The sequence below is a fragment of the Miscanthus floridulus genome, chromosome 9 (genome assembly GCF_019320115.1).
Source record: "Miscanthus floridulus cultivar M001 chromosome 9, ASM1932011v1, whole genome shotgun sequence".
NCBI lineage: Eukaryota > Viridiplantae > Streptophyta > Magnoliopsida > Poales > Poaceae > Miscanthus > Miscanthus floridulus.
In genome coordinates this window covers 83,445,840-83,517,928 of record NC_089588.1, presented here as the reverse complement: position 1 = coordinate 83,517,928, position 72,089 = coordinate 83,445,840, and the positions used below count along the sequence as shown (strand labels likewise).

At 42.9% G+C, this 72,089-nt stretch overlaps 1 protein-coding gene and 2 long non-coding RNA genes across 3 annotated transcripts; all 3 read left to right on the top strand.

The window, feature by feature from the left end:
- Positions 1-30,352: 30,352 nt before the first annotated feature.
- On the top strand, positions 30,353-31,208 carry LOC136482274 (uncharacterized). The gene is made up of 3 exons (XR_010765025.1): positions 30,353-30,463; positions 30,872-30,946; positions 31,147-31,208. It is a non-coding gene; the product is annotated as an uncharacterized lncRNA (long non-coding RNA).
- A 4,810-nt stretch (positions 31,209-36,018) lies between these two features.
- Positions 36,019-36,552, top strand: LOC136482614 (uncharacterized). Its single transcript, XR_010765135.1, has 3 exons — positions 36,019-36,055; positions 36,145-36,342; positions 36,432-36,552. It is a non-coding gene; the product is annotated as an uncharacterized lncRNA (long non-coding RNA).
- Positions 36,553-36,711: 159 nt separating this feature from the next.
- On the top strand, positions 36,712-37,730 carry LOC136480185 (uncharacterized). Its single transcript, XM_066477810.1, has 3 exons — positions 36,712-37,071; positions 37,159-37,356; positions 37,551-37,730. The coding sequence occupies exons 1-3, from the start codon at positions 36,712-36,714 to the stop codon at positions 37,701-37,703; spliced, it is 711 nt and encodes a 236-aa protein (XP_066333907.1). The 3' UTR covers positions 37,704-37,730.
- Positions 37,731-72,089: the final 34,359 nt, after the last annotated feature.

The window sequence follows — 72,089 nt, the reverse complement described above, 5'->3', positions numbered from 1 at the left end:
TCGGGCTAATAGATTGTTTCCTAGTTCATTATAACAGATTGATCCTCGCTATCATCCAGATATGCCCACCTTGGTTTGTCTTGATCTCCACGTTGGTTGATCGCGTCAGCCCGTGCGGGCCTCCTCCTTGATGGCTGTTGGGCTGATAGCTCGGTGGTAGTCATATATACGGGCAGCGTAGGTACCCCTAGCCCATATCTCTAACACATAGCAACCTTTGTTATGGTTTAGCTCGCTTGGGGTTCAATTTGACAGTCTCCTCGCACTTCCATGTGGCAGAACTATGGTTAACATCGCCTGGGGTGTTAGTTGTCAGCATCTACTCATCTAAAATTGGTGCATGGATGTGTAAGGAATCTGAATGGGGAGAGGTATTCTAGTATCCAATTTTTTAGGAACTGTATTTCTTAATGGTTTTATGCACATGCTAGAGTTGTCCTAGATAGTTGCTGTTGATATGGAGGAAAAGACATAGAGAAAAATTCTTATGCCACGAGGTCATGCAATGTCCATCCATGAAGATCATGGCCAGTTGTGTATATGTATTGCTGATATTTTCAATAGGTCTGACCTTTTAATCTGGATCATTGAAGACTATGGTACTAATAAATGGACATTGAAGCATACGGTGAACACGCTGCAGCTATTTTGATGGAATAATATTCGATTCGGTTCCAAGGCTTCCAATACAGACTATAGAGTGATTGCAGTTCACCTAGAATGGAATTTAATTTTCCTTGTTGGAGAGGACCGAACATTGATGGCATATGACATTAGCCGCAAAAAAGTTCATGTCCTCTCTACCCGGGTCATCTGCTATCCTAGAAGTACCTAGAGTATTTATTTGAATGGACCTCACTATCTATCTTATGTTCCCTTGTTCATAGAGTCATTAGCAGAGCAGTAAAGATGCATATGTTGTATTTTGTTGTTAGGACATATCTTTGTTCAGGTAGGGATTTATTTTGAGTCTATACACAGTCCAATTTTGGCTTGGTAACTAAATCAATGGTATCATTAGTTCTGCTGCTTTGTGTAGGTTTTGGAGTCTTAGTGCTTTTGAAGAATTTTGTTGCAAGGGCTAAGGGAGGAAGAAGAGGGGTTCCATGGTGCATTGGCTACCAAGCTGAAGGAAGCTTTGCCTTGCAAGAAGGAGTGCCAATCTGAAGGAGCGAAGCACATCTACCTCATTTTTATTATGTAAGTCTATATGGAGAAGGACCTTTGTTATGCTATCTATGTACCACTAGTGTTAATTCATCAGTTGACATAGTAATGTTAGTGTCAATTGTTATTATAACAAGTACTCTTCATTGTGGATATGATGAATGATGTGTAATGATTATATCTATATGGTGAGTGTTTAGTAAGTTATTAAGGCCTAGCTTAATTAGTAAATACATTGTGAAAACCGGATGCAATTCTATCACCGTTAGATGTATGGGACGTTGGTTATTTTTTCATCACTGTCGGAGCACTCGCCGTTGGTGAAGCAGACGGCCATCAGCGCCACTAATCGTCTGATGCGATAGGGGTCAATACTGTATCACCACTGAATCATTTAGTAACCCAACACTGACTAAAGGATCATCACAAGTAGATCGTACTGCAACACGACGGTGGCCATGCCCTATGACCCGACGGTTCATACGTTGCAATGACGGTGAGGTTCACCTTGACACAGGAGGGTCATGCTCCAATGCGACGAAAACAATGACATGCTCATGGACAGATCATAAGCCAATACGGTGGTGTCAGTGTATACCCACAGAAGCAGGTTGTGCTCCAATGCGACGAAAATAAGGACCTGATCACGAACAAATCATAAGCCAATACGGCGGTGTTAGCGTACATCACAGTGGGTCACAGAACCGACAGTAAGGGCTATGACCATCACTGTCGATAGGTTACTGCCGAAGCTATAATTCGGCTGCAACAGGGGTTATGATGTGGCTATGCTAGGTCTAAATGTGGTAGTGTAACTTTGCAGTTGACATATTTTTTTTCATTTCTAATCATTTATGCAAAGGAAATTATGTTTGAATTTCTCGTGCTTGACATTAAAAATTTCCAAACAACCTTGGATGCAGAAATTTCCAAAACAAATGATGTAGAACTCAAAAAGTTATAAAACTTTGTAGGTGACAACTTTTTCATATGAATTCGTTCTCGGTCTCAAATAATCACTTCAAACCAGATGAAGATAAAATGAGGAAGACAGATATCACAAACCGACACAAGTGTCTTTTGGTTGGAGTGGTTAAGCGAGGATGCGAATTTAACCCCTACAGCCACGTAGTGAGCATTTTTTGTGTGAAAAATGGCATGACTTGTGACTAGAGCTGACGTCCTTTGCTCCATCCTATACCTGATTGTCAGGCATTCCTGCTACCATTGAACCTTCCCCTGGTTCGCCTCCTCTTGGCATCCGCCACACTCCAAGGGTCTAGCCGCATGCAGAGTGAGATTGCTAGCCTAGACTCATCCACGCAGCAGGCGCATGGTGATACTTGTCACATTGTGTCATGCCCTAGGCGTGACCCTATGCTAGGAGTGGCTACCATGGCCTCACGGGAGCAACGGAATAGACCCCCGGTAGGGCCTGGCGTCCTGCGACTTTGCCCACGTTTTAGGATCTGAAAAACTGACAAATTCTAAGGGCATATCATTCTTGGCCTCGATCGGGACATGAAGCCTAGCCCGAGCAAGGCCACATGCAGTGGCACTTAGTCGGCCGCCGCCTCCCAAGGCCAGAAACTATTCTAGCTTGCCCGGGCGCATGGGCAAAGATGGCTTGAGCAGGGACTCTCCCTCTCTCTATCTAAGTTGTGGGGGGAACGGCCTAGTGTTCCCCTGCTTCTCGATGTCTGTCTAGCCAATGATTCTGCTATCTATTCAACCTCCCTTCTCTTGGGGGTTGGCCCTCTCCTTATATCCTGAGGAAGGTAGGGTACAAGTTGGTTTGGGGTTTGGTCTATGGTCTCATGTGCTAGGTGCAGGAGGGTGCTGCCGCGGCGTGGATGGACCTTGGCTTCGTCGTGTAGGGAGGAGTCAGAGGAGTTGCAGGCATCGCCTAACGTCACTGCCTGACACTTGACCATCAGGGGATGTCTGCTGTGGTTTAGCCTCCCTCGAGTGAAGCTTCTTGAGGCCTCCTTGGCTGTAAAGAAGCCTGGGATCAAGGGGACGACTAGTGGGACCTGAAGCCCGGGACTAGTTTGACTCTCGTTAGTTAGGAATAGAGAATTTGATGGAAACGTACCTTCCAACACCTTCTTTAAATGGCTATCCAAATATAGCCATTCTCTATTCTGGATTTCTCGCTAGACGAATACAGATAGCGAAAATGGCTCTCTAGAATGTGCACAAGATATAAAAAAGATGTTGGAGAGTGGAAAGATATAGAAAGCGATTTATAAGCATATGGCTCTCTAAATGGTAAATTTAGAGAGTAAGTTTTAGAAAGGCTCTCGGAGATGCTCTAATGCACCATAAATCAGATAGTGTCTAACTTTAGTTACACCTTTATGTTTTTTTTCTGTCCTATATACAAACACTAGTACAGGTTGCATCTTAGACGCATGCATTTTTCTATTAACAAATTAAAGGCTGGCATGCCAAATGGATTAATAGGGTTGGCATCTTAAGTGACCCGCCACAATTAATACTATTTGCAATAGGCGTTAAGCTGTCAACCTCTATTATTGGTTTTCAAAGAACCTAGAAAACCATGGATTTCAACCCATGACTTTTAGCTCATGAAACTCCTCTACCACTGCATTATGCACTCATTTTGAGTATATATATGATGGTATCTTTTTTATCAACATTTTGTAATATTGTATATATATTTTTGGCCACTAAACCATCTCAAATGAAAAAGGGTTTCACCTACAAAGTTTTAAACCTTATCAAACACTACAACTTTGGTATAGAACATGTCTCCATCCCGACTGGTTGAAAATTTTGAAATTTTGGATATAAAAATATTAGACCTTAAAACAAATATTTTAGACTAAACAACTTGAGATCAAAACTTATCAACTACACACATATAGATGATTGATCAACACAACTTTGGCATTAACTAGGTGAACACTCAAGGTTGATTACAAATCCTAGATTTTGAATTTCAAATTATGAACTTAAACCACATATATGGGACCCTAAACAACTTCAAATCAAAAACTTGTCAACTACAAAGTTGTTGATTGTATTTAGATTTAACTTGGTTAGACCATGTCAACTAGTGAGGTTGTTTAAAATTCAAAATTAGTGAAAAACAAAATTTTGGGACTATGGTTTGAAATAAAAATCTTGTCAACTACAAAGTTGTATATTGCGTTTGGGTCTCTAAATTTTTATAAAGTTTAATTTGTCTTTGTACGAAAACGTTATGAATTATTTTTTGATGCAACCATTCTTAGAGACATACATCTTAAGAAGTCTATCTCTGTTAATTGATTAACTGAGGTGAGTGTAATAAGTTGTCTGCCTCTGCAAATCATTGATAGAGGAGGGTGTTTGCGTCAGACCTCATGATCATTTACATAGGCAGCTCCTAAAATTGCCGTCTCTGTCAATTAGGGAGTCTGTCACCTAAAATCATTTTTGTTGCAGTGTAATGATATAGAACTATTTATGCATGTCATTTGTTAGATCATTTTTCTCGCTCTATATATATTTTGTGTTGGGCATTGGCAGTGAATTTGTACGTATTTGACTAACATTGATTTTGCATCTTGTAGTACATTATTGTGTACGATAAATTTGGTCATTTGTCAATTGTTTATTCCATCCTCCAACACTGCATTCCACAATGCATGGACATTCCCAAATATTTGATTATCTTCATTTTTATTTTTTGTGTAATTGTTTTTATACTTGCAATCATTACAAAGGACTGATTTTCAAAATTCAAATGTTAAAACTACGCGAATACACCCTCAAGACAACGCACCGAATGGTTACACAAAAACACATGAACAGTGATGGCAGAGTAGCTAAAATACATACTCATGGTAGGAGATCATAAAAACTGGCTCAAAAAATCTGACGCCATGTGTAGAATTTATTTAATTATAATACAAGAATTAGCAGATCATGCTCCACTAACGAAAGTATAATTCATTAATTTACGTGAAGGCTTCTCTACCATCATTGTGTGATTCAATTGTTGCAGGGGACACTTAGGGTTGCATGCCTGGCAATGTGCTTTACAATCCTCCCTTGTGGAGTAACAATTGTCCCGTTGGTTATCACAACAGTAACAGACGAAACCCTTGCAGTCATCCCTCGTACAAAATTTTAGAATGATCTTTCTCTCCAACTTCTTATGTGTTCTGGACCACAAGTAGTGCATTTGGTACCTCTTTCTGTCTCCTGCCTTGAGTGGTTCAGGGCAACCTAGTAAGGTATTTATTATATTATTAGTAGATAATATCCATTATATTTCCGTCATGATTTTATAATAAGAATTACCAGAACATAAGATCGTGGAGTACACTTACCAGGCCATGCTAGCTGGCCCAAAAGCACAATTAGAAAAATAGGCATTGCATACACAAGGCAGTCGTCGCTCCTCATATTGATTCTCTGTCTCCTGAATTGGCTGAACGTACTGTACACTAGAGAGGATCAATAAGGATTGTAACCAATACTTGAATATTTATAAATAATAACAAAGGGAAAGGCTCCTGTGCCCCACACAAATAACATATAAAAGGTCATTAGACAGTCCCCTTGTACATCATAGATGAACTCCCACATCTAGAAGTAGTGCCCCGTCTGACTAAAGCATTAGGCAAAACATGCTTTGATCTATGTTGCAGCTCAAAATATTTTATGATAATTCAAAGGAAGAAATGCCAAAGGTCACTTATGATTGTCATAACGAATTAGTGGAGGATAGTATATAGGGAGCATGTTAAAACTTGTTCGGTTCATAACAAAAATGTTCTAACATAGAAGGGAATATTCAATCATTTGTTTTGGTTCCAAAATCCACAAAAAGATGAGAACAATAACAAAGATGACATGGGTTGGACATCGATTATCCCGTGTCCACTAGACACACACACATACAGAGATGGTGGGATGCACGTAGCATCTAAATATTTCAAATACATAAATACGATTGAGGAGAAAAGGCTCTTGTACCTCAGATGAACTCATATCTAGGGGTGATGAAGAAGAAAGAAGAACTCGTATGGAGGGGTGATGAGAAGAAGAATATAAGAAGTATCCTCTGTAGCCTCTATTTTATAGGGAACGCATAAGCATCACCTAACTCTTCGAAGACCCTCGATTTTATTCAAGCATGGTAGCTATTTTTAGGTACTACGTTCTATCAACAGTACTCGTTTCTAGAGTGGAAACAAGAACTATGGAGGCAAATAAACAACACACCTGCTCTCAATTAATGTTTTCTAAAGTGTGCATGTGTATGGAAAGAATTTTTTAATGATAAGATTGAATAGTAATATTGGAAATGGTAGTTTAAAGCTCCCTAGAAATTGTTGTAGAACTAGAAATATTTTGAAGCAACGACATTAATTTTGGATCAATGGGACTAACTTCCAATTCTAGCAAGCCAAACAAATGAGAAGAGGAAATGGAGTATAAACCTACTGTCGTGCTATGCTGCTTGTAGCACATATAGGATGTCATCACTGAGCACGCACAATGCAAAATATGCAGCATGCCACACGTATGTGCAATGCAGTGCATGATGAGGACTACAGGAAACCATGTTGACAACGTAAGTTAAGTTCACTTGGTGAAGTGTGAGGTTCATTAGATTAATTATTTCCAAAAAAAAAGTAGATTTTAATTAATTAACCAAGGATTTTACCTAGAACTAACATAAACTACATAAAATAAGTTGAGTTATGATTAAGTGATTAAGTATGACACCCTACTATTTTGGAGGCCTTAAAACAATGTCAAAACAGTAACTAATTATTATGTAATTATCTGACTAATTAAACATAAAATTATTATGTGGCAAAACCTAATGTGGCTAGTTTACTTCTAACTAACTTTTTCTTTAAAAAATCAACAAGGTATTATTTTTGCCAAACAGCATGTTAGTCAATGATTTTGGAAAGAGTGCATTTTACATTTTTAGAATAAAGTAACCATTTTAAAGTATTAAACGGGCAAGAATGGTGATAAAACCATCACTAGTAGAAATGTGAACATCTATGACAAAAATTTAGTGATGAAGCAAAATCGTGTCATAGAAGAGCGCATAACTATGACGAATTTTTATGTTTCGTTATGGATCATTGGTGATGGTCCTCAGCCACTGACTATTAATGACGAAACCAGATAAAGTCACAAATATTGTCATTGAATAAGACAAGATATCGTCACAGATGAAACGCGCCCCTCGTCCTACTCATCTAACGCTCTGGTTTAGATATGTGACGAACACTACTTTGTCATTGAATCAATTACACATTTGGTATATGCCATGTCAACATCTGAGGTTGTTTATAAATTTTTAAATTTGAAATCTTAAATCCGTGACCTTAAAACAATATTTTGGAACTCTAAATAGTTTCTAGTAAAATTTTCATAGTAATAAAGTTGTAGATTGGCTGCGTTTTGCAGTTATTATGTGTAAACTGTTTTTTTTTTGGCAGTGAATTAATCTATTTTTTCTTCTTTCTTGGCGGCAGTTATACTACTTTCTTAGCAAACTTGCAAGCTGCTTGTAGCAAGAAATTTGAGGAAGAAAAGTGTGTGGGGGGTGTTATAACAACTTTTACATGAAATTGCCAGACAAATGCACAATGGTAGGTATAAATATGTGTGTCTGTGGATAAATGTTGTTGTGTACCATTAGCATGGGTTGGTTTCTTGATTACCTAAACACATATCATGCTTTGGTTTATCTATGTTCATTTTTTATGTCGTCGTAGTGTTAGCACGGGCATAATACTGAGAATAACAAAATATATCATAATTTGGCAATAAGCATCTGGATTTGATGTCATCGTAGACTGAATATTGCTCATGTTTAATGCAAGTTTGATGGACCAGTGACACTACGGCGGTGGCAGTGGTGGTGGCAGCGGCGGGCCAAAACCGAAGGCCAAAACAGGCGATGACGATGTTTCTGTAGTAGTTGTTTTTTTACGGTGATTTACATTTACTTGGAAAGGATTATCACCGCCGGTTGGTAACACGAGCCGGCGGTGTAGTGATAACCATATAACAATAGTTATTATCACCGACATATCACTATCAAGGGTGAAACGGGCACATGGATGAGACATTGGGTCCATCTCCGTCGGATCCCATCGGACCTCTTAGGTTCATGCACAGAATGCCCAATAAAAATGTAACAGTTACTTTCTTAAGTGGAGGCCGGGCAACCTCTCCCTGCCCACCAGCACCAGGCCACCAGCAGCATTTCCACGCGCTAGCTAGCTCTTTCCACCATGCATATCCGCGACGACTTGGCCAAACGGGCACGCTACAGCAACGTACAACAGTCCCCGTCATCATCATCAAAGCAGAAAGACCAAACCGTGTACCTATATCTGCCTGACTGCCTGCCATATATATGGGCATGCATGCAAGCATATTATTGCTGGTGTGGTGGGTCGCAAAAGGCAGGCAGGCTCATCTGTTTGAGCGTTTGACTGATTACAGTGAAAGGGACAAAATGTCAAAAGGATCCGATCCATGGAGGGATCGGAGGAAACGAATGGATCAACAAAAGCGAGCAAGAAGAAAAAGGACACAAGTGATGGCGATGGAGATGGGGGGCTACTATTGTTGATCCATACGATATAATATATGATTAATTGGAACTCTGCCTCGTATGCTGCTTTTGCCCCTAACACGGTAATTATATTAATCAAATCAAATGACGTGCCGCGGTGAAAGTGAAACTGGCTTTTGCCCCTAACACGGTAATTATAATAATCAAATCAAATGACGCGCCGCGGTGAAAGTGAAACCGGCGGGAAATTAAAGGGGGTTACAAAGTGCCAAATGGTAGCTTTTGCCTTAACATCTACCAGCCGATCACAAATCACACAAGGTTGTACGTCAGTACGTGGACTAAATTGCTAACAACCAACTTCAACTTTCAATAAATAAATAAATAAACTATTCGCTGGCTGCGTAGTATTTAACTTACTTGGTAGTTTATTACTAGTTGTGAAAATTAAGTTTTGTTCTTGAATCCAGATATTACTACGAGTCTTCTACGATGACAAAGGACAAAGACTAGCTAGCTAGGACAAGACAATTTAGCTAGTATAACAAAAGCAGCTACCCATGTGTTTGACATATGCCATGCGTGTATACTGCCACTTGGACGAGACAATTTATATAGTAACAAAAAGCAGCCATCCATACACACCATTATATTCAGCAACTTACGTGAATTGACGTTGCAGCAACATCCATCCGTTGTCTAGAAAACAAATTTTAGTTGGTGTGCCGGCTATTTGCTGGGCTTTGTAGTTGAGCAGAAATGAAGCTGTATTCCAAAGGGCTATAACCCATTCATTATTGCAGGTTATTTTTAAGGGAACATATTTGATCACTGGTCACAGTTGTCGATTGTCATTGAAAAAGAAGGTTGTCGTATAATGGAGGGAAGGATACTTCAAGTCTTTAGAATGTCTGGTTTGCGAAACTGGTTTAGAATTGAGGCTTGAACAATTTCTTATAGAGTTGTGTCTTTCTTCGAGTGCTACCGTTTGGTAGAGTGTGGTAAGTCATATATGTTTGTTTTCATCGGCTATACTCATTCACTGTGAATGGTGGAGATCAGAAAGTTGTTATTTCTTAATCTAAAAATATATATAATGTAGCAACCAAACCAGGAATGGCACGGAACGGGTAACTTTGTCAATATAGGCTGGAAAAACGCAGCCAAGCTTACGTCGAGTTTGTTACATGCGTGGTGATCACGCCACAGGCTTCAAATCAACTACAACTGTCAGGTCTAAGTTTATTAAGACAAGAGTACAATTCTATCGTTACACGCCTTTGTTTTGGGATGGTAGTGACACACCTTCCAACATGGATCACCGGTACAATACTTGCTACTACTCCTCTCTACCATTCTAGATTTGACCAAGTTTTGTTTCGAAACGACGGCAAAAGCTTTGCCGAAGATTTTATTAGACGGTAAAAAAAGAAAAGAAAAAAAGGTACTTACAACAAGTTAATTACAACGGCGCCGACCTTAGGAAAACAGCGACCGACAACTGGCAAAGGAAAACCAACCCTAAAGGAAGGGGAAAAACAACAGGCCAGGCCAGGCAACCTCCAAAAACAACTTGATCAGCACCAACCAGAAGAAAACTGGGAAACGATCTACTGCAAGTCCGACGCATTTTGTGCTGGAGCCATTGGTATTGTGTACTGTTTGATATCATCTTTGCACAAAGTCGCCACTTGTCTCGGGTTTAAGGTTTTTTGTTGGAAAGCTTGTCTATTCCTATCTTTCTAAATATTCCACCAAAAATATATTAAGATTCCATCAAAGCGTTGTCTTTGGTTTTTGTCCACTTTTCTTCTACATCTTCGGTAGTAGTTATTGCTTGGACCGCGCTGAGTTCAGTTAAGCCAAACCACACCCTGACGATCTCCCAAACTTCCTTAGTGAAAGGACAATCTTTGCATAGGTGTGTTAGTGTTTTCTGGTGGCTTCCACATAGTTTACATGTTGGGTCATCCGTCCATCCTCATTTCATTAAGTTGTTTGCTGTTAAAACTTTCTTGTGCATTAGGGTCCATGCGAAGAACCTACATTTTGGTTCTGTTTTGGCCTTCCAAATTGGCATCATCCTGATTTTCTAAAAGGTCCCCTCAAACTTGATCTTGTAAGCGCTTTTTGTGGTGTACTCCCCATTCTCTGTCCACCGCCAACTAATGTCATCTTCGACTTCATTGGACAGTTGCGTGTCCTTGATGGCCTTCCAAAGATTTACATAATCCGATACTTCCTCATGTGAACTCGGAGGGAATATATGATCAATCCATCTGTTCTTTTCTGATGCCTTTTGCACTGAAATCCTTTTCCTACGTGTCTTGCGAAACAAACTAGGTGCAATTCTCTTTGCCGAGGTCCCATGTATCCACGAGGAGGTCCAGAACAGCCTCGTAAAAAACGTTGATTTGACCCAGTTCACTACTACAGGATGGCCTTGTTGTCTCGAGCGGTAACAGCTTTAGGCCACGTTTGGTTCGTTAGTCGCTCCTAAAATTCCTATCAAATCGAATGTTTAGATACTAATAAGGAGCATTAAATATAGATTAATTATAAAACCAATTACATAGATGGAGGCTAATTTGCGAGACGAATCTATTAAGCCTATTTAGTCCACGATTTGACAATATGATGCTACAGTGAATATGTGCTAATGATGGATTAATTAGGCTTAATAGATTCGTCTCGTGAATTAGCCTCCATCTGTGTAATTAGTTTTATAATTAGCTCATGTTTAGTCCTCCAAATTAGCATTCGAATATTCGATGTGACATGAATTTTAGAAGCAACTAAGAAAACAAACACCCCCTTAGTCCCGGTTGGTGTTACCAACCGGGACTAAAGCCCCTCCAGCCGAGCAAACGTGGCCGCACTCTTTAGTCCCGGTTGGTAACCCCAACCGGAACTGAAGGTTCCTTTTCTTTTTCTTTTGTTTAATTTGTTTTCAGTTCAGTTACATATATTTGTTTAATATATAATATGTTTTTATGTGCGTATTCTACGCTGCTAATATAAATACACGCACGCATATAATTATATCTAATTCTCATCTCAAGCATTATTATATTCAAATAAAGTGTGAAACTATATATATTATAGATATATATGTATATATACAACACTTTCATAATCTTGTTCTCGAAAATAACGATATCAATAAACATTTAATTTACATCATTTATTCCTTAGGATCAAAGTAGACCTCGTCGTTGGGATTTAGCACTTTTTCTAGAAGAAATCCTGCTATTGACTCTTGAACTGCTTTCAGATGGTCTTTTTACATGACCCTTTGTTTCAACCATTCAGTCTTGTATTTGAAATAAAAGGAAAAAGTATTAATACATATATATATATTCATTTAAAAATAAATAAAAATTTGATATATACGTACTCTGAGGACATCTTCAGGAGTTCTTCTTATGTGTGCAGTGATAAATTCACAAACGTAGTATCCACACAAGTTATTACCTGGTTGCTGTCGCAAACACCACTATACGAGAAGAAGATTATTCTCATCATCTCACACGTAAATTGAAGTACGATATAGTAATTAAATACGTGGGAAAGTATATATAGCACAACTTACTGGTATTTCAACTACATTAAGTGGTGCCTTGCAATCCTTACGGTGTTGCCGAATAAACTCGTTCTAAACCCTGTGCGACCAATAATGTATGATCGTTAATAAATTATGGCAAAGTCTATTCAATAATAGTTATGCGTGAGAGATCGAAATTATCCCTGGATAATGTCTATCATATCTTGGTATAGTGCCCGCTCTTTTCTCAACGAGTCCAAGATTACTAACCGACTTGAGTTTAACTCAATGACAATAAGTATCCAGTGAAACCTGCATTGGTTTATACACACACATACATGCATATAAGTTATATTGATATTACATAAAATGTGTAGACTACATTATTATTAACACTTACTCAAAGTTTTACGGGAAAAGTATTGTTGTCTTGTCGTGCTGCTTCACGAAGAACCTCTTGATATTCTTCTGTGCTTCAGATACCCACTGCTCCTTGACAATAATATCAGTTTTGAATACGATATAAGGATCAATGAAGCCAACACTGGTGTCTTGTATTCTTTGGAGCTCTGACATCTGGAATCTATATATAAATATAAGTTACATGTGAGGATAATTATATACACGTACGCATAGAAGTGAGTTTATTAAATAAAAGTACGAATCACTTACAAACAAAAGAAGCTAATGATTGATTTGTCCAGAGCATCCATGTGGTATAGTTGATGCAATTCTTCGAAACTAATATGTAAGATGTCATCGCCATGGAAGTAATCATGGTCTCTAAATCTGACAAAGATTCACTCCTTACCCCTGCCACATGCCTGCATGTAACACTTGTTGAGCAAGTACATTTGCGTACCCAATTCATTCAGAGCTGCAGGGTTGTACAGACTTTTGTCAAATTTATAAGTCTTCCAGGTATCAACTTCTAGGTTCTGGATTGGAGCTTTGCCCATCAATTGAATCAAGGTTAAACCAGTTAGTTCAAAAAAAGCATTAAGATCTTGAACCGATACTTCTCCAGAGTTGTCTGGTCGATAGACTTCTATGTTGGAACCATATTCATTAGCAACAACAAGATTTTGCATTGGTTGCTTCTGTTGTCCGAGCTGTGGGACATCCTTCCCTGATGCTCTTTTCCTTTTCTTATCTGCATCATGTGACTTCACGAGGGAGCGGTCATAGTCTGATAGTGGTGGAGGCTTATGAAGTTTAAGCATCTTTTTCTTGTGAGCTTCGACCTTCTGCCTCAGCAGATCTCATGGTATGTAAAAGTATGGCTTCTCCTTAAGCTTCGCTTGTCTCTGCTTTTGGATATCTGTAAAAAAATCTTTCACTTTGTTGTCTTCTTCAGCTGCTATTTGCTCATCAGTCTTCTCAGGAAGTATTTCTTGAGAAATAACTCTTTTTTTTGGGTCTTCTTTGCCGCCGGGACCTTAGACGTCTCTGTAGTGCATCGCTGTGGAGGGGGTGGGGGCGATGTTGGAGACCGACGTCGAGGCGATGAGGCCGGTGTTGGAGACCGGCGTGGAGGCGTTGGAGATCGTTGTGGAGGCAGTGGGGCTGGTGTAGGAGTTGGAGATCATTATGGAGGCGATGGGGCCGGTGTAGGAGTTGGAGATCGTCGTGGGGATGAAGTCATCTCGCCCCCCACGATGCTGTGATGAGATGGGGAATGAATGATTGGGCTAGGCTAGGGGGAGACCCTGCTACAAAAACAAGTTGTGAGTCAATTATTTTTGAAGCCAATATAAAATTAATGGAAAATAATATTTCATTCACTTTCATTCGTACCTAGGGTGAGGTAGGGAAAGCGGTGGCGTCCCAGGAATGATGATGAAGCATTTGCGCCATTGAATAAATGTCTTCTCTGCTTCTCCTAGTGTCTTCTCCCCATCACCGCCTTCAATATCAAGAGGAACATTGCTGTAACCTTTGAGCACTCTATCGACCGAGACGCTAGCATATCTAGGTTGAATAACTGACCCATGGATTCTTGGTGTCTTCGTTCGGTCTATTGGAGATACAACCCCGACAGCCACCATGATTGATGCATTATTACCATATGGAATGTGTAGCTCACATGTTGTTAGAGGCTCGGTAATGTCATCAACAGGAAAGTGCAACCCAGTGTCATCTTGAATAACTAGCAGCTCCGTGAAAGCACAACTGCTTTTCATCTAACCAACGGGGCTAATGGTGACTCTCGGCGTTGATTGCGATTGCATTTGACTCATTGCTAGCTGCACTTGTCTCTTGATCTCCTCCTACATTCTTGCCTCAAGAGATTTTTCTCGTTCACGTGATTCAAGCAATGCTTGTCGTGACTCATTAACAAATTGCTCCAATACACAGATTCGGTCTGCCTCCTCATCCTTCTTTCTCTAGCGGCTTCTGTAGGTATCCTTGTCTGCTGGGAATGCTTGTAGCCATGGAACTGCCCCATAGCCTCTTGTTCGACCACCGTGTTCGGGATTCTCTAGGGCATATGTCAATTTATCCTTCTCTCTGTTGGGCTTGAAAACACCACTATCAGCTTCTTCCCTAGCACAACCTAGTCTCTGTGTTGCTCTCTCAATTTTTTGGCCAAAAATTAGCTTGCTAGTGTCTGGGTCTAGGCTTCCCCCATGAGCGTAGAACCAATTCTTCGCGCGTTGAGGCCAATTTTTCTCTATTGTTTCATGTATGATTCCCTTGGCAGTAATCTCTGCTTCTAGGTTTTGCCACTTGGGAATAGCACTCCTATAACCACCTGATCCCATGCGATGATGGTATTGCTTCTGTCGGGCATTCTACTGATTCCTCATCACACGTTCCTTACTCTCTTGAGATGTCTTGTATTGTACGAAGTCATCCCAATAGGACTCCAACTTGACAAACGCCTTAGCATTGAAATCACAAATTTGAACCGTCCAAACTATCTCAAATGGAAAGTTGACCAAAACAACAATTGTAGATCCTGATGAGTTTAACAAACTTGGTATTCAAAACTTTTCAATTTGAAGTCATTTAGAGTCCATAATACTAGAGTCAAAGTGTTGTTTTTTCATTTGACCAAATTTGACTTGGTCAAACTTACTCAAATGAGACACTAAATGACCTCAGATGAAAAATCTCTAAATACCAAGTTTGATCATCTTAGCAAGATCTACAATTGTTACATAGCTTATTTTCCCATTTGAGAAAGTTTTATCAAACACTAGTCACAAATTCTTGAATCTCATATAGACTTTCTAAAACTATGTCACACACTTGTGAAATTTGAACTACATTTTATTCAAACTTTCTCAAATAAAAAAATGGCCTATATAAGGATTGTAGATCTTGATGAGCTGAACAAACTTGGTATTCAAAACTTTTCAATTTGAGACAATCTAGGGTTCCGAAAACTAGTTTGTAGGCGTCAAAATTTAAAAATCACAAATTTGAACCATCCAAACTTTCTCAAATGGAAAGTTGATAAAACCAACAATTGTATATCTTGATGAGTTTAACAAACTTGGTATTCAAAACTTTTCACTTTGAAGTCATTTAGAGTTCATAATACTAGAGTCAAAGTGTTGTTTTTTTATTTGACCAAATTTGACTTGGTCAAACTTGCTCAAATGAGACACTAAATGACCTCAGATGAAAAAACTCTGAATACCAAGTTTGATCATCTTAGCAAGATCTACAATTGTTACATAGCTGATTTTCCCATTTGAGAAAGTTTTATCAAACACTAGTCACAAATTCTTGAATCTCATATAGACTTTCTAAAACTATGTCACACACTTGTGAAATCTAAACTACATTTTGTTCAAACTTTCTCAAATGAAAAAATGACCTATATAAGGATTGTAGATCTTGATGAGCTGAACAAACTTGGTATTCCAAACTTTTCAATTTGAGACAATCTAGGGTTCCGAAAACTAGTTTGTAGGCGTTGAAATTTAAAAATCACAAATTGGAACCATCCAAACTTTCTCAAATGGAAAGTTGACCAAAACAACAATTGTATATATTGATGAGTTTAACAAACTTGGTATTCAAAACTTTTCAATTTGAAGTCATTTAGAGTTCATAATACTAGAGTCAAAGTGTTGTTTTTTTATTTGACCAAATTTGACTTGGTCAAACTTGCTCAAATAAGACACTAAATGACCTCAGATGAAAAAACTCTGAATACCAAGTTTGATCATCTCAGCAAGATCTACAATTGTTACATAGCTCATTTTCCCATTTAAGAAAGTTTTATCAAACACTAGTCATAAATTCTTGAATCTCATATAGACTTTCTAAAATTATGTCACACACTTGTGAAATTTAAAACATATATTAAACATATTACAATGTGAAGTCATAACATATTACATAATATCCGTCTCTAAAACATAATATATTAAACATGCATCGTTATATCGTGCGGGCACAACAGTGAATTTCTTCTTGACGTATGACCCTTGGTTATGATCTTGTCGTAACCATGGAGTGTCTTCATCATTTAACATGATGCTTGGATCTTTCTTTACTATGAAGGGTGGAATTCGGACATTTCTTTCATAATCTTCTGACATGTCTGACTTGTCTTCAATTCCCGCTATATTTATTTTCCTAGAAAGAACTATGTGGTGCTTTGGCTCATTGATCATTGAGTTGATGTCTTCGTTTTTTCCTCTCTTTGATTTTGTAGACATGTCTTTCACATAGAACACCTGACTCACATCGGCAGCAAGGACGAATGGTTCGTCTTTGTACCCAATATTATTGAGGTCCACTATTGTCATTCCATACTCTTTGTCGACTGTTACCCCTCCTCCGGTCAGCTTTACCCATTGGCACTGGAACAAAGGGACTTTAAAATTAGGTGCGTAGTCTAGTTCCCATATCTCTTGTATGCAGCCATAATATATTTGTATATTCCCATTTGGATCTGTGCCATCTATGCGAACACCACTATTTTGATTGGTGCTCCTTTTATCTTGGGCAACTGTGTAAAATGTATTCCCATTTATCTCATACCCTTGATACGTGAGGATATGCCACGATGGTTGCCTAGCCAACAAATACAGTTGCTCATCAATATTGTCATCGCCTTGACATTCTTTTCGCAACCAACCACTGAAACTTTCCATGTGCTGACGCCTAATCCAAGCTTCAGTCTTCCCTGAAAACTTAGATCGTAAGAACTCCTTATGTATCTCGATGTACGGATGCACCAATGACGAGTTCTGAAGAACTGTGTAGTGTGCTTTATTGAAATAATCGTCTTTCATGCCAATATATGTTTTCTTCCCTAAAGTTCCTTTACCACTGAGTCTCCCCTCGTGTCACGATTCGGGAACGCCAATCGGGGCAAGGTCAGGAATAAAGTCAACACAGAACTCAATGACCTCCTCTGTTCCATAGCCCTAGGCGATGCTTCCTTCAGGCTTAGAATGGACTTTCACATATTTCTTCAAGACTCCCATAAACCTCTCGAAGGGGAACATGTTATGTAAGAACATAGGTCCAAGAACACTAATCTCCTTCACCAAATGAACTAGGAGGTGTGTCATGATATTAAAGAAGGATGGAGGGAACACCAACTCAAAGCTGACAAGACATTGAACCACATCATTCTATAGAGTAGCTAGTTCCACTAGATTGATTGCCTTCTAAGAAATTGCATTGAGGAATGCACATAGCTTCACGGTGGCTAGACGTACATGTGGAGGTAGAATTCCTCTTAAAGCAACTACATCATAAGCACGTGGCAGTCGTGGGACTTTAAGTTTAGGAATTTCTTCACTGGCACATTTATTATACCCTTTATATTGGAGGAGAATCCCGATGGGACCTTGATGCTGCTTAGACATTCAAACATGTTGTCCCTCTCTTCTTTGCTAAGCGTGTAGCTAGCAGGACTTAAGTAATGACGTCCATCATCTGTCTTCTCTAGATGAAGGTTGTCTCGTTCTTTCATGCCCTGCAAGTCCTGGCGTGCTTCAAGTGAATCCTTTAGCTTCTCGTACACACCCATGAATCCTAACAGGTTCACACAAAGATTCTTTGTCAGGTGCATCACGTCGATTATGTTGCGGACCTCTAGGACTTGCCACTAGGGTAGCTCCCAAAAGATAGACTTCTTCTTCCACATGGGTGCGTGTCCCTTAGCATCTTTGGGAACAGATTCGCTGCCTTGTCCCTTTCCAAATACTACTTTCACATCCTTGACCATTGCGAGTACATCTTCCCCGGTTCGGTTATGAGGCTTCTTCCGGTGGTCTGGCTTACCTTTAAAATGTTTTCCTTTCTTTCTTACTTGGTGATTCAAAGGAAGGAATCGACGATGGCCAAGGTGTCACACCCAATTTTAAGGATAAAATTGAATGCACAAAACTCGTGTGTGCCTAGGGATCCATCACACACACAAGCTGACAAATTACATAAAGTATCATCACGGTGTCCTTACATCAGATCCATAATACCACTTAGTCTTACATCACACAGCGGAAAATAAAAAGATAATAAAACTCTCGTGGACTTCATTACAAGGAAGGTCAACTGGTTGATCACAAGCCTAAAAATCCTCCGGGAATTCCTCATACCCGTTGTCATCTGTTACCCATCCAGGATTTTTATCCAAATAAAGAAAATAAACAAGCGTAAGTACATCCCGTACTTAACAAGTTAACATGGGGTTATGAAGCTCAAAAAGGTTGACTTTGGTTTACTGCAGTTATCATTTTTAGTAAGTCAAGCTTTTATTCTCAGGTATTATCATATTATGCTTAAGCTCCCATTTAATCCCATAAGAACATATATCAGGGTCAAGTGTACCATATATCATCATAGACAACTTAAATGATCAACAACAAGTAGCTAGTTATTCTGTGAGTTTTCCGGGCCGCTCATGACCATGAGCACGGCTGTTATAATAGTTTGTTACCCTCTGCAGAGGTGGTGCACATTCACCGCGAGTCGTGATTCCCATATGCCCGGGTTAATTACTCCCATGTCACTGCCAAGGTGAGCGGGCAGGGTACACTATAAAGCTATTTCATAGGTTTCTCTAACAAGTTAGGGCCGCTAGGTTTCCTTGGCAGGCAGATGTAGGAACCCCCTTTCCTATGGCACATATCCATCGCGGCTATACTCATAGGAACAGAGGCAGCCCTATACCCAACGTGACAAGCCCCATTTGCGCCAAAAAGGTAACCTCTAACTAGCTAGAAAAGGTCCTATTACTGAGCTAAAGTCAGAGCCATATGACTCTCCCGGTCGCACTGGCAGTCCCAGCTTTTGCCGACAGATAAGTCCTTATAGAGGGCCGGGAGCAACATGATCAAAAGTCATTTGCACCGTCGCCCTATGGAACAGTAGTTATAAATCATGTTATACTTTTAGTTCCATAGAATCCTTCATCATCATGTAGATCATGTTCAGTTAGAGCACTAGCAATCTACCCATATGCAATTAATCCATAGGGGACAAGGAATAGGATAATCAATCACTAGGATGTCCTTACGGGTATCAAAATTAGACACATGCAAATGAGTAATTGATTAAAGTGAAATAGGACATCAAGGTAGGCCCATGCTATACTTGCCTTGGTTCACAAACTCTTGCTGGTCCTGCTGGTCGTCGAAGAATTCTTGGTCTCCAACGTTCTCCTCGCCGTCTGAACGCGACCAACACGGCAACATACAACATTCCAAAAGTATTCATGCAAAGCAAACATTTCTATCATTAGAATAGTACACCAACAGTATAGAAAACAAGATAAAATGTTTGTGAAAATAATCTACGTCTCGCTACGATCACGTCAACGCGAAGTTCACGAAAAACGGAGCTAAAATGTGAAAGTTATGATTTAAACGGGATTTCCTATAGCAATATATTTAATTAAATCTAACCAGGTAGTTAAAATGTTCCAAACTTGACTAACAATGATTCTAACATGTAGATTATGAAATTACGAAGCTAACACGATTTGAACGGATCAATTCAGAGCTAAAACGACAATTTTATATGCAAAACAGTTCAAATGGCATTTCTGTAAATACTGAAAACGTATTTTAGACTAAAGCAGTGAACATTACGCTTTCCAAACAAGAATGCGTACTTGGGGAAATACGCTTTGGACTGCGGGTTAGGACTTAGAAAATTACAGGGTCTCTTTAGCAATTTGACCCCCGAAGAGGTATCGGCCAATCAGAGCCGTCGGATTAGAAAGGAACGGCCAGAAACGAATCCGGGGGAGAGAGAAGGAGGATGGCCAGCCAGAACAGTGGCAGCCGCGGCGGCCCTCCATTGCTGGCGGCGTGGAGCACTCTGGCGAGCGCAGTTAGGGGGCTAGGGTTCACCAATCGAAGAACCGAGAGCACCGGGGTAAGCGGGGGGAGTAGGAGGTCTCGGCCAGGCCAAAGAAGTGGCCGGAGAGTGCTGTCGTGGCAGCGGTCGCCATGGACGAGGGCCGGAGATTCACGGCGCAGGTGGTTAAAGCTCTAGGGGCCGTGAAACAAAGAATCGAATGCATGGGGAGGTAGAGGGGAGCACAGGGATTCTCACAGCGGGGAAAAAACTGGTCAGAGATGGCTCGGAGAAGATGGTCGACGCGGATGGCGGACGAGGTCCACTATTGTCATTCCATACTCTTTGTCGACTGTTACCCCTCCTCCGGTCAGCTTTACCCATTGGCACTGGAACAAAGGGACTTTAAAATTAGGTGCGTAGTCTAGTTCCCATATCTCTTGTATGCAGCCATAATATATTTGTATATTCCCATTTGGATCTGTGCCATCTATGCGAACACCACTATTTTGATTGGTGCTCCTTTTATCTTGGGCAACTGTGTAAAATGTATTCCCATTTATCTCATACCCTTGATACGTGAGGATATGCCACGATGGTTGCCTAGCCAACAAATACAGTTGCTCATCAATATTGTCATCGCCTTGACATTCTTTTCGCAACCAACCACTGAAACTTTCCATGTGCTGACGCCTAATCCAAGCTTCAGTCTTCCCTGAAAACTTAGATCGTAAGAACTCCTTATGTATCTCGATGTACGGATGCACCAATGACGAGTTCTGAAGAACTGTGTAGTGTGCTTTATTGAAATAATCGTCTTTCATGCCAATATATGTTTTCTTCCCTAAAGTTCCTTTACCACTGAGTCTCCCCTCGTGTCACGATTCGGGAACGCCAATCGGGGCAAGGTCAGGAATAAAGTCAACACAGAACTCATGACCTCCTCTGTTCCATAGCCCTAGGCGATGCTTCCTTCAGGCTTAGAATGGACTTTCACATATTTCTTCAAGACTCCCATAAACCTCTCGAAGGGGAACATGTTATGTAAGAACATAGGTCCAAGAACACTAATCTCCTTCACCAAATGAACTAGGAGGTGTGTCATGATATTAAAGAAGGATGGAGGGAACACCAACTCAAAGCTGACAAGACATTGAACCACATCATTCTATAGAGTAGCTAGTTCCACTAGATTGATTGCCTTCTAAGAAATTGCATTGAGGAATGCACATAGCTTCACGGTGGCTAGACGTACATGTGGAGGTAGAATTCCTCTTAAAGCAACTACATCATAAGCACGTGGCAGTCGTGGGACTTTAAGTTTAGGAATTTCTTCACTGGCACATTTATTATACCCTTTATATTGGAGGAGAATCCCGATGGGACCTTGATGCTGCTTAGACATTCAAACATGTTGTCCCTCTCTTCTTTGCTAAGCGTGTAGCTAGCAGGACTTAAGTAATGACGTCCATCATCTGTCTTCTCTAGATGAAGGTTGTCTCGTTCTTTCATGCCCTGCAAGTCCTGGCGTGCTTCAAGTGAATCCTTTAGCTTCTCGTACACACCCATGAATCCTAACAGGTTCACACAAAGATTCTTTGTCAGGTGCATCACGTCGATTATGTTGCGGACCTCTAGGACTTGCCACTAGGGTAGCTCCCAAAAGATAGACTTCTTCTTCCACATGGGTGCGTGTCCCTTAGCATCTTTGGGAACAGATTCGCTGCCTTGTCCCTTTCCAAATACTACTTTCACATCCTTGACCATTGCGAGTACATCTTCCCCGGTTCGGTTATGAGGCTTCTTCCGGTGGTCTGGCTTACCTTTAAAATGTTTTCCTTTCTTTCTTACTTGGTGATTCAAAGGAAGGAATCGACGATGGCCAAGGTGTCACACCCAATTTTAAGGATAAAATTGAATGCACAAAACTCGTGTGTGCCTAGGGATCCATCACACACACAAGCTGACAAATTACATAAAGTATCATCACGGTGTCCTTACATCAGATCCATAATACCACTTAGTCTTACATCACACAGCGGAAAATAAAAAGATAATAAAACTCTCGTGGACTTCATTACAAGGAAGGTCAACTGGTTGATCACAAGCCTAAAAATCCTCCGGGAATTCCTCATACCCGTTGTCATCTGTTACCCATCCAGGATTTTTATCCAAATAAAGAAAATAAACAAGCGTAAGTACATCCCGTACTTAACAAGTTAACATGGGGTTATGAAGCTCAAAAAGGTTGACTTTGGTTTACTGCAGTTATCATTTTTAGTAAGTCAAGCTTTTATTCTCAGGTATTATCATATTATGCTTAAGCTCCCATTTAATCCCATAAGAACATATATCAGGGTCAAGTGTACCATATATCATCATAGACAACTTAAATGATCAACAACAAGTAGCTAGTTATTCTGTGAGTTTTCCGGGCCGCTCATGACCATGAGCACGGCTGTTATAATAGTTTGTTACCCTCTGCAGAGGTGGTGCACATTCACCGCGAGTCGTGATTCCCATATGCCCGGGTTAATTACTCCCATGTCACTGCCAAGGTGAGCGGGCAGGGTACACTATAAAGCTATTTCATAGGTTTCTCTAACAAGTTAGGGCCGCTAGGTTTCCTTGGCAGGCAGATGTAGGAACCCCCTTTCCTATGGCACATATCCATCGCGGCTATACTCATAGGAACAGAGGCAGCCCTATACCCAACGTGACAAGCCCCATTTGCGCCAAAAAGGTAACCTCTAACTAGCTAGAAAAGGTCCTATTACTGAGCTAAAGTCAGAGCCATATGACTCTCCCGGTCGCACTGGCAGTCCCAGCTTTTGCCGACAGATAAGTCCTTATAGAGGGCCGGGAGCAACATGATCAAAAGTCATTTGCACCGTCGCCCTATGGAACAGTAGTTATAAATCATGTTATACTTTTAGTTCCATAGAATCCTTCATCATCATGTAGATCATGTTCAGTTAGAGCACTAGCAATCTACCCATATGCAATTAATCCATAGGGGACAAGGAATAGGATAATCAATCACTAGGATGTCCTTACGGGTATCAAAATTAGACACATGCAAATGAGTAATTGATTAAAGTGAAATAGGACATCAAGGTAGGCCCATGCTATACTTGCCTTGGTTCACAAACTCTTGCTGGTCCTGCTGGTCGTCGAAGAATTCTTGGTCTCCAACGTTCTCCTCGCCGTCTGAACGCGACCAACACGGCAACATACAACATTCCAAAAGTATTCATGCAAAGCAAACATTTCTATCATTAGAATAGTACACCAACAGTATAGAAAACAAGATAAAATGTTTGTGAAAATAATCTACGTCTCGCTACGATCACGTCAACGCGAAGTTCACGAAAAACGGAGCTAAAATGTGAAAGTTATGATTTAAACGGGATTTCCTATAGCAATATATTTAATTAAATCTAACCAGGTAGTTAAAATGTTCCAAACTTGACTAACAATGATTCTAACATGTAGATTATGAAATTACGAAGCTAACACGATTTGAACGGATCAATTCAGAGCTAAAACGACAATTTTATATGCAAAACAGTTCAAATGGCATTTCTGTAAATACTGAAAACGTATTTTAGACTAAAGCAGTGAACATTACGCTTTCCAAACAAGAATGCGTACTTGGGGAAATACGCTTTGGACTGCGGGTTAGGACTTAGAAAATTACAGGGTCTCTTTAGCAATTTGACCCCCGAAGAGGTATCGGCCAATCAGAGCCGTCGGATTAGAAAGGAACGGCCAGAAACGAATCCGGGGGAGAGAGAAGGAGGATGGCCAGCCAGAACAGTGGCAGCCGCGGCGGCCCTCCATTGCTGGCGGCGTGGAGCACTCTGGCGAGCGCAGTTAGGGGGCTAGGGTTCACCAATCGAAGAACCGAGAGCACCGGGGTAAGCGGGGGGAGTAGGAGGTCTCGGCCAGGCCAAAGAAGTGGCCGGAGAGTGCTGTCGTGGCAGCGGTCGCCATGGACGAGGGCCGGAGATTCACGGCGCAGGTGGTTAAAGCTCTAGGGGCCGTGAAACAAAGAATCGAATGCATGGGGAGGTAGAGGGGAGCACAGGGATTCTCACAGCGGGGAAAAAACTGGTCAGAGATGGCTCGGAGAAGATGGTCGACGCGGATGGCGGACGGTAGTTCACGGCGTCCACGGCGCGGCTGTCTCCTCGGGCACGGGCGACGCGAGAGTGAGCGGGGACAGCAGGGGGAGGGCGCTCCCACGATCGGAGGCGTGGGCGGCGGTTGCCCAGGCGCACGCGCGGGCGGTTTCCGAGTCGCGTGGAGGAAGGTGGGGGGAGGAGCTGACATGTGGGCCCGGTCGGTCAGCGGTCGGGGAAAGGAGGCGCGGCGGCGGTTGCCTGTGGAAGGCCGCTCGGCTGGGCCGGCGCAGGTGCTAGGCCGCGCGGTGCGCAAGGGGGAGGCCGAGCTGGGCTGCGGGGTGCATCGCGCGAGCTAGGCCGCGGAAGGAAATGGGCCAGCAGAAGGAAAGGCCTGCAGGCCGAAAATCAAGAAGAGGGGGAGAGGAAAATGATTCTTTTCTCTTATTTTTTCTACAATTTTCCAAATCCATTTTTAAATTCAAATTTCAATTCTCTTTGAAATCTTTAATAAATTTCAAACATTCACAAAATAATATGCAGCAGCATGTATGCATCACTTGTAGCTAATCTTATATTTGATTTTAGTTTTATAAAATTATTATTTTCCTACATTTGTATGCACACATAATTGCGTAAATAAATCAATTTAGCTATTTTAAAAGAGTGCAAATTTTAGGGTGTTACACAAAGTACACGACCTTTCGACATCTTTTCAAATATATACTGTCAAGGTCATCAAAACAATGTGTGCATGCATTATGTCCTTTGTTTGTCTGACCTGAAAGATTACTTAAAGCAGGCCAGTCATTGATTGTTACGAACAACATTGCTCGTAGGTCAAAGTGTTCTTATTTGTACTCATCTCAGACATGTACACCTGGTTTGTTCCATAAAAATAGAAGTTCTTCAACTAATGGCTTCAGATAGACATCAATGTCGTTGCTAGGTTGCCTCGGACCTTGGATGAGGATCGGCATCATAATGAACTTCCGCTTCATGCATAACCATGGAAGAAGGTTGTAGATACATAGAGTAACTGGCCAAGTACTATGACTAGTGCTCTGCTCCCCAAAAGGATTCATACCATCTATACTTAAGGCGAACCTTAAGTTTCTAGCCTCATTTGCAAACTCTGGAAATTCCCTGTCTATCGCACTCCACTGGGACCCATTAGCTGGGTGTCTCAGCATATTGTCTACCTTACGGTCTTCTTTATGCCACCGTAACAACTTTGCATGGTCTTTATTTCTGAACAAACGTTTTAAGCGTAGTATTATAGGAGCATACCACATAACCTTGGTAGGGATTTTCTTTCTAGGACGTTGTTCACCCTCGACGTCACCAGGATCATCGTGCCTGATCTTATACCACGCTGCTTTACATATCGGGCATTCATCCAAATTCTCGTATTCATTGCCATGGTAGAGGATGCAGTCATTAGGACATGCATGTATCTTCTGGATTTTTAATCCCAAAGGGCAGATAACCTTTTTTGCTTCATATGTAGTGGTGGGCAATTCATTTGGCTTCGGAAGCATCTTCTTTATGAGGTTCAATAAATTCCCAAATGTCTTGTCGGATATACCATCCTTTGCCTTTCACTGTAGCAATTACAGTGTTGTACCCAGCTTTTTTTGCCCCTCTTCGGCCATCGGGTATAGCAACTTCCTATGATCCTCAAGCATGCGCTCGAACTTAACTTTCTCTTTTTCACTTTTGCATTCTTGTTGTGCATCACGAATGGCATCACCGAGATCATCTTCTACCACTACCTCTTCTTCATCTCCCCCCATTGTAGTATCATTAAAGGCACCATACTGAGCAATAATGTCATCAATGTCTAAATCTTCTCCTTCACCTTCTTCCATCATGACCTCGCTTTCTCCATGCTTAGTCCAACATATATAGTTTGACATGAAATCTGACTTAAGCAAATGTGAATGAAGACTCATTGAGCTTGAATATTTTTTTAAATTCTTACATAGGGCACATGGATAGCATATGAAACCATCCCGCTTATTTGCCTCGGCCACACCTAAGAAATAGTGCACGCCCTCAATAAAGTCTTGGGAGCGGCGATCGGCATTGTACATCCAATGGCGTGATATAATCTGCATTACACGATAAATTATGAAAACCTTGAACATAATTAAGTATTTTATTACACAGCATAGATGACACACACACGGTTGATTAATTAACTAAGCCTGGCTACAACGTAAGCAATCCCAACTATCACTAAACAAACTAAAACTACAATGCACTTCAATAACATAATTATTTCATGACCGTACGCAACTAAAACAGACAAATCATTCGTCTGTTGAATATCAATAAGCTTCTCCTGCTGGCTCACTGCCTCATCATCAGTAGCCGCTACCTCAAGAGCACCTGAATTCTGCACGTATGTAGCATAATCTTCCTCCTACTACCAACCATCGCATCCATTGCCCTCCCACTAAAATTAAAGCCAAAAAATATTTAGTCAAAAATATTCAAAAAAAGCAGGTCAATTAGCCATAATAATCAAATGTGTAATAAACTCACATCGCGATTCGGGTACTTGTAGAAAACACGACCCTTGTTGGGTCCCTGTCTTTTGACTCGGTACTCCATCATAATCTTCTGCTTACACTTGCCGTAGATAATGAGAGGGAGTTCTGGCCTCAGTCGTTTCGCAACCGAACGAGAGGCCGAGGATCCGGTACCAATTATCATCTACTTTCTATACTTATTTTTTGCAAACTAGTGTAAATTTCATATTTTCTAAAATAATATATTTAAACAAAACTAAAATTATTTATTTATCTAACTAAACCATGAAATATGTACTATGTATAATAGTAAAATACCAAACTATCAAGTGATTTTACTATTGTAAATCATCATGTGATTTTGAGCTAAAAATGACATAGAAATCATAATCAAATCCACCATATCGAGTTACTTTCTATACTTATTTTTGCAAACTATTGTAAATTTCTTATTTCTAAAGTAATATATTAAAAAAATAAAAATATTTATTTATCTAACTAAACCATGAAATGTACTACATATACTAGCAATACTAAACTATCAAGTGATTTTGATGAACTAATTTAACTTTTGTTTATCCAAACATATATGCAAATCATCATGTGATTTTGAGCTAAAAATGACATAAAATCATAATAAAGTCCAACATATAAAGTTACACATGCATCTACATCGCAAAATAAGATAAGCTACTGATAAAACATAAGAGGATTAAGTTTGTTACCTCCAAAATCGAAGAGCAACACCAATGGAGGGGGAGAGAGAGCAAGAACAACAGCAAGCTGATGAACAGAGGCAGTGAGTTTGAATGGAATAGCTCGGGCTCGGGAAGGAATAAATGAGCTGGTCTATAGGCCGGGATAATTAATCCTGGTTAGGGGAGCCAAACCGGGACTAAAGATTAATCTTTATTCCCGGGGCATCACCCAAACCAGAACTAAAAGCTTTAGTCCCGGCTGGTATTACCAACCGGGACTAAAGGTTTACCTTTAGTCCCGGTTGGTAATACCAGCCGGGACTAAAGGTCCCTGCCCCGCGGACGACTGTTGGGCAGGAACCTTTAGTCCTGAGGGCAAAAAATGTCGAGGCTAATGCCAAATTGAGACATCGTTCTAAAGTCTGTTCTCTAGCAGTGGTTCAACAGAGAAAAGTAGTAGTAGTACTATACCATATAAAAGAGAGGTAAATTATAAAAATATATATTTTATAATATACGAAGCTCATTGCCTAAGTATCTATATTCTTTTCTACAAAAACTTATTCAGCCTGGTTTGACTTGGAGCATTTGAGAATCAACTGTATTCTCTCCCCGTCTAAAAACATGCATATATAGCTTTTTAAGGAGTCAAATATTTTTAAAATTTGAGTCTATCTATAAAAAAATAGTATCAACATTTATATATCTAAATATGTTTATTATAAAAAATATCTTTCTCTTATGGTATTTATTATGTATTATAAATATTTAATATTTTTACATTATATATTAATATTTTTAATATAGGATTGGTCAAACTTTTTTTGACTTATTATTGAGAAATAAGAAATATACCTTTTTTTGGACGGAGGGTGTAGACTTTGGCATCTACGTTTTCTGGAAGCGGCGTGACTCGTAACTGAGCCCACACGGTTTGCGCTTCTGCTCCGTGGCCAGCCTGCTGGGGTCGGATGGGATATAGAGCCTTGGACCAGCGACCGGGAGCAGTAATAACCAACAAATGCATGGACCGATATGATGGACAGCGACACGCCCTGCACGCTTGCGAGAAGACGGGCATTGCACGACGACGCGAGTGGGACACGGCAAGTGGGGCTCGGAAGAACATTTGATCGACTGTCATAGCCGATTATTTTCATGGAACGTCAACGTTGAACAAATGTAGAGAACGCTCATTTATGTACATATACATGCACCCCATTTCATATTGCCTGCCGGTCTGCCCCAAGTTCACCTATATTAATTAGTTTTGACTGAAGAATAATGTGCATTGGCCATTGAATATTTATGTTATCTGTATAGTGACATTGGCAACTGATGTTATCGCTATCAAGTGGCCAGCCTCACCATGTCATTCTGGCGTTATAGGATCACCGTGTTAGCCGGCGTGGCTTGGCAGGTCCACCTAGCCCGGCTTTATAGGCCCGCCAGCGATGGAGGCCCTGTTCGCCTGAGTTGTCCCCCATTTTCGCTAAGCCACATGGCCTGTCGTCTCCGTGCACCCGTGACCACTACATCACCTTGGGGCCGGGCTCGCTGCCAGTGGACATATGGCCCTACCGATACCAGGTGACTCACAAGGATGAGTTCAGAGCGCCAGTGTGCAACCATGCAAGGAAGCAAAACTATCGGAGTATGGGTTTCGACACTTTGGCAAAAGTTAATTATACGAGTAGTTTGAAGTAATTCTTGGAGATGTCTAGAATATATACGTGACTAATGCTCCTCACTACTGGAAACAGCAACATTGCCGAGGGCCTGATTTCGGGCACTCGGCAAATCCTTTCTTTGCCGAGGGCCGCCCTCGGCGAAGCTTAGCCCTCGGCAACGGCTCGTTCGCCGAGGGCCGGACCCTCGGCAATCAACGGCCCACGGCAAAGGCCCACCTTTGCCGAGGGCCGGGCCCTCGGCACAGTACCGCCTCTCGGCGACCTCGGCCGAGCGTGACGGCGGCACCGGCCGTCAGCCTTTGCCGAGGGCTCGGCGTTAGGCCCTCGGCAAATAATTTGGAAATAAAAAATAAAACTCTTTGCTGAGGGCCCGTTGTACAGGCCCTCGGCAAATATTTTGAACGGGATGGCGCCGGCGGAAATAAAAAGAAAACATCTTTGCCGAGGGCCTTGGATGTTGGCCCTCGGCAAAGAAATTAAATAAAAAAATAAAAAAAATCTTTGCCGAGGGCTCTGGATCTAGGCCCTCGGCAAAGAGGGGACCCCATATAAAAAAGGGAACGGCCGGTTGGGCGGCCTTATCCCAAGCCGCGCCCGCCCGAGCCGCCACTCGCCCGCCGCCGCCGCCGCCGCGCACGCCACCGCGCGCTCGGCCGCCGCGCGGACGCCGCCGCCGTGCAGGCCGCCGCGCACGCCACGGCGCGCTCGGCCGCCGCGCGGACGCCGCCGCCGCGCAGGCCGCCGCCGCCCCTCCCCCGTCGCCCCCCGTTTCCTCCTCTCCTGTCGTCTCGCCCCGTCGCCTGCCCACGGCCCGCCGCCGCCCCGGCCGCGTCCTCCGCCGTCGTCGCCCGGAAGGTTCGGTGCCTCTGCTCCCTCCCCAGTCTCTTCTTTACAAAGTCACCTTGATTTCGCAATCTTGACCTGAAACCTTGAAATGTTGTTATTGCGCATCATTGTATTGCTTTTGCATGGATTAGTCTTTGTTGCTAGTGAACTGATGATTATTTCTGCATAACTGATCCGTAAAGGGACGTTTGAAATGATTCTACTACAAAGCTTAGCAAAATCTGAATAACAACATTTATGCTCGCTATTAAGTATGAATGGAATTAACTCCTATAGGAAGAGAAAAGTGTAATGTGCTTACTTACAGCCCGGAAAATTTAGGATTTACTGGTTCAGTACTTTTCTGCAGTTGCACTTGTTTTATTCACTGTCTAAGCGGGTCATGTTTTGAAGCAATTACTTGGGCATGCAATGCAGGTGGTTCTGGATAACGGCCTCGTCTGGACGACCTTGCCGTCACCTTCACTTCCCCGTCCCTCGGTCGAGTAGAAGGTAAAACCATGGGTTGTCGGCCATCGCGCCGTTTTTTGATGTGAATGGCCTTCGTGCCTCCCATTGTTGATGTGTTGGCCTTTGTGCCGTGAATGTGGGTGTTGGCCATCGAGCCGATTTTTTTGCAGGTTTTGGAAACCTTCCCGTACAGGGGAGGTTCTGCCGAAATTTTTAACTTATACCCTTTTTTTGCAGAGAAGAGGACGTCAAAGGAGCTTCAGAGTAGTCGATCGTCCTCGTCGGCGCTGCGACTCTCCACTGCCCCGACTCGCCACTGCCCCGCTACCCTGTCTCCACCGCCACCTTAGGTATAAACAACCTCTACTCCTGTATCTTTGTCGTAGACTGCGTAAACCAGTTAGGCGTCTCCCGTCCGAAAGAGATACGGTTGGAGGCATGCAGATCACTATGTGTATCTGACCGTATCTGTTTCGGATTGTCCACGTTTTTTGGACAGCCCGCGTATGCGTAGATGAGGTCAGTTTCCATGCTCCGCTCCGATCCGAGCCAGAATTGCGGCAGCACCTCCCCATTGTTCTCCGAATACACAAACTTCTTTGCAGGACGTGTATTGGGAGAACATCGGAGAGGTGCTGCCGAAATTCTGTCTCGGATAGGAGTGGAGCATGGAAACTGACCTCATCTACGCATACGCGGGTGGGATTAGGATCTATCCTCACCTATTAGACAGTAGGAACACCGGCTAGGTGCAGTTGATGGTTACATTACTCGGTGATGTATTTGTCAAAGGATGGAGGACCGTCAGTGGATGTACACGGGGCGAAGAAGTCGAAACGATTACGACGTGGATTGGGTGAAGAGGACAGATGACTTCTTGAAACATGCATTTGGCGAGGGTGTAGCTAAAGGGCATTCTCTAGTTTGGTGTCCGTGCAGCCACTGTGACAACAGGAGAAGGGTGGACAAGCAGACCATGGGTAAACATCTTGTGTACCATGGTTATACGCCGGGCTACCACCGGTGGATCTACCATGGTGAAGCCGATCGTATCAGAGAGGAGGTGGTGAGACCACGTCTCGAGCCTTTTGATGATGATGCTGGGGTAGCAGACATGATAGATGACGCTCACCAAGCTCAGTTCGCTGAAGGACGTGACAAGGAGGAGATGGAGGCAAACGTAGAAGCCTTCTACAAAATGTTGGACTCGGCGTCTAAACCCCTTCACGAGCATACAAATATTTCTTAGTTGGATGCCATTGGGCGTGTGATGGGGCTGAAGGCCGAGTTAAACCTGAGTCGAGAAGGCTTTGATAAGATGTTGACTGTGTTTGGCACCATGCTACCGAAGAACCACATTCTGCCCCCCAACTTGTACGAGTCAGAAAAACTCCTTCGTGCGCTCAAGATGCCATATGATAAGATGCATTGTTGTCCAAAAGGGTGTGTCCTATTTTGGAAAGAACACGAGCATGCAAAGTACTGTCCGAAGTGTGGATCCTCCAGATACCTGGAGGTAGTATCTGGTGATGGCCAAAAGGTGCAGCTTACGATCCCCGCGAGAGTCTTACGTCACCTTCCTTTCATAGCGAGGATCCAACGACTTTTCATGACCGAGGAAACTGCGAAACAGATGACATGGCACAAGAATGGCAAGCGGTACAATCCGGACAAGATGGTTCATCCATCTGATGCTGAAGCATGGCAGTACTTTAATGATTGACATCCTGAGAAAGCAGCTGAGGCTTGGAATGTACGTGTCGCCTTCGCAACAGATGGATTCAATCCTTATGGATTGATGTCTTCCCCATACACATGTTGGCCTGTGTTCACTATCCCTCTCAACCTCCCCCTGGCATCGCCTTCCAACGACAGAACGTATTTTTGTCGTTGATAATTCCTGGACACCCAGGAAGTAATATGGGAGTGTTCATGGAGCCTGTGATTGACGAATTGATAAAAGCTTGGGGAGGGGTATGGACATACGACCGAGCTACAAGGTCAAGCTTCAAAATGTACGTTTGGTATCACTACTCTCTGCATGATTTCCTGGCGTATGGGTTATTCTGCGCCTGGTGTGTTCACGGGAAGTTCCCGTGCCCACTATGCAAGAAAGCTGTGAGGTTTATTTGGTTGAAAAAGGGTGGCAAGTATTCGTCGTTCGACAAGCATCGTCAATTCCTCCCTTCTGAACATCCATTCAGACAAGACATCAAGAACTTTACAAAAGGTGTTGCAGTGACAGACCCTAAACCCCACATCAGGAGTGGTGCCGAGGTTCATGCTCAGATAGATGCTCTCGTGCCCAACGAAGGAGGTGGTTTTATGGGTTATGGTGAGGAACATATGTGGACTCATAAGTTCGGCTTGACCAGGCTCCCCTATTTCGATGACCTTCTTCTGCCACATAACATTGATGTAATGCACACCAAAAAGAATATCGCCGAGGCACTTTGGGCAACTCTCATGAATACAGAGAAATCTAAGGACAATGTTAAGGCTAGAGTGGACCTGGCGACGTTGTGCGATAGGAAAAAACAAGAGATGCAACCTCCTAGTGGTCGAAACAAGAAGTGGAAAAAGCCTAAGGTGGATTTCGTCTTGAAAATAGATGCCAGGAGGGAAGTACTTCAATGGATCAAGAACTTGATGTTCCCAGATGGCTATGCCGCTAATCTGAGCAGGGGAGTGAACTTAGGCACTTTGCGAGTCAACGGGATGAAGAGTCATGACTACCATATATGGATTGAGCGCTTCTCCCTGCAATGGTCCGAGGCTACGTCCCTGAGCATGTCTGGAAAGTGTTGGCAGAGTTGAGCTATTTCTTTCGCCTGCTGTGTGCTAAGGAGATATCTCGGAACATCGCTATGGAATTGGAAAAGGTGGCACCTGTGTTGGTCTGTAAGCTGGAGAAGATCTTCCCACCTGGCTTTTTCTTGCCGATGCAGCATCTGATCGTGCACCTTCCCACTGAAGTACGTTTGGGGGGGCCTGTGCAGTTTCGTTGGTGCTTTCCAGTCGAGAGAGGACTAAAGACTGTTCGCAAGAAATGTACAAATAAAGCCAGAATTGAGGCTTCCGTTGCAGAGGCATACCTGCGGGAGGAGGTGGCAAACTTCACAACGCTGTACTACAAGCCGAACCTTCCTAGCAATCAAAATCCACTCCCTCGTTACAATGCTGATGAAAATGAATCGACCCTCGGCCTTTTCCAAGGACAACTCGGTAGCGCAAGTGGATCGACCGTTATGATCTTGACAAATAAAGAGTGGCGCAGTATCATGTTATACGTGTTGAATAACCTTACTAAGGTGCAACCTTTCATCAAGTAAGTTCTCAATGATCTTGTTTCAATACGCCGTTACTATTCAACGTCCAACCCTATTGATTCTCGCTCCAACAGGAAATTTGTTCGTGAATCCTGGCATGAAGCTAGGGATCCTACCCCGCAGGAACAAGACACCCTTCTATCGCGGGGCGCGGGAGCGGATAGGCCTGATTTCATTTCTTGGTTTAAACGAAAGGTAATGTCCAATTTAGCTTGTATATTCGATATTCGAATATAACGATCTATCATGTTTGAGCTTGCAGGCCCAGACCGATTCGTCCATGAGTGATGAGTTGAAACAAGTTGCGAACGGCTACCAAGCTAGGGTGAAGTCATTTACCGGATATGACGTGAATGGTTATCGTTTCCACACAACAAGATACGAGCAAACCCGGCCCAATCGGAAAACCACAAATAGCGGAGTTTGTACGCCTGGCACTGATGGTCTCGACTACCATGGAAGAGTTGAGGAGATCTACCAACTAGAATTTGATGGTGACAAACCTCTTAAACCTGTCATGTTCAAATGCCACTGGTTCAATCCTCGCGAAACGAGACTGACCCCTCATCTTGGGCTAGTCGAGGTGCGAGAAGATTCCATTTATCCGGGAAAAGACATCTACATTGTGGCTCAACAGGCCGTGCAGGTGTATTACACGAGATATGCCAACCAAGCCAAATAGGAGCTTCAGGGTTGGGCTATTGTGCACCAGGTTTCTCCACACGGCAAACTACCAACCCCTAACGATGACGATTACAACTTTAACACAAACACATATGATGGAGAGTTCTATCAGGAAGATGGGCTACCGGGGACGCTTCAGATAGTCCTACCCGAGGCCCTCGAAATGGAAGTAGACAACGAAACAGTTGATGACGAGGACGATGGAGATGTGGTGCAAAATGCCAAGGACATACAAATGCTTGAGCGATTACTTGTAGCAAGTGACGAGGACGATAACATAGAACCTTCGGATAGTGTTGCCTATTTGGATAATGTTGACAGTGATGACGAGACCTATAATCCCAATCATGAAGATTATTCATAATACATGTAATACTATGTCTTGTTTATTTATTTTCATTTATATTTTGTTTATTTATTTTCAGTCTCTAATATGTGTACTAACAAGTCTTGTTCATTCTTCGTGCGTGCAGGTGATTCATCAAAGATGGTGAGCAGCCGGCCACGACGTGACACACCCTCGGCTTACGCGAGGAGGCCACCGGAGGAGGGGGAGGCAGGCGAGGGACAGTTGCAAGAGGCAGCGGGAGGACGAGGGACAACGGCAGGAGGCCGCGGGAGGAGGGGGAGGCAGACGACAGGAGGCAGTGGTAAGAGGCAGCGGACTCAGCCCCCTAAGCCCGTGCCACCGACAGAGGAGCACAAGGAGGAGGAGGAGGTCGAGGAGGAGCAGGGTGCGGCGCCCGAGGACGAGGGAGGCGAGGCATCGGGTGTCTACCAGCGAGGCCCGGCGACGCTCCCTTCGTTTCCGCTTCCTCAGAACCGTCTAGTGCTTCGCCCTGTGCCGCCCAAGTAAGTAAATATAAATGATATCACAACTACTTCATATGATATGTTTGAAATCGAAAGAGAAACTGATAAATTTTCTTCTTACTTGTGCAGGGCTTGGGAGGTGTTGTCAGGTACTCCTCTGCGCTCTCCCGCGACCGTCTTGGGTGTGTTGTGCCGGAAGTGGTTCCCCGACATTGTGGAGTTGCCGTCGGAGGCCCGAGAGCCAGCCTACACATGGGACAGGTACGCCCTGGGCGAGGACGACCAATACCGCAACAAGCAGGAGCGGATACTTGCTGAGTTTTGGGTAAGTTCCTCTTGCACAACATTAATCAATCCTTCACATTGAATTCTATTTTTTTCAAATAACGATTGGATATATCATCTTTTATGCAGAGGTTTTTCAGGGCCGAAGAAGGAACCGAGGGCCTCGCTGATCGTGTGGCGCATGCAGCCTGTAGGAAGTATGTCACCGACATGTTTCACGAGGCGCGCGTCCAGGCCCACATAGACTACTACGCGTCGGCTCGTAGAATGACAGTCACCAAGAGGGAGGCTCGACAGATGACGCTGACCCAGGAGCAGTACCTTGAGGTACATGAATAACATTGATATTGTTTTGTTTTTGAATTAAATATGTTCAATTTCATCTTCATATATGTCAAACACTCGTTGACTTGTAGGTGATTCCCTGGTGGTGCCGAGCGCATGCCGACGCCTGGACAATGATCGTGGCTAGGTGGTTCACGCCGGCCTACATAGAGAAGCACGAGTCTCAGCGGGCACTGCGTATGCTCAGGCCAGTTGCCACTCACCATCAAGGCAGCAGGAGTCTCCCCGGATTCAAATCGGCATATGTAAGTGATTTTTCTTCTATTTAGTTTCACGCTTAACGTATGCCTGATTGCTCACCACCTGCCGCCTTTCTCGCAGGAGGCTGCGCACCCGGATGAGGATGTCTCGATGTTCACGGCGTGGGCTATGTCCCACCAGACCAGGGTGGCCGGCGACGTCACCTGGGACCCAGCTGCCCCTCGCGAGGCATACTCCGACCCTAACGTGTACACTAAAGTCCAGGAGTACACGTCGGCGATACAGCAGCGGCACGGGCCAGAGTATGACGTCTGCACCGAGCCCATTGATGCCGAGGCCATCATGAGGCTCGGTGGCGGCAGGAAGCACGGCCGGACGTGGATTGCGAACGCCGCCATCGACCCCACCACTGTTCCCACTCTGAGCCAGCTCCGAGCACAGAGCACGAGTTCCAGCCAGCCCATACGCTCATGGCCTACTCCGACACTGCATCGGGTCGATGCGCTCGAGGTAATTCTTGTTTTACTCGTCGTAAATTAATATTCTCACACTTGAGTTAGATTTGCATTACTGAAATATTGGAGTGCAATATTGCAGGCCCAGAACAACGAGAAGACGGCGCAGATCACGGCCCTCACTGCTCGGCTGGAGGCTGAGCAGGCCGCTCGGGAGGCCCAGGAGGTCAGGATTGCAGAAATGATGCAAATCATGCAAGCTCTTGGGCAGAAGACGGGTGTGCCTGTGCAGATGTCAGCTCCTCCGCCTCAGGTGCCGCACGCGTTTGCAGCTACTCCTGTAAGCGTTAAAGTTCACTTCTCGCTTGTGTGACATAGAAACCCAGAGAACACTAGCTACTGATTTGCTTGTATGACATAGAAACCCAGACAACACTAGCTATAAAAAATTTGATAGGTTTCTGTCTAAATACTAAAACTGTAGTCCTAGAATAATTACTGCAATCTCACATAAGCATATAATTGTTTGTGCAGCCTCAGTCGGCGGGTTCCAATAACCCCCTCGTGCGTCACCTGATTCTGGAGGCTTCGTTACACCACCCTCGACGCAGAGGCCAGACGGTTGGGAAGGTTGGTGACGCAGAGGCCAGACGGTTGGAGAGGTTGGCCAGCCTCAGTCGGATTTGAACTTGTGGACTTGACACTTGAGTTAGATTGTGGACTTATGGAATTGTTGAATTTGGGCTTGTGATGATACATGTGATGATCTATGTGATATCTGTGAGATATATGTGATATTTGTGAGATATATGTGATGATTGTGATATTTGTGGGATATTTTGTCTGCATGGAAAGCAAGAAACAGGTGGAATGTTGAAAATTTTCACTGGTCTTTGCCGAGGGCCTTGACCATAGCCCTCGGCAAAGAAATTCCCAGGAAAAATTAAAAACAGGTCTTTGCCGAGGGCCTTAACCATAGCCCTCGGCAAAGAAATTCCCAGGAAAAATTAAAAAGTAGGTCTTTGCCGAGGGTTTTGAACACAGCCCTCGGTAAAGAAATTCCGAGACAAAAATAAAAACGTAGGTCTTTGCCGAGGGCCTTCGATATAGCTCTCGGCAAAGAAATTCCGAGAAAAAAAAAGAAAATAGGTCTTTGCCGAGGGCCCTGCGGTATAGCTCTCGGCAAATAAATTCCAAAAAAAAAGCTCTTTGCCGAGGGCCTGTATGTCAGCCCTCGGCAAAGACGCCGTGGAAAATAACCGCGTACCTAATGGCTACTTTACTTTGCCGAGGGCCGCCGTTAGCCCTCGGCAAATACTTTGCCGAGTGCCCGATAAAAGGCCCTCGGCAAAGACTCCTTCGCCGACGTTTTTTTTCCCGAGGGTTCTTCACCGAGGGCTGCCCTCGGCAAATCCTTCGCCGACGGCTGAAGAGCCTTTGCCGAGGGCGTCAGGCCCTCGGCAAAGACCCTACGTCCAGTAGTGCCTTATTAGAAGTGGAGGCCATGTACGTAGGCACCAAGCAGTGACACCCATAAGTAATGGCTATAACTAGTGCTTCATATATATTATATGCATCTCGTTCATTTTTTATTACTCATGTCTTAGAAATGATGTCCATCACTTGCACATTTGATTTCATCATTTGAGTGAGATTGGAGAGCCTCTAGTGCATTACTTATTGATTTTGCAACTTGTGGCATCAGTTGAGCGCATTGGGCAGGTGGAATTCTTGTTACTCTTGGTTTTTACCGATAAACAGCCTGGAGTTTGTGGGATCGTTGACAGGCTATCGGTGACTGTTGCCGGCTCCGATCGTGGTGATTGTGAGGGGGTCCTTGTGCCTTCCCCGCGGGAGAATCGCGAAAGGCAACTCTAGTGGATTGCACGTGGCATTGTGTAGCCTCACTCTTGTGGTTCTTAGCGCACAATGCCACATGATGGCTATTAGCGCGTGAGCCACCTAGTGAGTGTTTCGCCACAACGAGGACGTAGATTGCCGGCAAGCAATTGAACCTTGAGGATAAACCATTGTGTCATCTTGATCTTATTATGATTTATTTGTCTCTTGCCAGCTTGGTATATCACCTCTACGCTTGATCTTTACATTAAATATTCATATCATTGTGTAGAGCTTGTTGGTAGCCTTGCTAGTTGAGTAGCCTAGTGAATTTAATTGTAGATTACATCTTGCTAGCTCACTAGTGTTAGTAGTAGCAACTTAGCCTAGTTGTTTGATTGATGTCATAGAGATCATAGCAAAACTAGCATTTTGGAAGGTGGCTTGCTTTTTTAGTAAAGCTAGAGCAAAGTGTATTTCGCCATTTAGTTGTCTAAACACTTTGCTATAGTGTTTTGAAGAAATTTTTATTATGCTATTCACTACCTCTAGCCATTTACGACCTTTCATCAGGTCTAGGGGGTGTTTCAAGTGCGGTCCGCACGGTTCAAACATGTGCCCTGTGGCCTCATGCCTAGTTTTCCTGACCACTCCACCCTAAAGTCACTTCTGACCAAATGGATGATGTTTTTCTTTTGTATTGCATTTGCTAGATATTGTAATTGACATTTGAGGCCTAAACGAATTTCAATAAAAAAAAAGTCTCAACTCGCAAGTTTTAGATCTCATGGAGTAGCATATCTTTGCTTTTTTGTCGCTTTTGCATATGAGGTGGTTTGATATTTTTAAATTTTAAAATTTGAGAACTCCAAAAAGAAATTTGGGAGCATAAATGATTTTCAAGGAAAAAGTCATCAACAGCAAAGTTTTAGACCTGATCGAGATCTACAAGTTTGGTTTTGATCATTTTTTCTATCCGAGTTTGTTTGATTAATTCCAAAATTTTGAATTTCAATATATAAGAACTTTAAACAGAATTTTATGAGAGTATATGATTTCAAATGAAAAAGTCATCAACTATGAATTTGTAGATTTCATCTAGATCTAAAACTTACTTTTGGTCATTTCTCTATCCATGTTTGTTTAAACAATTCAAAAAAAAATGAATTTCAAAATATGAAAACTTCAAAGAATTTTGGGACGTAAATAATTTCAAATGAAAAAATTGTCAACTACAAAGGTGTAACTTAATATAAAGTTTGTCTTCGACTTGATTTAGAAAAGTTATTAGTTTTACTCTGCGGCACCATGGGTATATGTGCGTCGCTTCATGTATGAGTCGGTGTTGATAATAGGTTATTACTACTAGATCGTATTACGAGATGACAGTGATGATAGACTATCATCACCGGTTGCTAACATGAATCGACGATGATTATGAACTCCATTTTCACCGCCGGTTGGTAACACGAACCGGCGGTGATAACCCCATCACCGCTAGCTCGTAATATGGGCCGGCGTTGAAAAACATCACCGTCGGTTTTAATAAATACAAGGTAAAAGTGCCATAGGTGATGACTATTTCTGTAGTACTGATAGATTAAAGTAGCATGTCCAGGCATGGAGTGGAGTGAGAATCCAAAATGAATTCGAGCATTAATAAGCATTTCTAGGTACGCCGCTCTCTCTTGCGAGAGCTCATACGAATTTAATTCCAGATGAATTCAAACACATGACGTGATTCTCGAATAAATCTTTGAGCAATTGAGTCGCAAGCCATCCAAGTAATGTAACCATATAAAAAGATGAACATCTCGTTGTAACATAATGTTATATTTTGCTGCTAGTATATATACTCCCATATACGATCGACTAGCTATGTCATGATACTACTGCTACTCCTATAGTATAATAAGAGTTTCTTTTTTGTTTTGTTCCCATGCATGTCATTCTACTATTATTATTCCTGTATATGATCCATCGACTAGCTCGTTTGTCCGGTGCACAGAGGCATGGAGCCATGCTGGCAGGACGCGTGATCCGTGACCGTGAGCCATTTGGAGTTACAGAGACGTACAGAGTACATAACATGCATGACAAGTCTGAGAGAATAGTAGCGTGATGCATGGACCGGGTCCATTTTCTTAGATCAATCAGAATAAACAAACATAAATATGTAGAGTGCTGTGGTGCACTCTTTTGGTTAATTGATCTGTTATATATTGAACACTTTTTTTTGACAGTGGATATTGTACACTTTGGCCGGCTAGCCGGATAGAACACAGCTGCATCCTGCATCTCCCCCACGCTGAGAAAATTAATTCCATTTTCGTATTACCAATGATAAAGAGAATTTGATACAAATAGCTAGCTCTAACAGCTATCGTCTTTAAATCCTCTTCACCATAATTCTTCTCGATCGTCATTCCAAACCTCATATTTATCGCTCGAAAGAAGAGAAAATTAGAGATTTTTCCTAATTTCCCTTCTTTGATCAGTCAACTGCCATTGGATCCCCACATCAACGACTGCACTTGTCCGCTGGCACAGGATCCCTGTAACTAAAACTTTATTTTCTCAGTTTCTTATAGTAAATTTTAAGAAAAAAAAAAGGAACATGTAATTGGACGGGGAGGAAAACGTAGGAAGTGAGTAGAGGTTCGAAACAAAGGATTAGGAAACGCAGGAATTTTATTAGAAAGAGCGTTTGGAATGGAGGAACAAAAAGTTTCGGTTACAACATTAATATAGTTTTAACGGGAGACATGGGGAGCATTATTGATATTTTTCTATTCATAATCAGCGAAGGCAGGGCCTTAGACCAATGAGGCAATGACCCCGTGCTAGATGGCTTAGGCCGGCTAGCCAGTTTGGCTCTCTCTAGGAAGCAAGGGAAACCCTGCTAGCACCGGCCGAACCGAGGTAGGAAAAATGCAGGATCCAAACAACTTGCGTAGTCCAATTTCTTCTTCTTTTTAGATAAAGGATAGTTCTTACCCGGCTTCATCTACCAACAGGTAGAATCAGGCCAATTATTACAAGGTTCGGCCCGTAGGCCAGCACACAAACTGTAAAGAACTCCATCTTACAGCTACCCACACAAATGAACAAAGTAAAGTTTTTGACTAAACGGGACCAATAGACCTATTTGACAACCACCCTTTGGAACCAAAAAAATGCAAGGCCGACGTCTCTAGATGATGCCCTGCTAGGATCAGCTAGTCCTGTTGATCATCACACCGCTGCAGTCTTGGCCATTGGCGGAGCCAGTGGGTTCCCCTGAAAAGAACCTGCAAAAAAGATTTTGGTATACATTTGTCAAAAACCACCTCGTTTCTCGTTATCCAAACTGCCCAACACAAAGCTAATGCTGCAATCAACAACAACGAATTATGTTTGTTACCACCCGTCTTGGACCACCTGTTAAACAAGTCATCTATGCTCTGGGGAGGCGATATCCCAAACATTAAATGTACAGCACACCACAAGAATTTGGCATAGAGACAATCCAAAACAAGGTGTTGAATACTTTCTGGTGAGTGACAGAAGCTACACCTTGTATCACCATTCCAATTTCGTCGAGCAAGGTTGTCTTTAGTTAAAGTCACACCTTTTTTGAGGTACCACAAATATTTTTATTCTTATAGGAATTTTAATTTGCCATATGTCTTGTGACACTCTAACCCCATTGTTAACCAACGCAACATACATAGATTTGACGGAAAAAATTCCTGATGAATGTAGAGCCCAAACAAAAGCATCCCTGTCCCCTGTAGGTTCACATCATGTAAAGAGGCAATGATTCTATGCCAATCCCTTATGTTCGAACCCACTAAATTCCGACGAAAAGAAATGTTCAGTAGGGTTGAGCTAAGTACTTTTGCCACAAAATCTTGTTTTCTAATTTGTCCTTTAGTGGCTAGTTACCCAACCAAGTGTCTACCCAGAACCGGGTTTGTGTCTCACCTTGAAAGAACCGAAACCCATAAAAGTGTCTTTAACATTCATCAAGCTTTTCCAGAAATAGGAGTCTGTTGTTTTTTTACGCAACTCCCAACGGTCTTATCTTTGATATATTTATTCCTCAAAAGTTCCTGCCACATGCCATCTTCATTTAACAATTTAAAAAGCCATTTACTCAACAAACATTTGTTTTGTATGTCCAGATTCTGTATTCCTAGGCCATCTTGAATTTTTGGTTGGCACAAAATTTTCCATTTAACTAATCTATATTTGCGTTTGTGTTGGTCATTCTGCCAATAGAATCTCAATCTGAAACAGTCAATTATTTTTTAGCACTCCTCTTGGGAGTTCGAAAAACGACATCATAAACATCGGTAGACTAGAGAGTACCGAGTTTATTAAAACTAAACGGCCTTCTGTCAAAAGCATTTTCCCTTTCCACCCACTGAGCCTCTTTTCAATTCTGTTCTCAATTATTTGCTAGTCTTTATTGCTTAGTTTTCTAGTGTGCATAGGTATGCCAAGATAATGAAAGGCGTATTTCCCATTATGACAACCAAACAGCTACGAATAAAACATCTCATGCTCTTTTGCTTTACCAAAACAAAAGATTTTACTTTTGCAAAAGTTTATTTTAAGCCCCGATAGTTGCTCAAAGGTACTAAGAACCAGTTTCATATTTACCGCATTCTCAACATCATGGCTCATAAAAATCACCGTGTCATCCGCGTACTGGAGAATAGACCGGCCATCTTGAATAAGATGAGGAATAACCCCTTCTACCTGACCTGCTTCCTTTGCTCTGGCAATTAGTATGGCCAGCATGCCCGCCACTAAATTAAATAGTATCGGCGACATTGGGTCACCCTGCCGTAAGCCTTTTTTTTTTGAAGTAGGATCCTAGTTGGTTATTAACCTTAATATTAACATTTCTGCCTTGCGTAAACTGCTCAACCCAGATGCACCACTTTTGTGAAAACCCTTTCATCCTTAGAGTTTGTTGTAGGAAGCTCCATTTTACCTTGTTGGGCTACGCAAAATAGTATTTGGCAAAGGTTCCAAACACGGCCGGTAATGCTGAGGAATGAGCTAGAAAAAAAAAACTCTTTTGTTTATCTCCTTTCTTAGTCTCTTCGCCTTGGTCTTACGCGAAACTGAAGCTTAGACTAGATGTTTTTTTTTCTATGCTTTGTGAAGGGGACCGAACCTTTCCTTTGGAATTGAAACGAGCGATCCTCTGTTCCGAACACTGTGAGACACCAGCAAAACAGAAGGAATGGGTTTCCTTCAAAGTTTCTATGTGAAAAATACTCTCGTACAAATGGGCCGGGCAAGAACCGGGCCAGGGTTGGGGGATGAAGAGTCACGACCGCGAACACGTATGCATCTCCTCCTCCCGCTCCCCCCCCCACCCCGCCGTTCCCCCCCCCCCCCCCCCCCCCCCCCCCCCCCCCCCCCCCCGGTGCCTAGCTCATCTAACCCATCCACGTATCCATATCTGCAGGATTTTTTTTATAACAAACAACTTTATTTTCAGCAGCAAGAAACTGCTAAGAGGGTAAGACCAACGATACAGAGTTCAGAGCCTCCCTATAGGGGCATCTGTAGTCATGATTCAGGTTTGTACAAGAGTAAGATGACATCTGTGTGTACACAGGAGTTGCAGCAAAAGCCTATCTAGCTAGAAGATGAGCAGTGCTATTGAAAGACCTATCTATCTTAAAAACTGTGCAACTTTCAGTTGAGAAATGGTTGAAGAAGGTCTGAGTATAATTCTTGATACTCCAGAGAGGCGGTGATGAGTGATCATTTGCATGGATAAAATTCACCAACTGCTGATTATCTGAAAGGAAAGTTGGATCCCGAATCTGCAAAGTAGTAGCCATAGTTGCTGCCAGAGCTAGTACTGCTGCTTCGGCCATCAACACCGAAGTGGTTGAGGCATGCTGGCTCTGATGTATATAGTGGATGGTGGCTGCTGGTTATTGTTGACAATGAAATCCCAATTCCTGCCGGCCTTGAAACCTGGTGCCTCATGTCAGGTGCACATGAAGCATCTGTATAAATTCTTGTCCCAGGCAAAAGTGCTGGGAAGTCGGCCCTAAAAAAGGTGGTTCGGCCCTAAAAAAAGGTGGTGCCAGTAAGACATAATATGTGGCTCTCGTTTCTTCTCCATTTGTTGGAGAATGGTCGGCTCGGGCGACCACTCCCTGTTGGGAGTTGGAGACTGATCGGCTCTGCCGACCAGCTTCTGTAGCTGTAGCAGTAAGACAGTAGGCCATAGTAGTAGTGGTTTACTTCAGCATGTAGAGTAAAGATGGCTGAGCTAAGTATTGTACCTTAGGAGTAGATAGTTGGTGTACCCTTATACCTTAGGAGTAGGTAGTTGGTGTACTCTTGTACTCCGGTAGTAGGTAGATCGTAAAACCCATCAATCCAATTGTGCCATCGACTTGACATGGTTGCTTGTATTTTCTTGAATTTGATTCAAGATTTGATGACACTATTGTTTCATCGACGGTGATGTTCCTGTGATGACTTTGTCGATCTTAAGATCCACTACGCCAGATTTGCACATCATTGCCGGCATCATCACTGACGTATTTGTGAGAACCGGCAGTGATGTACCTTCACTGCCGGTTATGAGCTTGAAAATGAAAAAATGATTGGTGCTAGGCTAAAACCGGCAGTGAAGGACCACATCACTGCTGGTTTGTGGTTTGAACCGGCAGTGTTTTGGCGGGCACTCATCACTGCTGGTTTAAGCCAAGAGCCGATAGTGATTGTGCTCTATCACTGTCGGTTCTAGTCAAGAACCGACGGTGATAAGCCTATAACACAAAAAGGCTGCAGCCGTCCTCTCCTTCCTCCTCTCTTCCATCCCGAGAACAGAGGCGCACGTTTAGACCCTTCCCTCCATTGCTGGCAGCTGCTCTTCACCATGAAGCTAGTGCTTGGATTTTAAAGAATGGCTTGATCTTTTTGCTTTAAGGTTAGTAACAAACATTCACTCCTTTGATTTTGTTGCTTAATTAGCTTCTTTTTGATGGCTACATTGCTTGATTCTCATTCTAGTTCTTTCTCCATTCTAGAGAGCACTTTTTCAATTCGACATTTGTGCAAGGCTTAAATTGTGGTGAATCCATCATCCTAAAGATTGGTGTCTATGAACACATTTAAATTCCTAGCTAATTATTCCATGGTGGTCAAGATCATCATTATTAGTATGTGATGCTATAATTAGTTCTTAAAAGTAGAGTAGAATAGTTGTTCTTCAATATTGTGCAATAATTGTTTTTTACTACAATTTTTAATTTACAGGGCCAGGGCTACCAATTTCAATTTTTCAATAATTAATGTACAATAATGTTTTCCAAAAAATGGTACTTTCGAGCTACAATTGTTGTTCATGAAGCTCGATTTCTTATTAATTCTTTGTAATTACTGTCTTAGTATTTTTTGTGCAGAGATGGATCGAGAGTGGATGCATCTGTCCCAAACGAACAAGCGGTATATGCATAGCGTCAGCCAGTTTATCACCGATGCCAAAGCCCATGCTGGAAATGGGAACCCTGTCTTCTGCCCATGCAAAGATTGCAAGAATCATAGGAACTTTAGTCAAATTGAGTCTATATGATCGCACTTGATTACCAGGGCTTTCATGCCAAACTATACGATATGGACTATGCATAGCGAGGTTGGTGTGAATGTTCTGCAAGGAAACGATGATGATGTGGACATGCCTGACGTAGCCATCCACGATGCTGACGAGGAACCCGGTGTCAACACAGAACCTATAGCCACAGTTAATAATGTGTTTAGGAACACGCTAGCTGACAACACCGAGGATAATGATGGCATTTCTCAGCTGCTATGTAATGTAGAGACCGGATGTCTTAATGAAAGACAGCTAAGAAAGCTAGAGAAAATGAGACAAGATGGCAAAACACCATTGTATAGGAATTGTCCAATGAGCAAACTGGAAGCCGATATCATGCTGTTAGAGTTCAAATCGACAAACGGATTGAGCGATAAAGGCTTCGATCAGTTGTTAGGTATATAAGGAAAATGCTCTCAGAAAAAAATGAGTTGCCAAAAAAGACATACTTGGCCAAGCAAATGATCTGCCCCATCGGCCTTGAGGTTGAAAATTCCACGCGTGTTCCAATGATTGCATATTGTACCATGGAGAAAAATACAAAGACTTGAACAAGTGCCCCAAGTGTGAAGCTCCACGGTACAAGAAAGGGCCATCAGATGAGGGTACCAAGACCAGAGGAGGTCTCGTAAAGGTCGTTTGGTATTTCCCTATAGCTCCCCGGGTGCATAGGTTGTTTGCATGTGCAAAGTGAGCCAAGCTGTTGCGCTGGCATGGTGAAGAGCATAAGAAAGATACAATGATGAGGCATCCTGCCAATGGGCATGACTGGAGAACTGTCAATAATATGTTCTATAAGGACATCGGTGGAGAGGTAAGGCACCTTTGGTTTGCTTTGAGCATAGATGGGATGAATCTTTTCGACCAGGTTAGAAGCAATCATAGCACCTGGCTAGTGATGCTCTGTATATACAACCTTCCACCTTGGGTCTGTATGAAGCGGTCGTATATCCAGATGCCACTACTGATCCAAGGGCCAATACAGCCTGGGAATGACATCGATGTGTTTCTAGAACCAGTGATCGATGAACTAGTGGAGATGTTTAAAAAGGGTGTGCCAGATGTTTGGGACGAGTACAAAAAGAAACATGTCACGATCAAGGGAGTACTTATCGCTACAATCACCGACCTGCCAGGTCGAGGTTCGTTGTCCGAAGAGAAGACAAACGGCTATATTGGATGTGTCGAGTGCTTGTACGACATTGATGCGGTAAATCTACCAAATAACTAAAAGATAGTTTATATGGGACAAACGTTGGTTCCTACCTAAGGATCACCCTTACCATAGGAACTGTTTTGATCCTATGCACATCACTAAAAATGTGTGTGCTAACACTCTTAACACCTTGATGGACATCGGGGGGGCATCGAAGGATTCACTAGCCACACGCCTAGACATGCAACACTTGGAAATCAGAAAGGAGCTGCATCCTGTGGAGCTAGAGAATGGCCAGTTCGAACTTCCGGTTCCATCATGGACAGTGAAGAAGGAAGAAAAGTGTGTGCTTATTTCTTTCTTCAATGAACTCAAAGTCCCGACGGACTACTGTGCAAACCCGAAGAGGTTAGTGAACATGAGAGAACTCAAGTTCAACTATGGCCCTATGAAGGCCCATGACTGTTATGTCATTATGACTCAACTACTCCCTGTTGCCCTACGTGGTATCCTCCCCCAAAGGTCTGCGCCCCAATCATAAAGCTTTGCTCGTTATTCAACGCGATCTCAAAAAAGGTTATTGATGTGTCCATGTTAGAGTAGCTGCAGCGGGACATAGCCGAAACTCTCGTTAGGCTTGAGATGTATTTCCCGCTGACTTACTTTGATATCTCATTGCATCTGCTCCTTTATCTTGTTGACTAAATTAGAGCCATTGGCCCAATGTACCTGCATCAGATGTTTCCTTTCGAAAGATTGATGAAAGTTTTTAGGAGGTATGTTAGGAACATATTTAGGCCAGAAGGGGGCATGGTTGAAGGATGATCAATGGAGGAGGCCATTGAGTTCTACACATATTATCTGGACATCAAAAGGGCCAGAGTTCTAGAATCTTGTCATGAGGGAAGACTACCTGGCAAAGGAACGATCGAGGAGAAATCTATTACAGTAGATGACCCTGTTTCTTTTAGACAGGCACAGTTCGCTATTCTCCAGCAAGCCGAGGGTGTGACGCCATACATTGATGAGCACAGGCAATCGCTGCAAACTCTGTATCCGAGCATGTCACAGGCTTGGCTGGATAAAAAACATAAGGAGGAATTTGTCAGATGATTGCGACGTTGCTTGCTTAGAATAAAGTTGGGTAATCAACTGGATGCCTTAGCCAAGGGACCTTCGAGTACATATCTTAAGTACCAAGGGTATGAGATCAATGGATTCACATTTTACACAAAAAAGCAAGATGGAAAGAGCACATACCAAAATTGTGGTGTTTGTTTTGATGCTCACGACGAGAACAGCAACGTGCAGGCGACATACTATGGTTTCATAGAGGAGATATGGGAGCTAGCCTATGGTCCATTGAAGGCAGCTCTTTTCGCTGCCAGTGGGTCTGGCTCGAGGAAATCAACACTAACAATGAAGGGTTCACTACCGTTGATCTCACTAAGACCACATACAGAGATGACCCCTTCGTCTTTGCAAGAGATGTTATGCAAGTCTTCTATGTAAGGGACAACAAGACAAAAGGAAGGTTAAAAGTAGTCCTAGAAGGGAAAAGGAAGATTGTTGGTGTCGATGGAGTGACGGACGAAGAAGACTACAGGGGCTATCAGGAAATGCCTCCATTCGGGGCGAACGTACTCCTACCTATCCTTCAAGAGGGTGACGAACCTGCTTATGTATGAATTGATCACAATGAGGCCCTCATTGCTGATGCACCTAAAGATAGTTAGATTATTGTTAACTATGTAATCATTATGCAGACGTTGTATTAGTAATTCATACTGAATATTTAATTTATATTTTGTGCGCATCTCTACAAGTTAATTATTGACTATGTAATTAAATATTAAGATGATGTTCACAAACACTATTATTTGATAATTATAGACCATTAATTAATTATCATAGAATTAAATAATCAAGACACAAATTTTTGTGTTATTTTAGAATATAAACTAACTGCATTATTTCTATTAATAAATAAATAAAGAAAAGCAAACTAAGCGAACTCCCTATCCTAGCTCAACGGTTAAGGCCGTGCACTCTGTACTCTGAGACCCGCGCTCGAATTCTAGGCGGGCCAAACTTTTTTGATTTTGCATTTATTATTTAGTAGTGCATTACAATGGGATAAAAGAAAAAATAAAACCATTCTAACCGAACTCCCTATCCTAACTCAGCGGTTAAGGCTGCGAACTCTCGACCCCGTGACCCACGCTCGAATCTCAGGCGGGCCAAACTTTTTTATATTTTTTACAAAAGGCTACGATGGTAGCTCCAAACCGACACTATTTTTTATATTTTTTTACTTAAAGTTGTGGCAGGGCCCTTCACTGCCGGTATTGGTTTTAAAACCGGCAGTGATATCTTCTATGACAGTCGGTTGCTCAAATCGACATAGAAGGCCCAATTCATTGTCGGTTTTTAAACTAAAACCGACAGTGATGTGTAGATGCTCCTCACATACCAATAGTGCTCCCATGACCATAACCGTTAGAACACTGCTCCCACCTACCCCGACAACTTTAGTTCAGAAATAAAAATGTACCACGACTGCTAGCCCCTATAAAATGGCCCTCGACCAGGAGCTAGCCTCTCCATGCATGTTGGTTTCATCCAGGCCTAATTAGCCATGATACAATATTTTCCTCTCACAACAAACCACATTTATCGTTATGTATCGTAGTCCACCAAAATGGTGCACACATGAGGTACTAGAAGAATGCTACTGAACATAGAGCAACGCCGAAGATTGAAGATGCCACGAGGTTCATAGAGCCATCCACTGTGGTGCCGAGCTGAATCCGATGTGCTCTGGACTGTACTAAGAAAAAGGCCATGTACAGCAGAGGCATGGATTCATCGATGCCACTTATCATCTCCAACCGGTATAGCTCGTAGACCACCTCGGTGCTGTTGTTTGACCCTAGTTGGTGCTAGAAGAATGCTACTAAGGTGGTTAAATTATAATGTGTTGATACACATTGATGGTAACATTGACCTGTATGCAAATAGGTCTTTGTTATCGTATATGGAATTTTAGTGTAAGGTCTTTGTTATCGTATATGTAACTTATTTCTAATTTTTTGTAATTTTTTGAGTATTTCATTACTATCTAAATAAATATATCATTGTTGTTAAAACTTTCCCACTGTAGTATCTAAATAAATATATCCTTTACATATATGCACCTTCACTGTCGGTTCTATTTAGAATCCGACAGTGATAGTCACCTTCACTGTCGGTTCTATTTAAAAACCGACAGTGATAGTAACTTTCATTATCGGTTCTATTTAAAAATCGGCAGTGATGTCCATACCCCCTATATAAAACAAACTGCCGGCCACATACATCGATCCCACCCACCCACGAACTCTCTCAGTCTCATTTCTCACATTTCACTCTCACTTCTTAAGACATCCACTTCCTCTCTACATGATTTGGTCATGGCTCCTGCATTTTTCAATGGTATTGATATGTTGTCTTCTCCAATATTCTATCTATATTCATTTGATCTATATTTATATTCATGTTTCTTTGCATTCTACATTAATATATATTCTTATTCCTTGCATTCGATCTATATTTAATTATGTTGCCACATTTTACTTGGAAGAATTTTTTGTGCATATATTTTATGTTCATATTTTTTTGTATTTTATCGATCAGGTGGTATGGACAACGGACCTCCCCCACCACAAGAACAAGATTTCCACCCTGGCGATGAGTCATTCGCTCCTAATATGGCCATTCCACGGTTCCCTGTTCCAGCTATTGTATGAAATATTTTCCAACATCTTTTATTTTTTGATGCTAACAAATAACTGTAATTAGTTTTATATTATTGTTGCATGCATATATGCCGTAGACTATATCCCCAATAGATTGGCTGTGAACAGCACTTAGCTGGTTCTTTATCTCGGACATCATCGAGAATATGGCATCTAATGCAAGTGGTCGGCTATGGACATGTGAACTCAGTTTTTTTATCCCAGTGAGGGGTTCAAATCATCGGAACCATATCCATGGGACAGGAATACAGAGCCCGGACATGATAAGCGCCCAATTAAGTGTCGTGCGCATTTGTTTAGAGGCACTTCGACGTATTTGCTATGATGTGCCTGATTTCTCGCACTTCAAGGCACTTGCTTTGAATGCTGGTGATATCCCCGTCCCGCAAGCAAGTGAATGGTTTGCGAGCTACAACCATGCGGATGTGGTAAAATGGTCACTTATACCTGAGTCGTGGTTATTTGTTGTTTATTATTGTAATAACATTCTCTAATTTTTTTCTTTTTCTCCGCATGCAGATTGCGCTACAAGACCTTACCTATGTTGCATGTGGCTTGTGGGCCGTTCTAGACCAAGCTAGGGAGCAACTCGGGCATGATTGGGACTTCTACAATGGAAACCTCGACCAGCTAACTATAGGAGGATGCCAGTACTACATAAGGATTACTAACAGGGGCAGTGGTCGTTCAGTAGGTTACTTCTATGGCCGACCATTCTTTCGGTATTGTGAGGCACGAGAGAGTGCACTCATACGGGCATTGGACTTCATCGATACAAGCGGATACATGATTCGTGACATCAATTACCATATATGGCTATAGAGGCTTGCCAAAAAAATTTCAAGCCATTTCGACATAGACGGAGTATACGTGCATCAAAGAGGTACATGTGCCCTTTCATCGAACCATGACTATACACATAGGTTATCAAGGTTTCTGTGGTTCAAAGGCATTCTGGTGTCGTATTGGTCTTAAACTTTTTCTTAGGCTTGCGCGTGCCACGTGTGAAGGAAACACCAAGTTTGGAATTTTCCGAAGATGGTTTGCTACTTTCTGAGGTTTAATTGAATTTCCACGCGACGAGACCGTTTAATTATAGGTTGAACTGAGTCTACCCATGAAAAGATCTAGAATGGTGCCAAACTTTTACACAGGCTCTAATGTGCCCTAGGGATAAGAATTTTGTGGAGGTGGATGAAAAAATCTATCGGGTCCAAGATGAAATTCACCCTCTTTTGTCTCATTTGGCACAGAGAAAAATATAATAAATAAAAAAATGAACAGAAAAACCTAAGATCCTGTGTGGGGTCTTAATTTGGGTGTACATGCTTGCCAAAAAAAATTTAAGCCATTTCAACATAGGCGGAGTATACATGTTTCACAGAGATACATGTGCCCTTTCATCGAACCAAGACTATACACATAGGTTATTAAGGTTTCTATGGTTCATAGGCATTCCGTTGTCATATTGGTCTGAAACTTTTTCTTAGGCTTGCACGTGCCACATGTGAAGGAAACACCAAGTTTGGGATTTTTCTGAGAAGGTTTGCTACTTTCTGAGGTTTAATTGAATTTTCGCGCGACGAGACCGTTTAATTATAGGTTGAACTGAGTCTACCCACGAAAAGATCCGGAATGATGCCAAACTTTTACACAGGCTCTAATGTGCCCTAGGGATAAGAATTTTGTGGAGGTGGATGAAAAAATCTATTGGGTCCAAGATGAAATTCACCCTCTTTTGTCTCATTTGGCACACAGAAAAATATAATTAATAAAAAAATGATTAGAAAAACCTAAGATCCTGTGTGGGGTCTTAATTTGGGTGTACACGCTTGCCAAAAAAATTTCAAGCCATTACGAGATAGGAATACATATGCTTTTATTTATTCAGTATATAAAAGAATTTTTTTAATATATATAAACATCACTATCAGTTTCAAAAAACCGGCAGTGATGAGAAGAAACCGACAATGATGCTTGTTATCACTGTCGGTTTATTTTGAAAACCGGCAGTGATATATAAAAAATTAAAAAATAAATGTGCCAGCCCTCGGGTTTGAGCTCGGGTCTCGGGCTACAGAGTTAAGACACTTAACCGCTACGCTAGTGTAGGATGTGTGTCAAGGTTTATTTATTTTATCTTTTTGACCTTTAGACCGCATAATGAATTATAAAATTAAACCAAAAAATTGGGCCGCCCGGGATTCGAACACTGGTATCGGGGGCGAAGTTGCGGGGTCTTAACCGTTGAGCTAGTAGGAGGTATTCGAAAGAAGTGTAAAAGATAAATTACTTATGCTGTAACCGCTACACAAAAATCACTGCCGGTTTAAAGAATGGCCCGGTACTGATGTCTAGAAGAGCAACAGTACTGTTGGCCCCCTCGATCTCTGGTACGTAGCATATCATATATTACTGTCTTCGTGACAATGAAACAACGACCAAGATGCATCGCCACATACAATCCAAGGGACGATGTAAGCAAAACACGGTCATACAATGCAACATCCAATATGTAAGCAAATAAAACGAGGTCATGCAAGGTGATGATGATCAAACAAAGGATTCGACGACACGGTTTTTTCAGCAGCAGTAAATTATTACATCGACCTAAGACATCGATTAATCACTAGTGCTACTAATTATTGCCGGTGCTTCCGCATGCGTCGTCCCCCTGCTGCCGGTGCTCCCCTTCGCGCTTCTTTTGCTTAGCCCTACGTCGGTGCCATTCCACATCCATCGTGAGATGGCGCCGCTCGGTCTCCTCCTCCTGGCGGTGGCGGCGCTCCTCCTCCTCCTCGCGGTGGTGCTCCTCACGGCAGTGCTCCTCCTCCTCCTCACGGTGGCGCTCCTCCTCTTTGGAGATCTCGACGACGCGCTTTAGGATGCAGTCATTGGTCTCCTTCTGTGTGATGGCGCGGAGGTGCCGGTCCTCCTCCTCCTTCCGAGATGTCTCCAATGAGTTGAAGACGACCTCCTCCACCAGAAGAGGTTCTGGTTCCTCCTCCGATGCGGTCTCATAGTCTGGATCATCCTCGAGATTCACCTCGAGGTCTGATTCGGACAATGACGACGGCGACGGTGGAGGCATCGGGGGGCGATGTGAGGACGACGATTTCAGCATCGCCCATGTTGTCTTCAAGCGGCGAGGCATTGTGGCAGTGGGTCAAGGGTCGGGGCGAGGTGTGCGTGGAAGGGTGCTTCGCTTTCTTGACGCGTGGTGGTGCAATGGCGGCCGACTGTGTGCATGGGGGCCTGGCTTATATAGGTGTGTCGGTGGGTGGAACTGATCACGGTGCAATAACTCGCACCCCTTAGAAGACGGAGCACGCCTACGTTGGGAACCACCATTGAACGCGCCATTGCGCCTGCGTTGGGAAGACAGAGCACGCCTGCGTTGGGAACTGGCAGCGCGAGCAGCCGATGGACTCCTGGGTAAATGCGGCATCTCTTCGTGGGGAACTGAAGGGCCGCGACCAGTCCAAGGACCAGGAAAACATTGGCTCTTCATGGGAACCGCGTGACCAGCGTGGCTAGGGAGTTGAAGGGCCTACGCGCAAAGCAGGGACAGATAATCACTCAAAGGAATAAATTCCTTCAAACTTTCTAAAATCAGGTAATAGCTCAATGGTTTGTCCGCTACTCTGGAACTTGTAGGCTTCGGTTCAATTTAGAGATGCAACACATTTATTTTATCTTTTTGACCCTTAGACCACTTAATAAATTATAAAATTAAACCAAAAAAATTGGGCTGCCTAGGATTCGAACACGTGTATCGGGGCTAAGTTGCGGGGTCTTAACCGTTGAGCTAGTAGGAGGTATTCGAAAGAAGTGGAAAAGATAAGTTACTTATGCTATAACCGCTACACGGAAATCACAGCCGGTTTAAAGAATGGCCCGGCATTGATGTACCTCCATCACTATTAGTTCCTACTTACAACCGGTAGTGATGTACCCACATCACTGTCGGTTTCTAATTTGAACTGGGAGTGATGAGGTCTGGTATAAATGGCTACCGCGGGTTGAAATTATCCAAATTTCAACCCAACGCCAACCATTCCCTACGCTCCTCTTCTTCGACGCCGACACCCGTGCACTACCCCATGCCGGAGCACCCGTCCACCGCCCCCCGCGTCGCTGTTCCCAGCCCCGCGCTCCTCTTCTTCGACACCGACACCGACACCCGTGCACCACCCCACACCAGAGCACCCATCCACCGGCCCCCGCGCCGCCGTTCCCAGCCACGTGCTCCTCTTCTTCGATGTCGACACCCGTGCACTGCCCCACTCCAGAGCACTCCCCACCACGCCGGAGCACTCCCCGCGCCATCCACCACCCCACGCTGGAGCACCGCCGAGGCCTTTAGGAGCGCATGGACAGCTGCTTTCCCACCCCCATGGTGAGTGCTGGCTCACTGCCCGCTAAGTGTTTGATGAAATGGACATCTACTTTCTATTGTTTTCTGAGGCACAAGAAATGGAATTAATTTTTTTTAAATAGTTTTAAAGATGAAGAATGTATGCAACTCTATCCATTGCAGGCTATGCAATGTTACTGATCCAAACACCTTTTTTATTCCTCATGTCTGTAGGCTATTAAAATCACCTCTGTTTTTTAGACAATCTCACTTTGTAATAGCTAGTCCATAGTCAGATAAAACAGGTTCACTACCATCAACAATCTAATCTCACTTTGTAATCTCACTTCGTAATAGCTAGTCTGGTTCTGGTGTTATCTACAATCTCATCTTAATTAATTTTACAATCCTTAGGTTTATTGAATCCCTAGCTAGGATCTGACCTTGATATGGTCCTTGAAATATGTTTGTAGAAACTTTCTGGTGTTTTGATAGGGTCCTACTTTATTTGACTGGTCATGTTGGTTAATTACAATGACTTGCCTATTTCCTTTCTATTGTAGATGTTTTGCTTTGACCTTTTATCTAATATTTTCTTATATATACTACAAGAAATTATTTATTTCTTGTATAAGCTTTAGTATATTTTAAAAATAATGCTATTTTCAGAGACCATATAACTTGAATAATAACTCTTGTTCAGTGAGTTACCATTACCACTTACCACATGCCTAATTTACTTAAATGTATAGGCAACTATGGCATGGTATGTAGTGCATGTTGGTCACATGCCTAGGATTTATCGAACCTAGGAAGATTGTTATGCTCAAGTCAATCGCTACCCTGGTAATTTGTACAAAAAATACAACACAGAAGCTGAAGTTTTGAGGGCCTACTATAGTCATCCGGCCTACCTTGCAAACAATGGCCAACCGGCCTACTATGGTCCAATGAATACAAACCATGGCCATCCGCTGGCACTGGAGATCAAAGAGAAGCCACCCGCCGGAGATGTGAAGATTAGGAGAATTGCTCCTTGGTCTTGGAAAGATGTCATGCTTTTATTTATGGCTATGGTCATCGCTTTTCTTATTTGGAAGATGATGTAGGCTTAGTTTCGTATAAGAGTAGGTGGACTTTGTCGTATGTGGTCAATCAAACAATGAATTTGTTCTAGGTGAACATATGCTATTATTTGACTTTGTTGTATGTGGACTTATTATTAGACTTTGCATTAAACATATTATATATATATGAACATATGCTATTAATAGTTGTCCACGGCCAAAACTAACCACGATCGTGTCACAGCCATGACTCATCATCGCCTGTTACCCCATCGCTAAAGAACTAATCAGCAACAAGAAGTGGCTGATATCACTGGGACGGGAGAGCCACATGATCCGACAAACAGTGATGGTGTCAATCAGGTCGGTGAGAACGAGCAACCATGGACCCTATCCAGCCTGCTCGATCTGGGTCAAAATAACCAAGATGGCCAAGTAACTTTGGTATCATGTCACTATGTAGACACGCACGCTAATCAATTGAGAGGGTCATTGCTTACTTGGTGTCTCTAGCAGGAGCCTCCACCGGCCGAGGAGCCAGAGGGTTCGGGTACCAGGAAGGCTAGATCCAAGCGAGGCGTGTCAAAGATTCCTATTGGTAGGAATGCACACTGGCACATTACTGAGTTTGATGAATTCAGGGATCCACTCTCACCACCTATAACTTTGACCAAATACAAGACTATCCTTGGGTTACTTGTTAGGGACTTCATCCCGATTAAGTACAGGAAGTGGATTGGGAAAGATGATGACCGGTGGAGGGTTCCCGAAAGCAAGAAGGATTACATATGGGATGTCAAGATCCTAGAGTATTTCACTTTCCCAGCCGAGTATGACAGGGAGTTAGTCAAGAAAAAAGCAAAAGAAATCATGGGGACATGCTTCAAGAATTTCAAGGGGACATTGTACAAGAATTTTGTCCTCCAAAATAAAGAGCCAGATTTCGATGGTGGATAGTTTAGCAAGCAGAAGGACTTCTAGCAGAATTTCAAGGAATACAGGTTATCCGAGGAGTACTTAGAACTAAGCAGGAAGAATAAGGAGAATTCACAGAAAGCGATGAATCCTCATCACCTCGACTCTCGTGGCTACGCCAAAAAGATGCCAGAATTTGAAGTAGAACTTCAAAAGATGGATCACCTTGCTGAGGAAGGCGTTCAGGTTGAGACCGCCGATTGGGAGCCCAGATTGGTTTTATACTGTATGGGGAGAAATGTATGGCACGCCAAGGACAGGAGCTTTAGCTCCTCCAATCAACTCATGAGCGAACTCATTCAGAGGATCTCCCAAGTAACTGAGGAGGTGAGGCAAGGGACTCGCACTTCTAATAGGGGGAAAGACGTGCTCACCCAAGCACTCGGAACCTAGGAGCACCCTGATCGCACTAGAGGAACCGGTGTTGTTCCTTGGAAACTAGCATTCCCCCAAGAATCCATCACTTATCGGAGCCGCTCGAGGGGTAGAGTGGAACATGAGGTAGAGTATTTGAGGAGACTAAAAGAGATAGAAGACAGAATGGAAGCACAGATTGAGGCGACCATTGAAGCGCGAGTCGAGCAAATTTTGTTGTCCAAAGGGTCAGTAGTACCACAAAACCCTACTCCTAGTGCCTTTAGCCCACAGTTTAGGGGTCGCAGCAGCTGCGGATCGACCCTGCTCGACGAAGAAGAGGCGAATGTGCCTCATCCGGTGGACGACATCACTGAACCCATCAATGTCAGGTTGTACATCCGTTAGGAATGGACAAAGGACAAGGTGGCGCTCGGCTAGGCTTGGCCTACGGGAGACGGGACAATTAATGGCTGCCCAATTCCACTGGGGTACGCTCACGTCACCATTGATAGAATACTTGATAAGAAGTTTAACAAGATACCCATTGAGTACCCCATAGCGGAAGACAGGGAGAAACTTGGTCAAAACAAGGGCTCTCAAGTGGCTTGGCGCAAGCGCTTCATTAAGCTTGACCATCAATTGTCCTTTGATGATGAGGACGACTGCGAGTCTTCATCCACCGACGATGATCACTCACCATCTCCCAACAGAGATCACTCCTCTCCTCATCCGGAGCCATCACCCCCGAGAAGATAGAGGTCTCCTTCTATTCTTCCTCGTCCAACTCCATCTTCATCAGCCTAGAGAAAAGAGACTCCTCCTCCTCCCCCTCCTCCTCCATCTTCATTTGCGCCGGGAAAACAGAATTGTCGTCGTCATCCTCCTCCTCCTCCTCATCAGCCCAAAACAAGATCAAGGACATCCTCGCAGTCGCAGAAAAGGTCCTTGGATTCGGTCGCTAATGCTCCCAAAGTGGACCAATAGAAAAGAAAAAGGCCATTCTGTGGCAGCGTTACCACCTTGATGAAAGAAAAATTTATAGCACACATCTCGACAGAAGATTGTATTAGTTTCTTCAATCTCTGTGCCTCACTGTCTTCGTATATGTTGAAGTCCAAATTCAAAAGGCAAACATAGAATAAATACGCTACAATAAGAGATGAAGAAATACATAATAAAGATTTAAGGAACATACAGAAGTACATCGAAGACAACCTAGTATTAACCATGGAAGAGGCCGCGAACATCTATTATGATGTACAAGTAGGGATGAAAACGGTACGGATATTTTCCGACCATATTCGAAACCGAATCCGTTTGGAGGGGTTGAGATCTGTCCGTATTCGAGTCCGGATATCCAACATTCGATACCATATCTGTATCCGAATACTCAAATCGTATATTTATGATGTCGATATCCAATCGTATCCTATCCGACATAGTTGACACTATCCGTATTCGAATCCGAATCTGGACAAAAATATGAAAACAAATGTAATATCGGTGATATCCGTCCGTATCCGATCCGTTTTCATCCCTATACAAGGGATGGGAACACCGGCAATGACGTATGAAAGGGGCAATCTTTTGGTTCCCGATAACGAGTATAAAAAGCTGACAACATATATGCGCTAGTTGCATGAATATTACATGGCTCAAGCAACAGAGACGGACGACTTTGGTTTTGAGGTTATAATCTGTTCGCCACATGTTTTCCATTATCCCAAAGAAGAGAAGTTCAATGTCGAGTGGGAGTGCTTGTTCCAGCTATACCAGAAACGCGATCTCGATGTTCAAATGTTGACGCTGTGAACTATGTAAGTACCCTACACGTGCGATGTTACAATTAACTACTCTCTCGAGACAAATTGTTAACTTTTGAGCACTTCCCATGATTTTATATAGGTGTATATCAAAATTTTGCATTGTAAAAAGCAAATGGGATTACATAGGTTTCTTGGACCCCTTGCGAGTCAATGAGAGGACATGTCTAGGCCTCTATGGATGTGACGTGGAAGACCTAAAACAGAGATTGATTATTGTTTTCGATGAATTCATGATGAAGAAGAAAACCCACATACTTCTAGCCTACAACTGCGTGTATGTGTTCTCGGCTTTTAATTTTATGCTTCTTTTTTAGTTATGATTATTCGATAATTAGGATTCTATGATTGTAGCAACCATTTCGTCTTCATTTGTGTCAATCTTACCAAAAATCTGATCGAGGTGTGGGACTCGAAGAAAAAAAACCATTTCATCATCTGGATGCACTGGTGGCAGTGCTAAATTAGTAAGCAGTCCTAATAACATATTATTTTCTAATCACACATACCGCTTTCTAATTTTTCTCCCTTTAATGTTGCCCAGTGTCCGAAGAAGATATATTGGTGGGACGCCGATCCCATTCAAGGTTGTCGAAATAGAGGGGAAGTACCTGTCACAGCCGGCGAGAAACAATGAATGCGGGTTTTATGTAATGTGGGCAATGCTTCGCTACATCGGAGGGAAATCGAAAGAAGTCGATAAGTTGGTGTGTATAATCCCCATTTCATTTATGTCTGTTAATAAATCAACAAATGATTTAATGTTCCTCTTTGGATATCATCTATTTTGAACGACAGCGCAAGAAATATAACCACCAAAGGTTGTTAGACATGGAGATCTTCGCACTATAATCGGAGCTCGCAAAGTTCATCTTAGCCGAGGTATTGGAAAAAGATGGAGTATTTTTCATTGCACAATCCGTGAGGTACAAGGACCAGTATGGCCTAGAGCGGCTCGCCAGATTATTATAAGAAGTTCGAGAAGCATTGCACAATCTGTGAAGTCTGAGAACATTTCTTTTTTTGTTTTGAAGGATCAAGATCTGGATAAGAACATTTGAACTATAACCGTAACATTTGTAATGCTTAATATTGATGGACTTGTCATCTACGTAGCGTATATAAAGTGAAAACCGATTCCACAAAAAATATAAATTAAAATCAATTATAAAACAATAAAATGCGAATGGGCCATCACTGCCGGTTAGCAACGAACCGGCAATATTGTCGTAACCATCACTGCCGGTTATCAACAAACCGACAGTGTTGGATTTCTCAACACTGCCGGGTTGAGCCATGAACCGACAGTGTTGTCTTGCTCAACACTACCGGCTTGAGCCACGAACCGACAGTGTTTTCTTGCTCAACACTGCCAGCTTGAGCCATGAACCGACAGTGTTGGATTTCTCAACACTACCGGCTTGAGCCATGAACCGATAGTGTTGGATTTCTCAACACTGTCGGCTTGAGCCATGAACCGACAGTGTAGGCTTGTTCAACACTATTGGCTTGAGCCAAGAAAAGACACTCTTGAAGCAACCATCACTGTCGGTTGGGACTATAAACCGGCAGTGTTGTTCAACTAGACACTGTCGGGTGAAGCCAGGAACTGACACTGTTTCCTATAGATTAGTGTCGGTTTTTAAGAACCGACAGTGATGTCAACCCCACATCACTGCCGGTATGCCACTGTCGGTTCAAAATCCGGCAACGAAGGGGGTTTTTGAATCGGCAGTGATGTCCAAATCTAGGGTAGTGCACTACTACACAAACTTTACTGCAGGCGGGCGTTTTCGGTTTTCCGTGGTGCCTCACCTCGCCGAGCTGAGCGCGCCTCGCCGCCGCCCTGCCTCGCCTCGCCTCACCGAGCGCCGCCGCGCGCGCCTTGCTGAGCCGAGCGCCGCCAGGGAGAGGAGGGGAGGGGGCACGTCGCCGGGGAGAGAGGAGGGGAGGGAGGAGGGCCGCCGGGAGGAGTGTAGGGCAGGGGAGAGAGAGTGGTGTGGCGTGAGAGAGGAGGGGTAGGGCAGGGACGAGGGAGAGAAGTGTGGTGTGGCTCTGTATATATACGTGACCTCAGAATTGGACCGTATCTGGGCTCTGGATCGGGCCATATTTACTGCTACGGGCCTTATAAAATGCCCGCCACGGTAAATCGATTTATCGTGGCAGGCACCTTAAGATGTCCGCCACGGTAAATATGGTATTTTCCGTGGCGGACATCTTAAGGTGCCCGCCACGGTAAATCGATTTACCGTGGTGGGCAAAAGTGCCCATCACGGTAAATAAAAAATACCCATCGCGGTAAATCATGGGATTTACTGCAGCGGGCAAAAATAGATGCCCGCCACGGAGTACAAAAGTGCAACGCTGCATAAAATCGTTTATGTAGTAGTGATCTATGGTCTGTCTTTCGAAGGTGCTTGTACATATAGAGTGTGTTCGTGTATCCTTTGGGGTGAATATGCGTGCGTGCGTGTATGTAAGCATCTAACGTCTATAATGTGATTTATAGAAACCAAATAATAGATATATATTAGGGAAAAAGAAAAGTCCAAAAGAGATAAGCTGCGGCCGTCGTATAAACCAACCAAGTTTTCAGTGTGTACGTTGTCCCGTTGTGGGCGTGTTGCTTGAACTCTAAATGTCGCATACGGATATACTTGCTGCGCTCACGGGTGGCGTCGACTGAATCTGGCTGTATCAACAGGACAAATGAGCTAGTTATCGAGATGAGATACTGTATATATATATATATATATATATGAGAGAGAGAGAGAGGCATATAAGCCCGACGATGACACGACGGCCCGCGTGCCGCGTGACGAAGTCATGTGTACTACTGACGGTTACACGTACTATGCATGTATCTGTTGGCATGGTCACCGGTTAAGTGTGCGTTTAGATAAAAAAAAAAATTTGGATTTTGGCTCACTGTAGCATTTCGTTTGTATTTGATAATTAGTATCTAATTATGGACTAATTAGGTTCAAAAGTTTCGTCTCGCGATTTCTCGATCAACTGTGTAATTAGTTTTTTTTCCGTCTATATTTAGTACTCCATACATGTGCCGCAAGATTCGATGTGACAATTACTATGCAAAATTTTTTGCCAACTAAACGGAGCCTAACATAACCTACTGCATATTTACATGTGACGACAAGGGCCTGTACTTTCTTTTTCTTTTTTGTGACTTGACAAGGGCTTGTACTTTTGTGGAACAGAAGACACAGACAAGTAGACGTGAGCACTCGCCTCGGATCGGACATCGGAGTACCTACTCCGTATAGGAAACAGGCAAACGTACTACAACAGATCGGAACAGGTGGTGCCTGACGACGTCCAAACTCCAAAGCCTCTGATCGAAGAGTTTGTACGTATCTACTATATGTTTTCTCGAAGATATATAGCGAGATATAATAGCTTTGTACTTGGCTAGTTAATTATTAGTAACACAACGACTACGTACAGAAAATATATATATATAGGCTTTTTTTTTAAAAAAAAAGGAGAGGTGCGTGCACATTGTAGTTGTACATGAGCGTACGACATTTGCGTGCAGCATGCGGTCTGGAATCCAGTGGTGTTGATGAATTGATCCTTTGACGCTCCATATTTGTGGAAATGGATGACAATTGTCAAACGCCCCACTTGAACAGCGGGCGGAGCTGTTCATGGCTAGCTTCTACAGCCAGATGCGGATGGGCGGCAGGTACCCGACGGTTCCGTTCGGCTCGACCCAGGGGTTGATGGAAACACGAACCGCTAGTACCCTCTTTTCTTTGGGGTCGCCCCGCCCCGTTGTTGATTTTGAGGAGCGCTGCGGACCGTGGAGGAGATGGGGGAAAAGCGAGCTAGGACACGCAGGATCTATCGTTGTGATTCCTCCTCCATCGTCGTCTCGTCTCTATATACGGCGACAATCATGCACATGCACGCTGCCCAATAAACTGTTGACGTTTATAGAATTGTAGCGGTGGTGGTGTCTGGTCTCATCATCATTTCCACTCCATCGTTTTCTAATGGGAACATATAGAGTACTAGCTAGCTAATACTTCCAAATCACATTATTCTAAAACGTCCTCCGTTAAGCTAGCTAGGCAGCTTCAATTCAAAAAGCAAGTTGCCACCACCGGTATATATTGCTGCCGTCTTTTTTCAATTATTCCATCCACATGAGTGATGCGCGTGCGGTCTCCATCTGCGTAATTAATCCGAAGAAATTAAGCAAGCTGCCCAATAAACTATATATCTCGAGCAATGCAAGCAGGGTCAAGTCACCTTCCAATCCAAGGTGTTTGTTGATATTGACACGCATGCGTGCATTGTCATGTCGTGAGTCGTCACTACTCGATCAAAGATGCCGATTTCGCGTGTTGACGATTGCTACTTTGTGTTTTCACCACACCTTCCACATGTTGTGCAACTCGGAGAGACTAGTGCCAACATAACCTCTCTCCTCGCTTTCTTCGTCCCATCCGTTCTCTCCAAACTGTTTGACATTTGTGGTGGTGGTGGTGTCTCGTCTCATCACATCATCATTCCCACTTCATGATTTTCTAATATGTCGTACGTACTAGCTAATACTTCCAAGTCTCGTTCTAAAACATCCGTTAGAGCAGATTCAAAGTCTTCTCTAGTTTTGGTAGTTGGGAGCTTCCTTTCCACATAGAACTATGTAATTAATGCGATTTCTTTTCCCTATTATCTGTCTAATAAAAAAATCGGCAAAGCTTTTGCAGCCTTTTAAAAAAAATTCAAAAGCAAGCCGCCACGGCTATTGCTGCCTTTTCAATTATACAATCTACACGACTGATGCGGTCTCCGGCCATCTGCTTAATCCGATCAGAAGCAAGCATGCATATATATAATAATATATAGTATACAAAAATATATATATGTGCAAGCCCAATAAGCTACCTTCCAAGGTGTTGTTGGTAGGCATGCATTGTCATTTCGCACGCCATATTTTAATTTTTATATAGTATGTCGTCACTCAAAGATAGCCAACGTACACAACTAATCCAACCTTGCAGAATAAGATAATTTGTTTGGCTCTTTGTGCAGGTGTATATGCTGCACATGCACGCACGCATACATAGGTCATTTTTGTTGATATGATACCCAATGCAAGAATATTTCCCATAACGTGCGTTCAGGTCCATATGTTTTTATACGACAGTGATGATAACAGCGGGTGCAGTGGGTGTTAGGAAATTTCCTATAAACAGAGCCTTTGCTGGTTACCCGAAGGAACTGATTCCCTAAATATATATAATGATGACTGTCATTTGTCAATGGCATATATATATATATATATATATATATATATATATATATATATAGAGAGAGAGAGAGAGAGAGAGAGAGAGGGAGAGAGAGAGAGTATATTAAGTAGTCAACTACAAAATAACTTATTCTGTAGCCATTTTGAGTTACGATAATTACTATGTTAATTTACGAGATTATAGTAACTTCTTACTAAGTGGTTTACTATAACGTTATGGTAAATATCCCCATGTGTTATAGTAACCCAACTATCGTAAATATATATTGACATTATCTTAAATTAGTATATAAAATTATCGTAAATTGAGGTGGCTACAGAATAACTTATTTTGTAGTTGACTACTTAATATACTCTCTCTCCCTCTCTCTCCCTCTCTCTCTCTCTCTCTCTCTCTATATATATATATATATATATATATATATATATATATATATATATATATATATATATAGAGAGAGAGAGAGAGAGAGAGAGAGGGAGAGAGAGGGAGAGAGAGTATATTAAGTAGTCAACTACAAAATAAGTTATTCTGTAGCCACCTCAATTTACGATAATTTTATATACTAATTTAAGATAATGTCAATATATATTTACGATAGTTGGGTTACTATAACACATGGGGATATTTACCATAACGTTATAGTAAACCACTTAGTAAGAAGTTACTATAATCTCGTAAATTAACATAGTAATTATCGTAACTCAAAATGGCTACAGAATAAGTTATTTTGTAGCCAGCTACAGGGTAGTAGTTATATATTTATATAGGGAGAGTATATTCAATAGCCAGATACAACATAAGTTATTATGTAGCCACCTTCATTTACGATAATTTTATATACTCATTTACGATAATGTCAATACATATTTACGATAGTTAGGTTACTATAACACATAGGGATATTTATCATAACGTTTGTTGGTGCGGGACCCACGGGATACCCCGCAAGGAAGAGAGAAGATCTAGTCCAACTAGGATTCTTTCCCTGTAATCTTAGTAGAAGTATTATTCTGTAATCCTACTAGAAACTCTCATTGTAAACCGACTAGGATTCTGACCTCCTGACTATATAAAGGAGGGCAGGGTTCCTAGGGACGGGCGGCTTTAACAACACAATGTAACACAACACTTTACAATCAATCCAACGCAAAGGCTAACGCCGACTGGACGTAGGGTTATTACTCGATCAAAGATCGAGGGTTCGAACCAGGTTAAATCGACTGTCTCTTGCGTTAACCGTCGAGTTCCGCATACGCTGAAGCCCAAACATACTGCCCCGGGTACCCCCGTGGCTGGCTATCGGTGGTCAAACATCGACAGCTGGCGCGCCAGGTAGGGGCTTTCGGCGACTTTGTATCCGAGAGCTCGATGGACCTCGACAACATGATCTTCTCGAAGGGATCAACCTTCATCTTTGGTTCGTGGATCTGTGAGGCAGGCAACGATGGTAAGCTCCAAGGCCGTCTCCTCGAAGATTCAGATCATCATCAGGACTTTTCCATTTCGGCGACAATGATAGATCAGCTTGCCGGAAGATTCGCGCAGCTTGTGATGTCCAATCCAACTCAGATTTTGCAACTTCACACATCCGATTCAAACTCGGGCTCCGCTTCCGATGCAGAGTCTTATCCGAGTTCTTTCGGAAAACTGAGTTCTCTTCTGACAGGGCTCCGGATCACGACATCAACCTATCAAGAATACAACTCGGAGTACACTCAGAGTACTCTAAAGAAGACGGGTCCTTTTCCGTTCGGTCTCAGCAGCATGGCAACGTCTTATCGGGCACAGCTCGAAAGATCTCTTAATCCAGTGCTTAGAATGCCACTAAAAGGAGCCCAGGAAGGTCTCGTGTTAACTATAACATCTCAAGACTGCATCGTCCACTGGCCAGGTTCTGTTCCTAAGGATTGCGGCACCCAACTAATCGACAAAACGACAACATCTCTACCCTACCAAGAAGGAGACTCGATCTGCGACCTTGAAGCCTCTACTAAAGTTATCAACAACTCTGACAGTACAGAAACCAACGCCGATGACAGAACAACTCACGCTCGAGAAGTATTCATAATTCACCATCCTCGATCACCATTGGTCCCCCAGAAATGCCCGACGTCAGGTCTTCAAATGAATCTGAGTCCAACATATCACCATTTACCCAGGGGCACGATGGTGAGACCGAGAGTCAGAGGCAAGCTAGAGAAAGAAAGAACAAATTGAAACAAGGACATCAACGCCGTGCTAAGCAGCGCAAGGAAGCTTGGATCAAATATGAGTCAAACCTAGCCGAGTACAATAGAAGAAAATCAGAGCGAGAGGTCAAAGAAGGACGAGCAGCGAATACACCCTACGATAAGATCCGAGAAGCACTAGAAGAACTCAGGGCGACTTCACATCCCAATGAAAAACAAGAACAGCTCCGGGATTTTCTCCGATCAACAGTCCTAAGGACGCACGACGGAAGGGCCCGCTCAAGACTACCTGACAGGTCGACATCTCATGAGTAGGAAGATCAAAATCAAAGGAAGTCCGCTTTCGAGAGACTTGGACCAAGTGGAAGTCACAACAGAGAAAGTAGAAGAAATCATAGTCAAAACGACTGGGTCGAACAACCAAGAAAGGCCAGAAGCAAAGCACCTACTCGGACAGCCACGCAAAACTACTCTCACCAAGATGACAGTTGGCAAGAAGGGGGCGCTGAATCAGAATACACAGAAGCCAGAACGCACGATAGATTCCCCTATTTTGCAAACAGACTTGCTTCAATATGACTGCCTCAAAAGTTCAAGCCGTCCAACCACTCCAAGTATGATGGCAAGACTGAACCAAGGTAGTGGCTCAGGATTTACTCGCAATCGATTGAATTGGTCGGAGAGGACGATGACATCAAGACCTTGTTTTTTCCCATGGCCCTAGAAACCATGCCCCTTCAGTGGTTTGACAAATTGAATCCAGGATCCATCAGAAATTACGAAGACTTGCAAAGAGCTTTCTGTGAAAATTTCACGGGTATCATTACACAACCAATCACCCACGCAGAGTTAAAAGGACTCAAGCAAAAAGGAGGTGAAAGTCTCAGAAATTACTATCGATGAGTTGGTGAACTATGAGCTCAAGTACATGACATCACCCAATGAGAAGTAATCAAAGCTTTCTCTCACACAATCATGGCCAGGTGGCAATTTCAAGACTTCTACAAAGAAAACCCAAGAAACAATGAAGAATTCAGACGAACGGTGGAAAAGATGATTACCATAGAGGAAAAGACACGAGAAAGATTCCCGGATAGAAACAACCAAGACAACCCGGATAGGCAAAATCTTCGAAACAACAGACATCAGGAAAGAAAACGTGGACCAGACAACACCGTAGCAGTGACTGATAAATCAAGGAAGTTTTTCAAGCCCAGAAGGTATGATGACATTGAAAACATGTGTTGCATCTTGCACCCCAAAGGAAATCGCACCATCGGAGATTGCTACACCTTCAAAGATTGATGCACAAGGAAAGATAATAAGAAGAATACCAAAGAAGGCAATCAGAAAAAAGAAGAAGATAACCATGAAGACAAGGGATTCCAAAAATCCAGGGGGACAGTAGCAGTAATCTTTGCCGAGGCTCTAGATTCCAGAAGCAAACATCAAGAAAAGCTAGCGTTACGAACCATCATGGCAGCAGAACCTGCTACACCAAGATATCTCAATTGGTCACAGTATCCAATCCAATTTTCAAGAGAAGACCAATGGACTAGCGTAGGAAATGCAGGCCATTACCCACTGGTTCTAGATCCAACTATTGTTGGTATGACTGTTACGAAAGTACTAATCGATAGAGGAGCCGGACTCATCATCATTTTTTAGAAACTCTAAGGAAGATGGGACTACAACTCACCGGGATGATTACACCAACAAGCACGCCTTTTTATGGCATAGTACCCGACAAGGCAGCAATGCCGCTTGGACAAATCACTCTACCGGTTACTTTTGGGACTCCCTCGAACTACCGTACAGAGTTCATCAAGTTTGAAGTTGCAGACTTCGATTCATCATATCACGCAATCCTCGGGCGCCCAGCACAAGCAAAATTCATGGCAATACTGCATTATCCGTACCTGTTGCTTAAGATGCCAGGGCCTAATGGTGTCCTTTCTCTTCGGAGTGATTTGAAGCGCTTTTTTGACTGCGATGTTCAAGCAATCCAAATTGCAGCAAAAGCATAGGCCACCGATGGAAGAAAAGAAATAGCCACTGTTGCAGCAGAAATGAGCCCAGAAGAGCTAGTGATACTGGCTAAAAAACCCAACATCCTAGCACCACCAAAAGAAGCCGACGTCAAGCAAATCGACCTGGGCACCGGTGATCCCTCCAAAATGGCAACCATCAGCGCCCACCTCGTGGCAAAATAGGAACTCACGCTCACCAAATTTCTTCGGGACAACAAAGATATCTTCACTTAGAAGCCAGCCAACATGCCAGGGGTCCTAAGAGAGTTGGCTGAGTATAGAATTGATATCAATGAAGGCTCCAAGCTAGTGAAACAACGACTACGACGATTCTCACCCGACAAGAAGGCAGCAATTAAAAAAGAAATTACAAAACTAATGGCAGACGGATTCATCAGAGAAGTCCTCCATCTAGATTGGCTAGCAAACTCAGTTCTGGTACAGAAAAAGAATATGGACGAGTGGCGCAAGTGTGTCGACTACACAGATCTCAACAAACACTGCCCGAAAGATCCGTTCGGGCTACCACGCATTGATCAGATAGTTGATTCAACAGCAGGATCTGCCCTATTATCCTTCCTTGATTGCTATTCATGATATCACCAGATTGCATTAAAGGAAAAAGACCTGAGCAAGACATCTTTCATCACTCCATTCGGTGCTTACTGCTACAACACCATGTCATTTGGACTTAAGAATGCTGGTGCCACTTACCAAAGAGCTATCCAAACGTGCCTTGGTGATCAGATCGGTGAAAACATAGAGGCATATGTGGATGACGTAGTGGTAAACACAAAGAACCCAGATACACTAATTGAAGACTTAAAGCAAACCTTCGAAAACATGAAAAGATGGAGATGGAAATTGAACCCAAACAAGTGTGTATTCAGAGTTCCTTCAGGACAACTACTTGGATTCTTGGTCAGTCATCGCGGAATCGAAGCAAGCGCCAAGCAAATTCAAGCCATAACAGAGATGGGCCCTCCTCGAAGTGTCAAAGACGTGTAGAAACTAACAGGCTGCATGGCGGACCTCAATCGTTTCATATCAAGACTAGGCGAAAAAGGGTTACCTTTATTTAAATTGCTAAAGAAGACAGACAAGTTCGAGTGGACAGAAGAAGCTAATGAAGCTTTCAAGAAGCTCAAGGCATACCTCACCTCCTCACCCATTCTCACACCTCCAAAGAAATACAAAGACATGATGCTGTACATCGTGACAACTTCTACTGTGATCAGCACAGCGATTATCATAGAAAGAGAAGAAGAAGGGTGTGTATATAAAGTACAATGCCCCGTATACTACATCATCGAAGTACTATCAAAATAAAAAATCTGGTACCCGCATGTGCAAAAATTACTCTACGCCCTCCTGATCACTTCACGCAAGCTTCGCCACTATTTTGAAAGCTACAAGATTACCATTGTGACAGATTTCCCACTCGGAGACATCCTACACAACAGAGACGCAACAGGGCGCATATCTAAATGGGCAGTTGAACTTGGTGCTCTCAATATCGATTTCACCCCACAGAAGGCAATTAAATCTCAAGCCCTAGCCAATTTTGTTGCCGAGTGGACAGAAATTCAACAACCTATGTCAAATACCATCCTTGATCATTAGAAGATGTACTTTGATGGATTACTCAAGCTAGGCGAAGCCGGTGCAGGCGTTCTCCTCATTTCTCCAGATAGAAAACAACTCAAGTATGTCCTTTAGATACTATGGCAAGCTACAAACAATGAAGCAGAATACGAAGCCCTCATCCATGGGCTACGAGTGGCAATTACCCTCGGAATCAAGCGTTTACTCGTATACGGCAATTCAGCAGTAGTCATCAATCAAGTCAACAAAGATTGGGATTGCACCAAAGAAAACATGGGTGCTTACTGTGCTGAAATACGAAAGCTCGAAAAATATTTTCAAGGATTAGAAATTCTACACGTCCTGCGCGATTCTAATATTGCGGCAGACGTCCTCACCAAGCTTGGATCAGACAGGGTGAAGGTCCCACCTGGTGTATTCATAGAGGAGTTATCAGCTCCCTCTATCAAACAACCCGGTGAGATAACCCCTGAAATCCCAGCTAAAGGCACCCAGATTTTGGTAATCACCACTTCATGGACCCAAGTTTTTATTGATTACATCAAAGAGAATAAATTGCCAGCAGAAAAAGAGGAAGCTACCCGAGTTGTTCGCAGAAGCAAGAACTACGTCCTAGTGGGAAACAAACTCTACAGAAGAGCCACATCATCAGGAGTACTCCTAAAATGCATCTCATTTGAAGAAGGTAAAGAGACCCTAGATGAAATACACTCAGGTTGCTGTGGAAATCACGCCGCTTCAAGAACACTAGTTGGCAAAGCATTCCGCAACGGTTTCTACTGGCCAACCGCTTTGAAAGACGCAGAACAACTCGTCAGAAGATGCAAAGGTTGTCAAATGTTCACAAGACAAGCTCATGTGCCAGCTCACAATCTCATCTGCATCCCACCCGCTTGGCCTTTCTCCTGCTAGGGGCTGGATCAAGTAGGACCTCTCAAGAAAGCAAAAGGCGGTTTCGAGTATATCTTT

Excerpts from the sequence above, each read along its gene's own strand:
- LOC136480185 (XM_066477810.1), top strand. The coding sequence starts at position 36,712 with ATGTTCACGGCGTGGGCTATGTCCCACCAGACCAGGGTGGCCGGCGAC. Across the intron at positions 37,072-37,158 it reads ATCGGGTCGATGCGCTCGAG|GCCCAGAACAACGAGAAGAC; the intron begins GTAATTCTTGTT and ends GCAATATTGCAG. Across the intron at positions 37,357-37,550 it reads ACGCGTTTGCAGCTACTCCT|CCTCAGTCGGCGGGTTCCAA; the intron begins GTAAGCGTTAAA and ends TTGTTTGTGCAG.